The sequence below is a fragment of the Castor canadensis genome, chromosome 13, assembly GCF_047511655.1.
Source record: "Castor canadensis chromosome 13, mCasCan1.hap1v2, whole genome shotgun sequence".
In the NCBI taxonomy this organism is placed as follows: Eukaryota; Metazoa; Chordata; class Mammalia; order Rodentia; family Castoridae; genus Castor; species Castor canadensis.
Window position 1 is genome coordinate 75,466,888 of NC_133398.1, and position 72,089 is coordinate 75,538,976.

Consider the following 72,089-nt stretch of genomic DNA (forward strand, 5'->3'; position numbering starts at 1 on the left):
ACATTTCATATAACATTTGGGAACAGTGGGACTCATCGATAGGCAGAGCACTCAGCAACTGTGGAGAAAACTAAAGAGAAATGTTCAGGCAACATTTTTTTCAAACATGGAGGGAGCTTTGTCTGGTAGTGCCATTAGCCCAAACAAAAGCTCTATAAAGTTAAATACAAGACATTGGGTTAAACAAAATTCATATCAGACAGATCTGTCAATATCAAATAAGTCTTATATACACACAATATTTTCTTCAGCATTTGAGCTACATTTATTTGACAAATGAGTGCTCAGCTTTCTTAGGTCACTTTGGTAGCCTGTAAACATATACACAAACATGCACATGTAGATGTATCATTTGCACAATTCACACTTTCGCACATACAAAAACAGACATGAGACAAAGGTTTATTATCCATGGGAACTGAGAAATTGCAATAACCTGCCACTTTAAAAATTACATCCAGATGACGTTGATGCCTCCTGGGGCGTGAGCAGTCTAAAGGTCAACCATGGGGAGACCCTGTTTGGACTCAGGCTTGAAGTGGACTACTGCCCTCATGGCTTCCCGTAACATAATTGATGGAGTCCCCTCTCCAGTGCTCTTCCTTCCCACACTATCCACAGCAGCTCATACCCAGGGATTGTGTGTTTGATTGAATAGACATTTCGGGATTTCCTAGGTTATACTGAGATTGTGGCTGTGTTACTTTGCATATTAAATACACCCTTTTCTTTGTATTTTTATCTTCTTGGCCTCCTATATCCAGAGTGACAATGGTACTTTGTGTCTTGCCTTAGATATCTATGGTTTCTATTAGGTATCTGAGCTGGGATTTGTAGGCCCAAGGGGATTAAATATTATAGCTATATGAATCCCACTGGACCCTCTTGGACTAGAGTCTAGATTTAATTTCATAAAAGCCCAAAACAAGGTATTTCTTCCCACATTTCTTCTCTTTTGAAAAGTAGTTTTACCTACAGTATAGTAACATAACTTAGAATTTTGTTTTTGGGGCCAATGTTCTTGGTCTCCCAGATCATATTGAGGTCAAGCATAGTTACAAAAGATAATTGGTCTCTTTTCCTTGAGCTTCTCTGAAGAAAAATGATTAGAGTTGCCATTTAACAAACAAGGGGTGAATACTTTTGAACACCACAGTTTTTTCCCATATCTACATGTTCTATACAGAGAGAATATGGAAGAAAGTGTCTCATGAGGTAAGAAGAAGTAGAGACAAAATCTTAGTACATGCTTAAGCTACTTTTTGCCATATATGGATATTTGCTCCAGACTCCCAGTCCTTACATATGAACACCAAAGCACATGCTAAAGCAAAGTGCATAGAAACTGAACTAAAATATGTAAAGATTTCAGAAACTAAGACAAAGGCCGGTATTATGACATCATAGTCCCAAATGAAGTTTTGAATGAGAATAAAGGCACCACACAAGAGAAAGAAAAAAAAGTCTTAGTATACCAATCTCACCTAATATCTTCTGGGTTCATGTAGACTTAGATGTCACTTCAGTGGAACCCAAATTGAGCAGGCTGCTGATATAGAATATCACAGCAATGAGGAAAGGGATGAGTAGTAAAACACAAACAGGCAGAGCTGTAGATTAGATCACCCCATACAGATCAGGGAAGACTATGAATCCAGGCAAACAGTGCAGGGAAGCAAGATTCACTAAAGGAACCTCTAAGACAGAACACTATTGTCATGGTGCCCCAACAGAAAAGGGAAGTGAAGGAAGTGACTATGATACATTTTATTGGTACAAAAAACTTCACAAGTCATCACCAGTCAGGATTGGAAGAGCATAAGGACTCAAGAGAACAGGTACCAAATATCTTTTCATCCTGAGCAATGATATTGTCAAGTCCTTGTAGGATCTTTCCAGCCAGAGTATGTCCCTCTGGGGAAAAAAGGCCAAGTTGACTATAATGACATAATGATGAAAAACCTGGGAAGGTCACTTTCTTGAGTGGAATAAAACAATGGCCTTAAGAAATTATAGCTCAAGTTTGTTACCACAGATAGCCTCTGATTCCTAAAAAATTAGAATAAAATATATGCTGTAAGTCCTGAATCATTCAAGCCCTGGAGCCCATTCCATTATAAAAGTAGCCTGTGCTCTGTAAAAGGGACCAATTTGGATGAAAGAGTGAGTTTGATCAGAAGTTTATAAAAAAACTTTTACTTTAATTGATGGTACAGATTTTGACTATTTTGTTCCTCTACAATAAGACTGTCAGATTTTGGAATACATGGTGAGACTTCACTTTCCATGTATGTTTGGACCACACACCTGGGGCGCAGGTATTTTGCCACACATTAATTTCCTTGCTCCATGTCCTGGATTAGGTTTACAGTACACTACCTCCAAATTCATCAGCTTGTTCAATTAACTATTTTAATTGATACAGGTCATAGGACCTTCTCATGATAGCTACACTTCTTGTCCCAGAGAAAAGGGACATCCTTATCTCTAAGACAGGGACACCAAGAAGAATCTGAATGAATAGCTCCTGCAGCTCAAGCCCCCCATCTACCTGTTCATTGCCCTTAGCTCCTACTCTTTTTTCCATGTCTCTTCATTTTTCATCAAACCTGTCATAAAATACTCAGATGTGACTGCTTCTTATTCTCTATGTGCTAATGAAGGCTTCTATGTCAAATAAAACTTAAATAAATGTAGATTCATATCACTTGCCATTCTGACATTTGTTACAAGTCCCAAGTTACTGAACCTAATGTAGATAGAAGAAGAGTATCTACAATTAGCTATTTATCCTACTTTACATTTTTTTCCTTCTTAGCAGTTATCCCCTGTGAAAACATTCTATACTTACTTATCTATTACCTTATTATCTCTATCCCCCTTGGTAACAGCATGGAATTTTTAAGTTTTCTTTTTTACCTACTGTGGTCACTGGCTTGTGCATTGTCATGTGTTATAAGTGTTTCATTTGATCGTGTTGAAATTTCCTGATGTCTGCATTGAGTATTATGTTTAACTCCACATTACAAAGTAACAATCTTGGACTTAACTTGTTTAAGGTCACAAAATGAGAATGGGTGGAACCATGAATTGAACTCAAGCCTACATCATCATCTTTATATAGTTTCAATTGAAATAACATTAATCTCATGATGAGGAAGTTTCATCAGGTGATTTGCCGTTAGTTGGTTTAGTCCCACTGTCCTATTACACAACTAGTAGTGATCAGAATAACTGGAGAGCTAGGCGAGGTACTGTGGGCCTGGAATCCTCATTACTCCAAGAGCTGGGGAGAAATATTCTTTGGAATATAGTCCTTGTGGGTGTGGAGGTTTGACTAAGTAGGAGACACCCAGAAGAACATTAAGAAGTAGGGAACAAAATAAGAGAAAAAAGTGGAGTTAATAATGGAATGCATAGACAAACACATTAATGAATAAAGAAGTCAATTAGTTGGTGAATTAAAAGCACACAAACACCGAGGGAATGCATTGTGTCACCCTTAGCAACCTGTGTGCTATTACTCAGGGCTCTGATGAAAGAAGAGGAAATCATTAAAGCTCCAGAGCTCCTCCACCCCACTCTCTTTGCCAATTTTGAACACACACTGGCTGGTCCAGATACAGCAAAACTGTACATGTGTGAGAACATGGTTGTGTGTGTATGTATAAATTTTAAGAACTGTTGGAGTATGTCTTGGTACATTTTTAATATTTGGTGAAGAGAGATGCGTTTGAAGTTATCTCACCAGGACTTGAATGTGAGCTTCACAATAACTGTCCTTGTGACCTTGAAATAACTTGTTCTAATGAAACGTCAGTTTCAGTAATAAAGGTTTTCACTCCCTTGGGACACTACCTAAATTACTAGAAATTATATATAATACATTAACACACACACACAGACATGCTGCCTAGAACATACCAGTTTACTAAGCATTTGGCTTGCTTAAAAACAGGCATTCCTTTGGCTGATGAAGGATATGAACCCAAATATTATCCTTTGACATTTGTGAATCAGCAGAAGTAGCTTAAGAGTTTGCAAATCTTGTAGAGGCTCCATAAACTGCACTTAAGCTAGGATGATCTTAGACACTATGCTTGTGGAAATCTATTATTTTCATTGTAGAGGGCATTTGGGTACATTTTTTATTGCCATAGCTAATGTTTACGAGAAGTGACAGCTGTCCACATGCCCTTTTATCAGGATGAGCATTTAAGAGAAATGAAATGACTTCTCCAACAGGTCTTTGTAGAGAGATTTACCTCCCAGCAAGACCAAGGGCTCTACATCTTTTTGCCACAATAGGTCATTAAAGTAAGATAGACTTACCTGAGAGATCTGTACTTAAGTAGATAAAAAAATGTATTGGAAGTCTCAAAAAAATGAATGACTTCTCATGAAACATCAAAGCAAAAAAACAAAATTTACTTCTGCTAGTAATATTCAAGGGATGAAGGGGAGAGCGACAGGATGTGACATGCAAGGACAGAATGAGGAGACCACTGATGCTGGAAGTGTTCTATACCTTGGCTATACTGACATCACTGCTTTGGTTGTTGTAAAATCCCACTAGAGTTATGCAAGATGTTACCATTGAGGGAAACTGGTTAAGAGGGTACATAGCTTCCTTTTATTTCTAGTAAGTACAATTGTGAATCTACAATTATACAAAGTTTTATAACACTTCAACCTCAATAAGTTTACTATTCATTTTAAGGTTCCTATTTGTTTCATTTTATGACTTGACTTTAAATACAAGATTTCTACCAGCATCCCCAACTGCCATCCAGCTTTACATTCTAGTCAAATAGGAATTTCATCATATGAACCTGGGGCTTTCCCTCTTTTATTACTCATTTCCAGGCTAGAACATCCTTCCTATTTCATCTGCACATGTTTGGATTCTACTTGATGTCAAGGCCAGGGCAAATGCTTCCTATTCCGTGAAAACAACTTTATAAAGTATTTAGCTCCTTTCAAACAATTCCACATTTTTGTAATCTTGTGATACTCTGTGCCCTCTGCCTTTCATTTCCAGAATTTTACATGTGCTTCTCATCTTCTCAGTGCAGAAGCATTGTAAGAAAGGGTCTTCCATGCATATGTGATGCAAATAACCTCTGGTCACCACTTACCACTATGCTTGCAAAGGAGAAGGACTTCATACCCACTGTTTCTTTTGTGATCCTCAGAATTTTGTCTGTGATTCTTCACTGAATATTAAGTAGATATTATGAATTTTTATCATTGACATTAAATTATTACTTTTATATATGTAAATAAGGCTGCTTTGCAAATGATTTAAACTAATGTGTATTGTTTTAGAGCCTATACAAACTATCATTAAAGATTAAAGATTTTCCTTTTGTTAGACAAAGTTAAAACTCCTAGTAAATAAAATACACAGAAGTGAAATACAGACATGAGCATTACAGCCAACCATGGTGACTCATGCTTTTATTCCAGCTATGTTGGAGGCAGAGATTGAAAAGACTGTGTTTTCAGGCCAGTGCCAAGAAAACAAAGTTAGCGAGACTCCATTTCAATAAAAAGCTGGGTGACTTGGCACACACCTGTCATCCCAAGTCCCTGGGAAGCATAAGTAGGAAGACTAAAGTCCAGACCTACCGTGGCAAAAATGGGAAAATCTACTTGAGAAAGGAAAGCAAGAAGGACTGGGGAGTGGTAGAGCACCTGCCTAGCAAGTACAAAGTCCTGATTTCAAATCCTAATACCACTTAAAGAAAAACTAGACAGTGAATAATTTTTCTCTGTTTTAAACAAATTGAGAGACATAATAAAAGAGGCATGCAAGTTAAGCTATGGAAACTGCCAAGGTCCCTACTCCTCATGAATGGATCATGAAAATGTGGCGCTTATATACAATGGAATTTTATTCAGCCATAAAGAAGAATGAACTTTTCTCATTTGCAGGTAAATGGATGGAGCAGGAGAACATCATCTTAAGTGAATTTAGCCAGGTGTAAGTGGACAAAAGTCACCTGTTTTCTGTCATATGTGGAATTGCCCTACTACATACTCAGCTATATTATGAAAAACAGGTCACACTATGGAAGTCACATACGAGAGGGGTAGCATAAAAGAAAGAAATTACGAGGTGAATATGCTTGATGCATTCTCTATACAAGAATAAATATAGAATTTTTAAACCAGTAGAAACCACTGTAAGAAAGGGACTAAGCTAGAAAGAAGAAAAATAGAGGAGATGATCCAAATTGGGCTATAAGTCATGAAAAATGTAAGTGCTACAAGGAAACTCCCTGTGTAGCATCTTAAACAACCAAAACTGTCATTTTTTTCTTCTTTTTTTCCTATACAAACATGGCAAACAGAAGTGTGGAACAGGTCCTGCTTAGGTAGATTGGTACCAGTGGAAGTGGGGAGATGGAAAATGCTGAAAGTGGGTGAATATGGTGCAAATACTATGTACATGTGTATGTAAATGGTAAAATGACACCTGTTGAAAGTATTCCAGGAATGAGTGGGAAGGGAATGTAGGAGAATGGTAGAGGGGATGAATTCAAGTATGATATCTTTGATAGATTGGAAGAATTTTTGTAAATGCCACAATGTACCTCCACCCAGCACAACAATAAAAAAAGAAGAAGAAAGAATGTTAGCCAATATTAGTTGATAACTACAAAAAAGCTATGTGAATAAGATGCAGCAATGGGGGTGCATATTTAACCAATTACCAGTTCCATGGCTTACAGACACACATATGAGAAAGACACAGAAGCAAGGATTGGGGAACAGAACCTCCACCAAGGGTAGTTTAGTAAACTTTCAAGTGTGACTTGATTTCTCCAAGTCTCTGTAAAATGAAGTTACTGACTAGAACATCAGAGTCTTTTACAACTCTGACATCTGTGGTTACATGAATACGGAATGACTGTAGAGTGTGCAGAAATGCTAAGCCATGTGCCTTTCAGTCCCCTAATCCATCCCATTGAACTCATGTGGGCTGAGTGTCTGACTAGGTCAACCAATGACTAACATCATTTTGGGCTCCTGTGTTGAATTTGAAACCAGCCTCCTCTATTTGTCCTGCACTTAGTCTGTTTTCTTTGACTATTAGGTTAAGGATTAATTGTGCTGAGTAGCAACCTGCATGAATAGCAGTTGAGTTCCCTTATCAGAAAACTCCACTTGGTATTACATGTATTTATATTTCTAGCCTCACCTCTAAGCCAACTGTTTGGCTCATGTTCTTGTCCACCCTGTTCTTTTTTGATAGTGAATTTTAAAGAAGAGTAACTGATGAAAGGGATGAGCAAAACATTACAATTAAGGGGTTTTAATTGAGATTAGCCTAACAAGTCAAGGGGAAACTGAGAGAAATAGCATGTACAGAAAATATACAAAGTCAAGGTCAACAGGAGGAAAACCTTGGTGCCTATAATAAATCATAAATTTTGTTGAAATAGTTATCAGACCAGGATTTTTAAAAATAGATCAGTGTCGTGCGTTAGGCACTTGTTATAGTCTAGGCAACTTGTTTAACATTCTGCAAACATCATTCCATGTAATAGAATACAATTTGGGAGATATTATTATAAATACCTTTTTGCAGAAAAGTAAATTGGAACTTAGAAAGATGGAGAAATCTACCCCAAATCTGAAAATCATTGAGTACAGACCTAGATTTCACACCAGATTTCTGAGGTCTAACGGCCCATGTGATTAAGTAAAACATTTATTGCTTCCAAAATATCAGTAGTCACCATGATCTGCTGAATGACAAGTATGTGAGAAAGGTTTAATAATAGACATAAGGTCATATCAATAGTGAGAACCAGAATTTAGCCTCTGTTTTTCTCCAAAGGGTGGGATAGAATAATTATATTTGAAAGCAAAGTAAAATTTCTATGCGGATAAAGGATTTGTAACTAATTAATTTTAAGGTGCCTCCACAGACTTAATCAGACAGTGGACCACCTGTTATTAAGGAAAGAAGCCAAATAAATAATAAAGAAAACAAAAGAAAAAGAAATGATCCAGGTGCTGGTGAATAAATCTAGCTACTCAGGAGTCAGAAATCGGGAGGATCACTGTTCAAAACCACCTCAAGCAAATAGTTCGCGAGACCCTATCTTGAAAACACCCATCACAAATAAAAGGGTTGGTGGAGTGGCAGAAGATGCAGGTCCTGAGTTCAAACCCTAGTGCCACAAAAAAAAAAAGAAAGAAGAGAAAAGGAAAGAAATGAGGAATGGAAATATTGTAATACACCCAAAGAACAGACACTAGTGTCCTCCAGGGAGAATAACTTTTGTTCCCCCTATCAATTGCACAAGGTAGAAGGCACATTTTTGATGGGACTGGAATTTGAATTCAAGACCTTTCACTTGCTGGAGCCAAACTTTAGGCTGAAAGACACATTTTTCAGCCTACATAAATATTCTTCTCTGGCTTATCATGAAGGATGATAATTAATAATGCAATTTTGAAATGAAGTGTTTTTGCATTAAAACCATCAATTCCATTTGGCTGATTATTGTTTACTTAACAACTTTGAGTTTGGCATTCTCTTTTTCATCTCCAATCCAGGCCAAGACAGTATAACCTACCTTATGGAATATTTGGTGTGCTTACAAGTTCTATCCCCATTATTAAAGCACAGTAAGACAAAAGAGAACCATTAATTTTTGGTTCATGGGATAAAGTGTTATAAAGGAGGTTAAATGGGACAGTTAGAGAAAACTGTTCATATACTTTGTATTAGATGTTAGTATTTTGTTAATGTGAAATTTCCTGGATTGGAAATTTATATTTCCAATATAAATAAATATTTTTTATTTATATTTTATATATAATTTATATATAAATAATAAAAAATATATTTATTGGAATAATTTATTTATATTTTCCAATATAAATAAATTATTCCAATAAATATATATTGGAATAGCATAAAACCATTGCACTGTGGTTTTATGCTAAAATGACCTTATTTGTAGAAAAATACATTGAAATTTCCTGGACTAGAGGATATAATGTCCTAAAAGTGTGTCTCAAGGGGGAAAATATATCTATATAGAGAATGGGAGTGAATTCCCATTAATAAATTAGTAAGTAAAGGATACATATGAATTTTTTTCATTACTATTGCATCTCCTCTAAAAGTGTGAAGTTATTTTAAACTTTTAAAAAAGCCACTTTCCACACTAATGTATCTATGCCCAGTATGTAGGTCAAGTACTAATGATCTTTTATTAAGTGAATTGACAAAAAGCAGCCAAACAAAAATCCTAAACTGAGTGAAATTGTTTCAAAGTGGTACGATGTCAACTGTCTATGAAATGTGCATTAAAAAATAAAAGGAAAGTTTTTTTTGAGAGTATTCTGTACATTGTGCTGAAGAAATTGTACCAAAAGCTTCACTATTCCTTTTGTGTAGATATTTTATGTGGTGATCAAGTTGACTTTCTAGTCATTTGGGAATTATCCTAGATGTTTATGGATAAGAGTATTTTTCTCTGGGATGAACCTGCCATATTGAATTTCAGGGAAAGTTAAGAGACCTGATCTAGAGCTGTCTCTATGCCCACAGAGAATTCTGTGGTCTTGTCTGCAGGGAGAAAGCTTCTGGGATCTCTCACAATATGAATGTTGGAGTAATAAGTCAACTGCTTATTTCTCCTTTGCGTTTTGACTCAGCATATTATTTTTGCAGAATGCCACAGTTGGTGTGCTACAACAGAAATCTTATACTTCCTTTCAGCAGCCACTGAATTTGAGTTTCACTGAAACTAGGTGATTATCTCTAATTCTCCTTCCTACATATTATTTAATCCTATGGAAAGCTGCAGAGGAGGAAAAAAAAAAGACTAGAGTAAGTTAGCATATGAAAGTCTAATGGAGAGGATCCATGATGTTGACTAGGGTATGGAAACAAAAAACCTGTGCTCCATGACTCCAAAAACCTCCCTGAGACATTGGAGCCACAGTTGGGTAATTCTGACTGCTTCTAGCCAAAATATTAACTGCAAACACATGACACCAGAAAACATTCAAAGACTGATCCTCAAATCATCCTTTAATTGCACATATGAGCTACAACCTATTGTTTAACCAGCAAGATGGGTCCAGCCCCAGGGAAATATTCCTCCCCCACATGCTTTTTTCTTTCCTTCTCTTCTCCTTCCCAACAAGCAGAAATGAAACATCAATCAGAATCAAACTGTCGACATTCTGAATCCATAGTCTGTTGAAAGCCTCCCCACACCACACTGCACTGAGAAAATTGGCACCTTAAAAGCAAGAATGGCAGGGACTGAGATATTTCAGGTACTGAATGAAAATAACTTCAACCCTAGGAAACTCTACCCAGTAAAACTAATGTTCAAAATAGATGGAACAATAAAAATCTTCCACGATAAGCAGAAACCAAAACAATATATGACCACCAAGCCACCACTACAGAAGATTCTCCAAGGAATTGTGCACACAGAAAATGAAAGCAAACCAAACCATGTGAGGATGGGTAGTACCAAACCACAGGAGAAGACAAGGAATCAGAGAGTAGCACTGATTTAGCGCATACAATCAAGCCCTTAAACAACCAAAAAAAATTGGCAGAAATCACCACATACCTATCAATACTAACACTGAATGTCAACAGACTTAACTTCCCCATCAAAAGACACCTTCTGGTAAACTAGATTAAAAAGGAAGATCTAACAATCTGTGGTTACAGGAGACTTATCCCACTGACAGAAATAAACCCTGCTTAGGGTGAAAGGCTGAAAGGAGATCTATCAAGACAATGACCCCCGAAAACAGGCAGGAGTATCAATACTTATATCAGACAAAGTAAATTTCAAACTTACATTTATCAAATGAGATAAAGAAGGACATTCAATACTAACAAAAGGAGAAGTACACCAAAAGGAAATCAAAATTGTCAACCTAGATGCACCCAATTTCATCAAACATACTCTACAGCACTTAAAAACACATATGGACTCCAACACAGTGGTAGTGGGAAGCTTTAATATCCCCCTACCACCAATAGATAGGTCATCCAGACAGAAAATCAAAAAATAAATTATAAAACTAAACCATACTATAGATCAAATGTACCTAGCTGATGTCTACAGAATATTTCATCCAACATCCATACAATACACATTCTTCTCAGCAGCCCATGGAACTATCTCCAAAATTGGTCATGTCTTAGGGCACAAAGCAAACTTTAGCAAATATAAGAAAATAGAAATAATCCCCTCCAGTCTTTCTGATCACAGTGTATTAAAACTAGAAATCTACCACAGAAACAACAGGAGAAAATACGCAAACAATAGGAAGCTGAATAACACATTGCTCAATGATCAATGGTTCATAGAAGAAATAAAAGGGGAAATTAAGAGGTTCCTGGAAGTTAATGAAAATGAAACGTGACCTAGCAGAATCTATGGGACACAGCAAAGGCAGTCCTGAGAGAAAAGTTTATAGCCATGAGTGCATATATTAAAAGGACAGAAAGATCTAAACAAATGACCTAACGCTACAACTGAAATTCCTAGAAAAACAAGAAGCAAACCCAAATCAAGCAGAAGGAGAGAAATAATTCTAAAAAAAGGCCAAAGTTAATGAAATAAAGACCATATAACCATAGAAAGAATCAACAAAACAAAACACTGTTTCTCTGAAAAATAAACAAGGTTAACAAACTGCCTGCAAATCTGACTAAAATGAGGAACAAAAAGCCCCAAATCAGTAAAATCAGAAACGCAAAAAGGGAGATAAGAAACTCCAAGGAAATCCAGGGAATCATCAGAGACTACTTTGAGAACCTGTATTCCAATAAATTTGAAAATCCTGAAGAAAAGAACAAATTTCTAGATACTTATGACCATCCAAAACTGAACGAAGAGGGTATTAACCACCTTAAAAGATATATAAAACGAAATGAAATTGAGGCAGCAATAAAGGGTCTCCCACATAAGAAAAATCCAGGCCCTGACAGATTCTGTGCTGAATTCTATCAGACCTTTAAAGAAGAATTAATACCAATTCACTTTAAACTTTTCTATGAAACAGTATGAAACAGAAAAGGAGGAAACACTGCCTAACTCATTCATGAAACCAGTATTATACTCATCCCAGAACCAGACAAAGACATATCCAAAAGGAGAATAAAAGGCCAATCACCTTAAGGAACATCAATGCAAAAATCTTTAATAAAATAATGGCAAACTGAATCCAACAACATATCAGAAAAATCATTCACCATGACCAAGTGGGCTTCATCCCAAGGATTCAGGGGTGGTTCAATAAATGTCAAACAGCATATTAATAGAAACAAGGACAAAAACCACTTGATCACATCAATAGATGCAGAAAAAGACTTTGATAAGATTCAACACCATTCATGATAAAAGCTTTAAGAAAACTAGGAGTAGAAGGAATACACCTTAACATTATAAAGGCTATAAATGACATATAGTGACATTGTACTAAATGGAGAAAAACTGAAACCATTTCACCATAAATCAGGAGTGAGACAAGGGTGCCCACTATCCTCACTCTCATTCAACATAGCCTGGAATTCCTAGCCAGAGGAATAAGGCAAGAAGAAGAAATAAAATGAATACAAATAGGTAATGAAATTGTCAAAGTATCCCTATTTCCAGATGACATGATCCTATACCTCAATGACCCAAAAACTCTACCTAAAAACTCTCAGGCACCATAAACAGCTTCAGCAATGTAGCAGGATACAAAATCAACTTTCAAAAATCAGTGGCCTTTCAATACACCAACAATGAACAAATTGAGAAAGAATATATGAAAGCATTCCATTTACAATAGCTTCAAAATATCAAATACCTAGGAGTAAACTTACCAAAGGATGTGAATCACCTCTACCAGGAGAACTACAAACCCCTGAAGAAATTTAGTAAGGAAGACTACAGAAGGTGGAAAGATCTCCCTTGCTCATGGATTGTTAGAATCAACATGTAAAATGTTTTGTAAAAATGGCTATTTTTACAAAAGCAATCTACATGTTCAGTGCAATTCTCATCAAAATCCCAATGACATTCATCACAGAGATTGAAAAATCTGCCCTAAAGTTCATTTGGAAAAACAAGAGACCATGAATAGCCAAGGCAATACTCAGTAAAAAGAGCAATGCTGGAGGTATCACAACATCTGACTTCAAACAATATTACAGAGCCATAGCAATAAAAATAGCATGGTACTGGCACAAAAATAGATATGAAAACAAGTGGAACAGAAAAGAGGACCCAGATATGAATCCACACAGCAGTGCCCACCTTATTTTTGACAAAGGCATCAAAACATATGGTGGAGAAAAGACAGCCTCTTCAACAAATGTTGCTTGGAGAACTGGATATCGGCCTGCAGAAAACTGGAACTAGATCCATGTCTATCATCCTGTACTACCATCAGCTCAAGGTGGATTAAGGACCATAATATCAGACCCAAAATTCTGAAGTTAGTACAGGAAAGAGTAGGGAATACTCTGGAAGCAATAAGTATAGGCAAAGAATTCCTCAGTTGAACTCAAGCAGCCCAGAAGCTAGGAGAAATGATGGATAAATGGGATTACATGAAATTAAAAAGTTTCTGCACAACAAAATAAATGGTCTCTAAACTGAAGAGACTACCCACAGAATGGAAGAAAATATTTGCTGGCTGTACATCAGACAAAGGATTGGCAATAAGAATATATAGGGAACTCAAAAAAACTAAACTTACCTAAAACCATGAACCAATAAAGAAGTGGGCAACTGAACTAAATAGAACTTTTTCAAAAGAAGAAATTCTAATGGCCAAAAAATACAAGAAAGAATACTCACCATCCCTGGCCACAAAGGAAATGCAAATCAAAACCACACTAAGATTCTACCTCACTCCTTTTAGAATAGCTATCATCAAAAACACCACCACCAACAAATGTTGGTGAGGGTGAGGGAGATGAGGATGAGGGAGAAAAGGAACCCTCATACACTGGGAATGTAAGCTAGTACCACCACTTTGGAAAACAGTATGAATGCTTCTTAAAAAACTAAGCATATCTCTGTCATATGATCCAGCAATACCACTCCTAGAGATATACCAAAAGGAATGAGACTCAGGTTATTCCAAAGGCATCTGCACTGCCATGTTTATTGCAGCACTATTCACAACAGCCAATGTATCGAAACAGCCAAGATGCCCACTACAAACAATTGGATTAGGAAAATGTGGTATTTATACACAATGGAATTTTACTCAGCCACAAAGAAGAATGAAATTTTGTCATCTGCAAGTAAATGGATATAACTGGAGAACATCATCTTAAGCAAAGTTAGCCAGGCTCAAAAGGCCAAAAATTTATGTTGTCCCTCATATGTAGATTATAGACCTAAAACAAATGCAGTAATATCATTGGACATGGGTCACACACCAAGGGGAGAACACAAACAGGAGAAATAGGGAAAGGGAAGGGAGCCTAAAACTTGAAAGTGTTTGATGTGCCCACCGTAGAGAGCAAATAAAGTAATCTTAAACTAACAGAGGCCACTGTGGGAAGGTGACTGGGAAGTAGTGAAGAGGTCAGGTAAACATGAATCAATTCGGGTTGTAACATATATGTGCATGGAAGTAATGCTAGGAAATTTTCTGTATAGCTGTCTTTATCTCAAGCTAGCAAAAATGCTGTGTCTTTTGTATTATAGCTAATGTTTTCTCCTCAACAAAATTGGAGAAGAGGTTCTGCCTAGAATCGAGGGGGGTGGGGGGAAGGAGTTGTGGGTAGGGGGAGGAGTGATGGCCCAAACAATGTATATACATATGAATAAATGAAGAAACAATAACAAATAAGATAAAAGATGAGAAAGAAAAAAAATAAAGAAAGTCTAATAGAGAATAAGTGTTTAAATGAACATGTACCCTGGTTAAGTTAGTGTATCCTGAGAAAGTCACCAGAAGCTAAATGTTTTGTTGATGTTACTTGTACTTCCAAAGGTTCAAGTTGCATGAAAATTACACACATTTCTCAGGGAAAAGGTCTTTTGAGTTTATTACTGTTTTACAGAATATGCTGAAAAATGACTATAATTCTCTATAAGTTAGTTATTAGTTGATAGCAAGAATTTAAGAAAAACATTTCTTTCCTATTTCTCCTTGACTACTTCAAAATAAACTCAGAGGTATGTATTCCTAAAAAATATCAAGAATTAAAAGAAAGGAAAAGAGGGAAAAAAGAGAGAGAAGAGCACAGTAGACTAGACATTTAGAATTTGTATCTGAGACCTAGCATTGTCCAAGCCTAAACAGCAAATTCTGATTTCTGTTACTTAGTTTGGCATTCCATGAAATGAAAACATTTTGTACCATGTAGACAGAAGGACAGTGAGATTATATTTATGACTGCAAAACTGAATAAATCATAAAAATTCCTTATACTTGTGCCAGGAAGAAATATGTTAACTTTTCAAAGTCTTAAGAATTATTAGCAATATATCTTTCATACAAATAATGAAATATAATAACATCCAAAAACTCAGGATAAGCCAATATAAGACAGATATTTTCTGTTTAATACTATAATGTTTAATTTGTATAACAAAGATTATTTAATTTTCAAGTATTACAGTTGTTCTTTTGAGTTTTGTGTTGTTCTGTGTGCAACTCCCTTATTGTACCCAAAAGATGTTCTGTAGGATGCTATTACAATATTAATTATTTGCACATTTTATGATTAATTTTTATTAGGCTATATTTGTTATCCAGAGGATTAGTCATAGTGACAATTCTGATTAGGTTTATACTGTACATTAGTTAAATTGCCCTCATCGTCTCTTGTCCTCAACCCCTACCCCGACCCAATTAAAGCAACTGCAAGAGGTTTCTTTGTTCTATTTCATATAGGTGCATGAAATCCATCAACCATATACCCTCACCTTAATCTCCTTCATTCACCCTCCCCCCCACTAATGCCCCCACACTCATAATATACCTATTTTACAGTCTGGTCTTTCATTCTTAATATTTAAGTTGATGGTCAAAGGCTTTCTCAATGTATCCCCATAGTAGCTGTACTTTACTTTAGTCTGTTCAACCCTTCCCCTTTACCTTCCACCCCCACTTTTCAAGCTTTCAATATACATCCTTATACCCTCTACCTTCACAGATGTTATGTTTTGCAATATTACTTATTCTCTTTTCCTTTCCCTCTTTCCCCAAGTTCCATAGAGCAGTTCCACTATTAGAAACATGTTCTATGTATGAGTTTGTATATGATCATGTTTGTTTTCTGTACATGTTTATCTTTTGGATCTATTTTCCACATATGAGAGGAAACAAGCAGCCTTTATCTTTCTGAGCCTGGCTTACTTCACTTAACAAGATGTCCTCTAATTGCATTCATTTACCATCAAACCATATGTCTTTATTCCTTATAGTTGCGTAAAACTCCATTGTGTATATATTCCACAATTGTTCAATCCACTCATCAGTTGTAGGGCATCTGGGTTGTTTCCATACCTTGACTATTGTGAGTAGTGCTACAATGAACATTGGTGTACACTGTCTCTATTGTATCCTGACTTAATTTTCCTTTGGGTAGATGCCCAGGAGTGGTATTTAAACATCCTTTAAAAATGATGGTACAGTTTGGTTTTACTAAATCTCAACCCAGCTCCACATTTGGATATTTTTCTTTCTCAACATCCATAGACTTTCTCATTCTACGTAAGGCTTTAGTTGTTTCAGTTTTCAAAATGCTAATTATGTCCCAAATCTTACAAGGTAACCAAATTGCAAATCTTATAGGTTCACACAAGTGTGAGAAACTAAACATGGGTCAGTTGAATTTATTTCAGGTATAAGAACTTAATGGCTTTAATTGATCCTTATATTGTTATGCATGACTGTAGTGGCTTCTATGGTGACCTTTCATGGCCACTAGGCAATCTTTGACTGTACAATGGTAAAATTATTCATAGAAAATTTTAATCTAAAATAATGTTATTCTAAGGATCACTAAGCTTACATTTTAAGTACATTTTAAGAACATTTTAGAAGTGTACAGTAATAGACATATATTCTCTCAACTTAAAATGGGTCCTACATGGGAACATGAGAAGAATGAGATGTTCTTTGATTTGGAGACATAATGGAAGCATGGCTCACTTTCTTTTACACACAAAACATTACTTCAGCTGCTCCGTTGTGATCTTCAGAGTTTACCCTAGAACACTACTGTCTCATTGCATAGAACAGCATCTTCCTACATGGGTTTCTTCATATTCATTGGTGTTAAATGAGGTCAGAGCGAAGGCAAGCTTTTTGCTAAACAAATTTGGTAGAAAAAAATATAATGAAACAAATCTGAACAGGTTTCAAAACTTCTCAGAACCCAGAAAATGAGAGTATTGTGCAGTATGAAGCTCCAATAGGTAAATGTACAATGTCTCCAGAGTTTGTTGAAAGAAATGTGTCCTGAGAAATTGGTTGTCATCCTTCCTTTATTCACTGAAAATCCTCTCAGCATGATGGCTGATGTCCAGTCAAATCTCCTTCCATTTCCAACCGGCACAGTCACACTTCTTCATTACCCATTGAGCAAGAAAATGTTAGTTAGAAGGCCCATTTTCCTTTGGGTGGCAAAAATAGTGTCTCTGTTCCCCAGTATATTTTTTGTAACATCTTTGCCTAGCACTTCATAGGTACTCAATAAATGCTTAGGAAGGACTGCTCCTGTCTGTCTCAAATGCATTTTATTGATTTCAAGAATTGCCTAGAAAATAAAATGTTTCTTGACTCATTTGGAAATAGGCTTATTTAATATTTATTTTCAATTTCATCTCTGTTTAATTCAACAGTACTTTTGAATGACAGGGATAGATAGTAAATTACCATTACCCAAACTTTAACTAAAGTAATTCAAACTCAACAAGAATCATAAAAGGTTGTTTTTATTAAGCTTTGTATGCAGATTGCAGCTAAGCATCACATTTGACACTCAGATATGACATTCTAGGAAACATTTCAAAACACTTCAAGCACATTGTAACTACTGAGGAGACTGCTACTTACTCTACAGGTAACATGTATACTAAATACTTTAAAGAGTCATTATCTTTATGTGAAGTGCTAAGTGATTAATTACCCTCTTCCATACAATAATTATTCTGGACAAGAAGCTTAAGGAAAAGCATGTAACTATGATTGAGCTACATAGATCTTGCATCCACATTCATCCTTTTAATTTAGAACAGGAATTGGACTCACATCAAAAGGCAAGTGATTCTTGCAGAGTAAGCTATATGTTTTCTAGGTACGGTATTAATACTAATCATTAGCTTATGTTTAAAAACTTAAAAGAAAAAATTTACATTTAATACCACTATATTAGTGATTATAGGAGATGCTTAGCTGTCGAAGAATCTTCTCTCCATGTTATGAGGCATGTTTAGGAGTTCTTCTGGGAGATTTTCACTGTGACTGTCTTGATCTCTGTGTATTCAAGGATACCTTCTTCTCCCCTGGAGATAGGGAAAAAAATACCTGTAAACACCATTGCTCACAGCAGGGCAATTTTACTGTGGTCCTTAATTTGGTACATGCTTTTTTTTTTTTTTTTTGGTTAGGGACAATGGAAAATATTTTCTGAGTACAGTGGATTTCATACAGTAGCTAGCTGATCAAAAGTTATGTGGCTGAACATGAGTCCCCTTGTAGAAAACAATTCTGAAAAATTCTTTCATTTAAAATAATGTCTTTATTAAAAAGACAATAAAAATTATCTTTCACTTAAAATAATGATGTACTCTCAGAGCTGTAATTTTAACAATCTGACTCAATTCTTGACCAAACCAAATGAAACCCTGACCTTTACTGTTCCAGAGTTTTCCTTCTTTTTGGAATGCTTGTATATTTTCTTTTTAAGAAGGAAAGAAGATAAACATTGGCTGACATTCTGGCATTTTGCTCAGGTTGGGTTTTCCCATTTAAACAACCTTGCCTATCTCCTACCATTTGTTATATCTCCTAAGGCCACCCAAATGACAAAAGACAATCTGTTTTCACCCTGATATCTTGTTATCAGAATTATACCTCTCAGCAGTTTTGAAAACTATGTCTTACCTTATGTTGAGATAATAAGGATTGGGCTCAGATATCCTCTGTATTATTTTGAAGAGAAGATCAAATTTCATGGATATAAGGTATATAAGACAATTCTTAAAATCATATAGGCTATGCACATGGAGGCTGACAGAGAATGAGATATTGATCCTTTTCTATACCTTCCCTTCTTGTGATGTAGACAGGTATGTCAAAGACATCTTTTTCTCCTGAGAAAGCTGATCCCCTTACACTGGTGATTTTCATGGCTTATTAAGGTTTTAGAAGCTTCAATGAGCATGTTCTTCAAAGTAATAAAATGATTTAGACTCAGCTCTTTGAAATCCTTAAAAGGCAGTATTTTAATAAACACTTTATCTCACAGCAGTCAATAAATAAACTCATGGTTTTTCATAAATAGTCATTCCACTGTATTTTGGGTCACAAGGGTGCTGACACTCTCAGGAGAGTTTTAAATGTAATTACTTTCATACTCAAACTGAAATAGGTACCCCTTTTTGAGATTCCTATGCATACATTATATCTATGAGTGAACACAAGAACATCTACTTACTTACATTTATCTTACTAAGTCCCTGTTACTATTTCTGTGCTTGTGAAATTATTTGTGTACAGAGCATTCTGGACCTTATTCACATACTGATTCTGATTCAGGACTCCTACAGTGAGGATTGAGGCTGCATTTCTAATAAGTTATTAGAAACATGATACTCAGATTCTCCTCTATCATCCACACTGTACATAAAAAGGTGCCAGTAACAAGTTATGCTTGTTTTTCCCTCCACACTCAGAATTGAGCCTTGTGCAGAGGGACCTGTTTGCTGAATTGAATTGGCAGTACAATCAAACAAAAATTTCATTTGACTTCTTTCTGTACATCCTGTGTTTTTACCAAACTTCCTCACTCCTCCTTTCTGAATGAGACAGGAAAAAGGAAATAATTTGGTAAGTGACCAGTAAATCTTTGTGAAAGTGAGTAGTATTAGACAAAGAGAAGGATTTCTGTTATTTAGCACATGCCACTGCCAACACTAAGACCAGAGATTCAGAAGTCAAGACTAAGACCCTCTGAGTTACCATTGAACACAGTGGATCAGCACACAACTATTTTGGCTCTTTGAGGGCTCTGCTCCCAATTGATAAATTCTGCTTTTCTAACTTTTAGGAAAAATTATAATTTACCTGCTGGGGTCATTTAGTTTATTGCTTTAGTGATTCTCTTTTCCCATCTTGTAGCAATTGACTTTTTATTCAATATCCTGAGTTTATTATGTAAACTTTCAAAACTTTTAAAACTTTTTTTAGCATTCTCAGCTGGTTTTTGAAGTACAGGATTACAGTATGGTATTTTACTTTGTATTTTAAAGAAGTGAATTATAAATACCCATATTATAGATTTTAAGGAAAGTGTGATTGATTCCTGCTTTCGGTCCTTCTTCAATTTCATTTCCTCTTGCTTCAACCTTAAAGTTTGAAAAAGTTGCATCTAACAAAATTGACATGGTATCTAGTTTTTCGTACATTTTGCTTGTTTTATCCGCACTGCAAGGGGTACATGTGAGGTAATTGGGCCAGTAATAAAGTAATTGTCCTTTAAAGTAATCTAACCTTTGTAATAGCTTTTTTGTACAAAGTAACTAGTTCTGTCAAGGAATTCTCCAGTAATGGACATTATAAAGAGAAGAAATGAGGGAAGGGAAAAAATTTTGAGTCCTCTCTTTGTGGTAATTGTAAAACTACAGATTGAACACTCTATGTGTCATTTAACCCTCACAACCATCTTAAGAGGTACACTAATATATCCACTTAAAATATAAGGAAATCAAAGCCCATAAGCCAGTCAATTTGAACCAGTCCACACGACTGGCCACTGGTGGAGTCAGCACACAAATACAGGTCAGTCAGTCTCACTTCTGTCTTCTCTCATGTCTGTGCTCTCTGTATCAGTTGATCTTTCACCACTATCTGTGACCTCAACAACATTCTTAAGATATCCATGGTTTTTCACTATTCCACTAATTAGATCCAAGCTAATATCCTTGGATTTAGGATTTCCTAACCTATGTCATGTTGAACTTTGAAATCATACTTCCTACCCCCAATAAATCCACACCAACCAGCAAGGTTAATAGCACTCAAAAATGCCACGTGCCATATCCTATAAGAATGCCCTCTCCTCCACTTACGGCCATCCTGCACCAGCTTCATGTTTTAGACAAAGATCTACCCTTTCTGTGAGTTCTACTCTTTCTGTATCAGTTGTCACTTCATTTATGTCCACTGAATTATTAGTGGAGTTAGAACCACACGATCTTAACCATGAATAGAATTTCAGAAATCTATTTCTTCCTACTCCTGTTCTTACAGAAACCTTGACCTTGTGTAACACATGATATTTATGAGTTAAAGATGTTATACTCTCTTGGCACTCAGATTTTCTGTACTTCAGCAATTTGCTCTTCACTTGAACTACTTCCTTAACCTCATAAGGTATGAGTTCCCAATCTGTTACTACTTATTTCAAACTGAGTGTAGCTACTTTGCACTATATATCTGTTTACATATTCCTCTTACCACCAATAATATAGAGTATGAAACTGAGTGCTGACTCTCTGGGTTTTCTATAACCTCATCCATAGCAAGTACATAGTGACTATGTATTGAGAAAGTGGTTAGAACATTTTATCATTCCCTCAGTTTTCCACCTTCTCAAAGATATTTGTTTTATTATAATTTATCTAATTAATTAAGACAAATGACAAAGTTTATTTCTATTTACTACATCCATGAAAATTAGAAATTGAGATTCATTTTACTTGCATTAAAAATGAGAAGCTTTATTATATTTGATTGTTTAGTTTCTACATGATGTATCTTTTGTCTTAATGAATATTTAGCAAACATAAAAAAATTTTAAGAACTGAAATGGTTAAAAGTGCTTGACGAAGCTAAGAAATATTATGCTTGTGTATATGTGTGTGTAATACTTTAAAAAATCATTGTATATGTATATATACACGTATATAACATATATAACAAAAGCAATTAAAGACTCATAAAGGCCTTTAGGTATAAATATTCACAATTTAGTTGCAACTATAAAATGTCTCTTCTTCAGCCAAATTTCCCTCTGGGTTTATATATTACAATCAAAAACAGCTCATTCAGATAATTTAAAATTTTAGTGTGCTTATTAAAGTTTATTTCACTCCTGCTATTGACATTCTCTCCTTATGAAGTAGAGCCAACATTTAATAAGCTATTTGGTTGTATTAACTTCCAAGAAAGAGCAAAGGCAGGATTTATTTAAGGAGGTGAAAATGGGTTAATTCCCTGGGAACAACAACAACTTTTATTTAAATAAGTATCTTAATAAAATTATTCTTACATTTCTCGTCCATTTCCAGACATCTTGAATCCACCAAAGGGACACTGGGCGGAAAACATCAGGTAGCAATTTACCCTGACAAAAATTAAGTACATTATAGATCATACATAACCTATTAAATAACTACTTAATTGAGAATTTTAGAAGCACTTTTTAAGCACTCCACTCATTTCAGTATAATATAGTCATTGATATAAAAAAACTGTGCTATAATTCAGAATGCAAAAAGACACATACACACACACATGCTGTGTTTTTATATTTTTCCCTTTCTGCATCAAATTATAATAGGTGGAAAACAAGGTGACATCCCAGTATAAACAGAACCAAATTTTGAGCTCTGGTTCCTCGTGCTAGTCGAACATTAGTACCATATCGTATTAAAAAAAAAAAAAAAAAAAACCTCTTTAAGTACAAGGCCTATGCCGAGACTCAACCACAAAATGATTGCAATGGTGTGTTCGTTGCATACCTTCTCTTTCCCCAGGACAGTTTTTCGAATTTTGAAACATATGTGTAGACTTTACTGGTGTAGTATCACTGATGCTAAATTTCAAAATGCTCCAAAAGCGAAAGATTTTTGAGGATGACTTTATTACATTTCACAGCATTTTTGAATTTGGATTATTGAATAAGGGACATTGTACTTTATACTAATGTACATCTAGGGTTGAGAGCCATTGCTTTAAAGTCAGAAACTACAGGTCTTCCTCTCAGCTCTGTTATTTGTTCCAGGATCTAGATAAGTTACTTAGTCCCACTAAGCTTTTTTACTGAACTTTAACAAATAGTTGTTGAAAGGTAAGATGAAATGATAAGTGTAGAAATGCATAGCCACATGCAGTAACTATTCACTAAAGGATGACTATAACTTGGGTTAGGAAGAAAAGATGTAATGGCATCAAGAGATCAAGAGGGATAAGAATTGTTTGGTTATGTCCCTTAAGGACACTTTTCAGCTTCTACTGTTTTTGTTGTTGTTTGTTTTTTTCAGTTTTTTAAAAAGCTGAAACAGATGTGAAAAGGAAGATGATCTGCGGCCAGAACTGAGGGAAAAATGGGAGGCTTAAAGGATTAAAAACTGCTAAGAAAACTGTCCAGGAACAAGGGACTGGGCTGGAGATGCCAAAGTTTGAGAAGCACAGCCTTAGAATTTATATCGACTAAAGTAAATATTAAAATCAAATATTAAAAAATTAATAAAGTAAATATTAAAACTATGTCAAAATGAGATGGATATTCTCCTCAAAACTCAGTATGTTCTTCTAAATTATAACCTTCCTGCATGTATAAAAATCCCAGAGTAAGAATGAGATATATAAATTAAATATTTGCATCCATAAGATTTCCAATAAACATTGCCTTATCTAATTAAACTTTTTCAGACTTACTTTTCTTTGTCTTATTTGTACATAGCATAGTGACATGTGCCTAGACTTGCCTAGCAATATGTATTTTGTGTAAATCGAATATCCATAAAGAATTTTAGGCAACTAATTGCAAATCAAAAGACTGGAGAGAGTTAATGAACATTCTTCTAATATAATATTTATTTAACTATGTTTTCTTTCATTTTTGTTGTTTTCTACATTTTCAACAGCAACAATTTTTCTAGCAGGCTATGTAATTTGAAATGAAAAATTCAAGGCTACAAAAGTCAAAATAAGTTAACCTGTTGACACACCTAACATCAAAAGGCGTAGGTAACTTCAGTTTCACTTACCATACTACACCCGCCTGCAGAGCAGAGGAGACTGTCATGGCTCTGTCAAGGTCTTTGGTAAAGACTCCTGCTGCCAAGCCATAGTGAGTGTTGTTGGCTCTCTTGATCACTTCATCTACAGATTTGAACTTCATGATTTGCTGCACTGGTCCAAATATCTATACCACAAGAAATTAATACAATAGGTTATAACTGAATATTTTAAATTTTAGTTTAGATTCCTATTCTGAATTGCCTAAAATTTTGTTTCTCGGTTCACACCCAGTTGTAAGAATCAAGCTAGGTAACTGTAGAAAAGGAAGGAGAAAACAGGCAATGATCATGTGTTGAATTCCCTTAGAAATAAAAGAGGATAAAAGCAAATAAAGCAATATTTGTTTCCTAGGTGTTGGAATTGTTTCCTAGATCTCACACTAATTCACAATTTCTTTGGAAATATTTTAAATTTTCTCCTTAGTTATAATCACCTTCCAAGTTACTACATATAAAAAGAAAGTACTTTACAGGATAAATGAATAGACAAAGATTGATAATAATATTTATGTTTTAAATATCCAGCATCATTGATTGAAATACCAAATCTTCCTCTATACTTGAAAGTTTTTATAATTAGCTAAGTTAGGTAGACTAACATGGAGTTTTAGTCAGACTCTATTTTGTGGACACATCTTGTATAACGTACATATACCCACAGAATTGCTCATTACTGGAAGAGCATAAATTCTTAAGTTCCCTTTACTAACCAAAGCATGATTCACTGGCAATGGATATAATGACAAGACAGGAAACATAAACCAAACTTTGATTATTCTAGTAGACTAGTTATCATGACCCAAACTCATTCTGTATCTCACCCCAGAGAGGAGGAAATCAACTGGATTTTCTCTTTAAAATAAAGCTTCTATATTTCAATTAAACATTTATTAAAGCTAATACAAGAGAGGCTGCTCTGAATGTCAACATAATATTATGGGAAATGTGAATGAATGTAGGCAAAAATCAGACATGACAACTGATTTTCTAGTGTTCCCCACTGATGCAAGTGGTGTAGGGGCTGCCCTTCAGTACAGGCTGAGTGCAAATCCTAAAGCTGTATGTGTAATCATGACATTGTAACCTAGGAAATAGAAGTAGACAGCTACTCCAATAAATGTGTCAATAGTTTACATAATTTTAGTTGAACAAAATACATGGCTCCACGCTCCTCTTTGAAGCAACCAGCTAGCAATATAATATATATTACATAGAAGTTCATGTATAAATATATATAAATGTATTTATATATTATATATTATACGCATGTATCTGTATATATATATGTGTATATATATATATATGTGTATATATATATACATTTTTGTTCCTTTTGTTGATAAGCCCTGGGTTTGAACTCAGGACCTTGCACTTGTTAGGCAAGTGCTCTATCACCTGGTCAACCACACTCTAACCCTTATCGCTTTAGTTAATTTTCAGACAGGGTCTCATGACTTTTGGCCAGAACTGGCCTCAGACTAGGATCCTCCAACCTGTGCCTCCTCGTGAGCTCAGATTATTGACATTCACTGCCACCCCTACCTTGTTTTCATTTGTTTTGCGTTTTTTTGAGGTGGGGCTTCACTAACTTTTTTGCTTATGCTGGCCTTGATGTATGGTTCTGCCATTTCTACCTTCCACATAGTTGGCATCACTACACTACTAGAGAAACACCATAAAAGTTTCCTTGAATTATGAGTACATTCCTATTATTGTCTCTACTGGGCATTAATCAAGATGTACAAGGCATATAGCTCTAACCAAACATGAATTTACCAACAGATGCAAACTTGTAATTCAATCAAGGACTGAATCGATGTAGAGAAACTCAGCATGTTGGATATCCATATACGTACATTTACTTTTATTTTGTTTTCCCTATTTGTTACTTCTGTTTGAAAATCAGATTACACCCTTTCTTCTTAATTTGATCACATTGTGGGGGTTGGGGGTAAAGACAATAACCTAAGGACAAATATGGTGCTCATCCCTATCATCCTCATCCAGCTACGAGGAGGGAGAATCATGGTTTGTTGCCAGGCCAGGCTGAAAGTTACCAAGATCCCCATCTCAACCCACAAGCCTAGTACGGGGACACCTGCCTATAATATTAGGTATGAGAGCACAAGCAGGAGGATCATGGTCCAAGACCAGCCCTGGACAAAAAACAAGAATGTAACTGAAAACTAACTAAAGAAAAAAGATCTTGGATGTGACTGAAGTGATATCGTGACTGACAAGGAAGGCAGAAAGAAAGAAAAAAAAGAAAGACAGAAAGAGAGAGAGAAAGAAGGAGCAAAAGAAAGAGGGAGAGAGAAAGAGAGAAAGAGGAAGGGAAGGATTTGGGAGGGAAAGAAGGAAGGAAGAAAGGAAGGAAAGGAAGGAAAAAAAGGAGAGAAAGGAAAGAATGGAAGAAAAGAACCTGTCATATAGTGGGCATGAAGTACAACTGTATTCTGTGTGCATTTTATATATTAAATATGTAACTATATGTATTATGTTTAAGTTTTTAGCTGCTACATCACTCCTGATCCTTTATGTGTTCTTAGTTTCAGATATTTAAATTATTAGACTTCTAATTTTGTGTAATTTTGTTAAATATTTGGTAAGCATACATATATTTGTATATATATATATGTCTATAAGTATACATACATAGAAAATTAAGAAGGCAGAAGCAAACAATATGGTGAAAACATAGTGGAAGTTGGGCAATGACTTAGAGAGCTAAAGATTACTTTGAAATGTTAGGATGGTTTATGTGTAGTAAAAGGCCATGGGCAAATATGATCCCAATAAGCAGGATTTAGATATTTATTTATTTATTTGCAGTTATAAAACATAGTCTACTCTCAGCAATTTTCAAGTAGATATCTTGAACTTATTCTTCCTAATTAAAGTTTGTGTCCTTAGACGATGGTGTGAAGGAAGGAAGTCCCTAAAGATTATTAAGCAACCCTGCTCTGTGCTTGGCTAGTAATTCTTGGCAGGCCCAATGGTTTCCTTACCACATTGAGACTTAGTCACAGGTTACTTACGTGTTTTTCATAGCTAAATGAGGAGTACCATCCACTGAGAAAGATGTTCAAAGAGCTGAGTATGTCAGAGGCACAGCTGGTGCACACAGACAACGCATGGCAGCAAAAGGAACAGAACGGAACGACACCATTACCTCCTCCTTGGCAATGCGCATCTCATCTGTCACATTGGAGAAGACCGTGGGCTGGACAAAGTAGCCTTTGTTCCCCCAGGGTCCTCCTCCACATTCCAGTGTGGCCCCTTCTTTCTTCCCACTCTCAATGAGGTCCAGTATTTTGTTATGTTGTTCCTTGTCAATCTATTTAAGAAATATCATATGAATAGTAAAAAATATTAGCAATTAATAAAGTTAATGGATTTGTTAATGAGGGACCAAAAATGCTAGAATATTGTTATTAAATCTAATGTTGAACTGAAACAGTTGAGAGAGGTTCAGATTCGTTCTTGGTGACATTTACTTTGCATGAATTTTCAGGAAAGGTACCTGGCAATATTTACATTATTAAATATAAATCTAGAATTGTGTAAGAAACGCATAGTGCAATGTTGAACACACATCAGGCTTCCACACCACTGTCATTTATCCATTCTGGAAGGAAAGTTTAGTAATGATGATGTGTTTAGACTTTAAGAAGACCCTGGACTACCTGTCCTGAAACATCCCCTTTGGCCTGGTGCACACCCTTGCACAACACATTCTCAACATGGATTGGGCATTTTCCAGATCAGTAAGTTGACTAAAATTGATAGCCAGTCCTATTGTTATCTTCCTGCTTCATTAAATGGGCCACATTGAGGTTTATGACAAGTTTCACAAAAGTTGAATGCTTAAAATATTATAAAGGGGGAATAAAAAAGTTGTCAGAGTTCAAGTTAGGAGTTACCAGTAACACATACCTCTCCTCCATGCCGTGGAATGAGAGGACTCTGTATTATCTCAGTTCCTTTAATGAGTGTTTGAATGATTGAGTGACTATTGATTAGATATCATCAGTCTGAGACATCCTGTCTCAGGTGTGGACTGAAGTACAAACAGGAGAAACAGGAGCTAAGGTGACAGGGGTTCTCGCTGGTTTAATTTGTCTCTCTCACTACTCAAAAAAGTGGAATTCTTTATCTTTTTAGACTCTGAAAAGTTCCCCATCTTTTGAAGGCCAGGAAGCTTCCAAAAAGTTATTTCTGACCTCACACTTCTCTGCTCTCATCTAACTAAATGACTAAATGCTTTCTGCAATCAGAAACTATTTTATAAAATTTGACACAATAATTGGTTCCATGTTTCCCCGGGCTCTTTAGTACACAATATTCAATAGGACAGTCCACAAAGAAAACCTCTTCAATTCCAGCAGCTTATAGAAGTTGTGGTATTAGTATAAAAAGAAGAAATATGTTTATTATTACATATTAGTTAATATAATCCAGTTTAAGGGTTGGTGTTAGATTCTGCCTCATTAAAGCATTCTAGTAAATAGTTAAGGGTTTCATGTACCTCCATGGAAAGCTTCTTTGCCTAGTGCAAGATATTAATCAGACTATAACCTCAGAGTCAGGATAGTTTTGGTTATTTCAATATATTTTTCCCTTGGGCTGTTGGAGTGGCTCAAATGGTTGAGGGTTTGTCTAACAAGTGCAAGGCTCCAAGCTCAAGCCACAGTAATAAAAAAAAAAAAAGATAAGTTTTCAAAGTCATATTGTTTCCGTCTGTGACCAGAGTGTACACTTGGTAAGAATTCAATCCCTACATACTCACTAAAGAAAGGGACTGAGAGTATATTTCTTGGAATGCATATATAATCACTGACTTCTAAAAATAGAGGCTTTCTATTGAATACCTTGCTGCAGACAATGTGCTCCTATAGGCAATAGGTCTGGCATCATCTGGTAGCAAGATGTCCTTCTTAGGCTGCGCCCTAGCCCCACTGAGTCCCAATGTGGTTCCAATTCATGGGGAAAATGGAGGAACACCATGCTAGAGCATGGGACTAATGACAGAGCACTTCTGGTACACTGAGGGATCACTCAATTTGGCCTGGCTAATTTTGATTCAACAGGAGTACAAATCTTATTCAGCAAGTTTCAGATAGACTAAGGATGAACTTGGCTTTCTCTATGGACCTCATGCACTGTTTAGTAATGCTTGCAGGTAGCAGGAGCTCCTTCCAGGTGAGTCACTGGTTCATGGGCTGGTCTTTGAATTATTTTAGGTCACTGCATTGTTGAAATACGCTTAAACTATATATTTAAATGGATTTGAATGTGGAGAGTTTTTTCCAAGTTTTAAAGAAACTACATGTTTTTATTTATGAAGTTATTTAGGAAAATCACCATAAAAATGAAGAAAAATATATGTGTTTACAAATATGTAACACAATATAAATAATACACAGTAATGCAATTGTCATAACACTCAAAATACTTAAAATAAGAAAAATAAACTTCTTTTAAAAAATATTTTCCTAAACAGAAATTTGGCCATTATTTTCTCTATATTACTGTTTTGTTGTAATATTAATGTAGAAGATCCTATACATATATTTTATATGGCTTTTATTAACCAACAATGGAGGAAGTACTAGGTTAAGGTTTAGTGAGTGAGTGTCTCTTCTCCATAAGATTTTTCTGTTTACAACAGATGAAAAGTTGTAAGGGTAAAGAACCCCTGGATTCTTCTGAGTCTTTTTCTCAAAATTCCAAAATACCTACTTACCCTAGTAATTCAGTGCAACATGTGATAAAAATATATATTATTTACAGAGATAAAGCCTTACATTAGTGAGTTAGGTCACTGGGTTATTTACTTTAGAAATCTATGAATAGATAATTTTAAAAATTCATTTTAACTTCTTCCTCTTAGATACAAGGATATACTTCAGCCGAATATTTTGACGCTATGACTGGCTTGTAGGCATTTAGTGGAGGAAAATATTGACCAACCAATGTTCAATATCAAGAATCTTAGGTACTCTACTTTCTTCTCTTTGTGTGTGTGTATGTACATATATACATATATATATGTATAATAAAAGTACCTATGTTTATACATGTAGACAGATATTTAGTGAGAAAAATTTTTTAAATTAGAATTATATTCTTTTCTCTACTGTGAGAGCAGTTTAGATTGGAATCAAATATATTTCTTGGCATTCATTTTGAGAAGTTACCAAATAAGATAAAAATTGGCAATTCCTCTATGCAGTCATTAAACTCAAAGACAAATCCAAACTATAATGAGATTAAAATGAAAAGGAGTTTTTACTTCATTACCCAGTTGTATTAGAATTTTTAGGTTTCAATACTTGCATATGCCCAAAACTTAAGACTTTCTCACTGGATACTTGGAATCAATAGTGCTTATTAATTTCCTTCACACCTTTAATTCCCAGCTTGGCTCCTAAATTCTTTCTGGATATGAAAAATCTACAACCCAGGAACAGAATGATTTCTTTACATGGAAATCAGGGGTTTTAATCTCTATATTGATACATTATTGTTTAAGATGTACAGATGAGAGGTAAATCTAAATCACAATCTGGTCCTAAAAGGAAACTTTATTCTTGCCCCTTGGTATGGCATTCTTTCTGTTGCCCACTTACCTGAGGGCCTTGAGTTATTCCTGGAGTCAGAGGATTTCCAAGAACATACTGCTTAGCCCGCTCAACACTCCTTTGCACAAACTCATCGTAAATTGATTCCTCTACAAAAAGCCTGGATGCAGCTACACATATTTGGCCCTGGTTGAAAAATACCCCTTGGTGTGCAAATTCAATTGCATGGTCCACTGCAAAGAAAACATTAACTTATAAAAGAAGGAATATTTTCTTTTTATCAGTATTAGGGCTTGAACTCAGGACCCTGTGCTTGCTAGGCAGGTATTCTACCACGTAAGCCATGCCCTCAGTCCTGAAGAAGGAATACTTTCTATTTTTATATGTGCTTCTCAGAGGCAATAGAGTGATATAGAAAAATGATGAATGCATAATCAGAGATGGGCTAACCATAGTTCATATCTTAAACGCCAGATAAGAAATTAAGTTTTATCATCCTATATTTTCTAAGGAAAGGGTAAAAATAATTACTAGCACCTAAAATGTTGATTAATATTACAACTTTAATATGGACAGTACCAAGAGTATGGATTTGGTCACAAGACCAAATATCACTTCAGGTAACTTTTATAAGCATCTCCATTTATAGATACTAGAGGTACTTATATTTCACTACTATGAGTTTAATCCATATATTTATAACAGAGAGATAAACCAAATATGGATAGAAATTTTTTGTATACCATGAATGTTTCTTTTAGTCCTCAGGTTTTAGTTAGATCACAAAAACATCTGAACTGTCCACTTCCTTAAATAATTTCAAAACATTCGTAAAAATACTTTCATCAACAGGAAAAGTGAATTTCCGAAAATTTAACAAAGCTAATCAAACCCCACTACTATTAAGAATTAACCACCCACCTTATGGACTTTTTCTAGAACAGACATTTTCAAATCTATCTAAAACATATGTTATATTATTTTAATTATTCCTATAAACTATCTGTTCAGTTTAAATGGCCAGTGTGCCTGGTTTGCTTCATCAAAATCTTGTTGTCCCAAGAAAAAAAATAAACTTTTATTTGCATTTTCTTTTTCTAAATGCTGAAAATTCAATTCAACGTTAATATAACTGTGTATGAAGTGTGATATAAATAGCTGCATAAGTGGTTGTGGAAGAAGTTAGGGTTGGAAAATTAGGAATCTTATCTTTTTTGTAGAATGTTCACCAAGATATGCTCTAAGGAAAGCTTTGCCTAAGCTCACAATAGTGACACAGACAAATTCTATAAACTATTTGTGTTTATGGTCTCATATCAATAATGCAACAGTGTAAGAGATTTAGAGGAATGTTTTAGTATTTGTTTCTTGTAATGAACTCTTATGTATGAAGTAATTTTGGGATTCTATTAGGTAATATAATAAGAATTAACCTATAATATCATCTATGTGGATAACATCATAAGTGTAGATTTAATATATGTAAACTCAACTATTCTTGATAGGAAAAAAAGAAATTTTAAAAGTTTCCATTTCTTCTAGCTATCTTATCTCATGTGTATAAGACTCAGAATGAAGGGAGATAACAAGTGTGAAATTACGGTCTCCCACTGGGTCTCAGTCCACTATGTCTGATGAATCTCATCATGCTAACATAATGCTCATAATTAAAGATAATGAATTATTAAATACACATTATGGCTCCTAAGCACAAAGCATTTATGTTATCTAGGGTTCAGATTAGGAAGTCGCAATCTATTCCAAACCCAGAAAGAAATTTTTATCCATGTTTAGTATGTCTATGTGTTATAACTTCAGGACAATTTAAAAGACTTTCAGGAAAGACCTGAACACAAACAGTACATAGAATTGACCTGTGTTACCATTGTGATTGTAATTGAGGGCTTTATTTTTAGAACATACTACTTTTTTAAACTTTGTGCAAATGTTAATTAATTCCTTACACTTTGAAGCAAATCTATTTGTAACAACTCAAGTTCACTGCATGGCTTTATCAGTTATCCAAATGGAGGACGGGTGAAAAGTTATCAAAAGGGTAATACTCACAGTCAGCATCAGCAAACACAATGCAGGGGCTCTTCCCCCCAAGCTCCAGGGTGACTCTCTTCAGATTGCTTTTCCCTGCAGCTTCTTTGATCAGTTTGCCAACCTGAAATGGGGCATTACAAAGGAGGAGACTTAGTTTGCTCTCATTAAGACACATTCTTTTATTATTTTAAATTTATATGATGATGTTTGTACCATCATTACATTTCATTTAGGGGAAACACTAAATGACATTTTTCCCATATGCAAGTATGCAGACATGAGGTGAATCAGAAACATGCTCACAGACAAAAGAACAGAGATACAGAACATGACAGCTGTTCTTTTGTGCTAGACTGCAGGTTACTTTTTGCTTTTATCAGAAGGTCATCTGTGAATTGATCAGACATCATGTCCCAACCACAACTCATCTAGTTCACATTTCATCCTTGTTTTGATGTCCAGAAAACTCCACCCATACAAGTAGACATACTCTCCTAAATCTCACCTCTTTTCTTATTATACACCCTCCCTAACCTGAACTGCTTCCAAGTTCTGTCCTTATATTGGCTGCAGCTCACATCTTAGCTTCTCCTTGAATTCTACTTTGATGACTCTACATAGACATGACTCTTTATTCTTCTTGTCTCCCAGAGAACCACATGAACACTCTTTCAGAGTCTGCCTTGAGTTGTAGTATTTGTATATGTATCATTTACCCAAAAAGAATCGTCAACTCCTTGGTTGTCGTGACAATATCCTATCATTACATGCATCTCCTTATCGCCTCAGTAGATTTTATCCCAGTGATTGACACTCTCTCAATCCCCAAATCTTTGGACAGTGGAGTTAGAAGAAAAAAACTGGAATTGAATCTGGGCTCTGTGCTCTTCCTACAGTGAGCTGGAATCCAACTGTTCTGGTGTCTTCTTTAGTGCTACTCATGTCCTTGGAGAAAAAGACACTGCTTTAATATTTTTTGGAACATTTCTCATCAAGATTATTTTCTATTGCTGTTTTTATTTTTGCTTCCCTGTAATCTAAACTGTTTTAATAACTATTTTTTTATTATATTTATTGACACCTTAGTCCAACAAAATTATCTTTGATGTTCTTTTTTTGAGATAATAATTTTTTTCAGCAGTTTCGTATTGTTTATTTTCCTCTTACAAAAGACATTGGAACAAATAAATATAAAATAATATATATCATATTTAGCAATGGCCAAATACAAATTTTCTTGGTGTTCCCCACAGGAGTAAATTAATGAAATTTCAGAAGCACACTCTTCCTAACCACCTATCAGTGTCTTTAAGAAAAAAAAAAGTCAATTCTTTTTACGCTTCACAATTTTTAACAAAATAAGTGATCTAGGACTACTCAGAGACCAAGGCATATAAATCAACAAAATTTTTAAAATACACACACAAACACACACACTGTTGCCCAGAAACTCCAACTAATGAATATTCTTACAATTTTTTTTATTTGTTGTAATCTGCATGAATAGTCTGTTCTGTTCAAATCTGTATGGCAAATAAAACAGAAATCTGAGTACAATGTGATGTATATAAACATATAGTACCCACACACAACTTTCCTGTCCTAAGAGAAAGCATTAAATACAGGTACATCTAATATACACTGAGCTACAACAAGGTGTAGGAACAACTGATTTCCTACACCTTGGAGGTAATGCAGAAGGCAGACAAATACCAAAAGTACTTGTGAGCAAATTTAGCTAATGAGATACCCTGCCTGCTTGGCTCACAACAATATAACAAAGTTTGAGCAATGACGAATATTCAACTATATTTTTCTCACTAAAATTATCCTCAGGCAAATACCTGAAGAGCTTTGCTAGTTCTTTCAATTAAATATCCTACATAAAGGCTTGCCTTTCCAGTGGAAATGTACAACAGCTACTTCAAGCCAGAACAAGTTGTGGTTTTCCCCCATCCTCCTTCGTGCTTCTGCTCCCACTTTACCAAGACCCTCCTTGTGAGTCTGCAGGGTTAGGGTCAATTCTTTCCGGAAATATTAGCTTCTCACAAACTGCCTCCTTTATTGGTAAATACTTATATTTCGTTAGGTTCCGTGAAGAGGACAGGTGGAACATGCATTAAATTAGCAATTTTTTCTCTCCCGTGATGTATATTCTCGTAGCATGTAGGTCTTGTCAGCCTCGTGGTAAAGCCTTGTGTCATTCATTCTGATAAGCACCCCATCAATTCTCAAGAAAAACCGCAGTAGTAGAAAAAAGCTAGAAGGCATTACTCTAATTTTCACACTGAGGCTTGAAACTCCATGATCATGCAGTTCATCCTCAAACAGGAGAACTTCTTCAAAAAATTTCATCTGTTCTCTTGCTTTCAGTTTCTCTGTATCTATATGATCTGTTGTAGGTACCACCTTTAACTTCAGAGATTCTCCAAGTAACGTTCCTTTACAATCTGTTGAATAGGTCCAATCCTATGGTTTAATAACTTCTTTGGAGTGTTCACCCTCCGTCCTGCTTTCCTGCCACTCTTCAGCACAGGCTACTTTAAGCATTCCTTGGTAGTTGTTTACACATCTTAATGCCTCTGTAGCACTGACCTCAATCCCAAAGCCAGAGCCATGCTGGACTCTCAAAACGTTCTCTCCAAACATCATTTCAGGAAGAGATGGCATATGCAATTCATCTGCTAACTTCTCCGCATCCGCTGACTTCCTCATGTGGGTCTTGGAGGCCGTCAGCGTGCAAGGCCCGAAGGAGAAGTCCTGCTGGCTGCTCTGGAAGCCGTGGGTCACCGTGGCCGAAGCGGAGCCCGCGGGGACCACACGGAACTGGCGGGAGCGGCGGCGGCGGGCGGCAGTCACCGGTTCCTCCGCCTTCTTGCGGCCAAGGCTCCCCGGCCTCCCAGCCCTTACCATGCCGGGCCCGCCCCACCACGCCCCTGGCCTGCCCACCCGGACGCGCTCCCTCCTTTCCGCCTTCGAGATAATAATTTTTGATTCTTCTTCTTTTATTCTCGTTGTTTCTTTTGTACTCTACATTTTGAATTTTAATTGAACACTTCTATTCCAGCTGAACAAAAAGATTAGGTTTTAAATTGATGTACACACAGAACTAGCTGCAATTGTCCATGAAAGAATAGAGTATATTTAGTATTTCATGAGACTAAACCAAACCCTTAAAATTAGATTAATGAAAATAAACTAAAAGTTGGCAGGCATTGAGGAAACACTATCTGATATCTACCATTTCCTTCTACAACTTCCATCCTTCCTTTCTTCCTTCCTGACAGTCTTGCTTTACAGAACAAGCTGTTCTCAAACTCTTGATTCTCCTGCTTGTCTCCTAACTACTGGGATTTCAGGGGTTACCACCACATCCAGCATCCACAACACATTTCTTGTGAACATGTTCTTTTGAGGTCAGGAAGTTCTGTTTTCCACATAGTGTTTTTTGTCTCTATTTTTTTGAGTTTCCCAGTTCCTTTCTGTGACTTTTTTGGCTTTTTCATATTTAAAACTGATGTTTACTGGAGAAATTCTACTAAAGTAGGTAACTTTTTTCTTGGGAATGAACTAAGATCAGAAGTATTTTTCTAGAAACTTCTGATGTCAAAAGAACTAACACCGAAGCTGATTATAAGTATGAATGAGGAAGAAATACTACATTTTTGCTTAGTGAAAGTTTAGATGGCAAATGAAAGGCTTCCTTGAGTGTTACCCAAATTGAGCTAAGTCTAAAACAAGAAGGCATTAATTTTTGTCCCATTTCATTCCCTTAGTTGGAAAAAAAAAGTAAAGTTTTATCATTTTCCTCAAAGAGGTCTGTGATAATGACAAAGATAAGAACTGTTAAGACTTTGGGTGGACAGTATTTCCATGACATTGTCATTGCCATGTGAAGCAGAAAGAGCAAATGCTTGTGAAAATGTTCTAACCTACACAGTATGGACAGGGTTCTATTTTAAATGAATTAAAGAGACATTAAAATTCTTAGCTTGATAGAATGGGTCACATTTTTACAATGACCACAAGGAATGCAATCCAATGTTTGTCCCTTTAATGGCATTGGCACATTCCCTAATTTAAGCCAAGCAATAAACCTGAAACTGAAAGAAAACAAACAATAGGTCCTAAAAGCATTTGAGTTGTACTACTAATGCTAATTTATTTCTGTGTGACTTCTAAAACCATGTTGTTCACATTTACTTCTTCAGCATACATTCAGAGGTAGTTATTGTACTGCCTTCTGAGTAAGAATGAATAAGAAGCTCTGGTGAGGGAGAAATAATAAGACAATGGACATATACTTTCCTAATTATATATCACAGACATGGGAACACAGATGTGAAGATTTTAAAATCAGGAGGCTTTTAGAACAGCAGATATGAGGAGCAAACCAGAGAGGTATCACATGGGACTCACGCTAGAGTAGCTTCTGGCCACTTATGAGCAAAATATGGAAAACTAAACAGATACCTGAAATAATCAGGAAGTGATAGGGCATAATGGCAGAGATGAGGGGAAAATGAGGAAGTTTTTGTTTCACCTTCTTTAACTAGTGTAAGAAATTAAAGAGTGGAGGGAAGAAAGAGAAAATCAAATGAGTACCGAACACACAATAGGCCATTTCCAGAGTACCAGTATAAAAATTAGCTTAGTTTGGGTCTTTTTTTGTCAAATGAAGCACTGCTGTTACAAATGCTAGTCTCACTAACTCATTTCTCATATGCTTCATGGACTCTGCTAACCTGGTAAAAGTTTCTATTAAGAACAAAGTCTTGTATTCCTTAGCTGGGCAAGTTCCTGTTTCCACTAGCTGCCCTGGTTATGGAGCTCAGTTCAGGGTTTGTTTTTTCCCCTATCTCAATTAGGGATTTGCAGAATGCAACCTTTTCTGTCTGCTTTCTATGTGTTTACAATATACACATAATACAGTCACTAACTAGGATTATAAAATAATAAATTTCCCAGAACTCACTATCTAAAATGTCCTTTTTCTTTGTAATCTTCAGAGAGTTAAAAAAGCAAGTTTTCTTAAAATACAGTGCAAATTCTAGCACCAATCTGGAAATTAACATTCCATTTCATAACTCCTTTTGTAGCTCATGTATATATCTTATCACACCTGCCTTGTTTCCCATTTGCAGAGTCAGCTTCATAAAATGGAATTATGTGCAGTCCTCATCTTCTATGCTGTATACCAAATGAGAGGAATGCTGAACATCTAGCAATGCCAGAACATAAAAAATGAGACAAGAATGTCCTTGCTTGATATAGGATAATTTCTCCACTCTCTGCCTCATGCATTTCTCCACACAGTGCCCATGGTTAGAGTCCTGATTGCTACTTTATGTCTGACTAAGATAAACCAGGAGAACATCAGTAACTTTGAGGGAAGTTGAAATTCTGGCTCCATTTCATGATGTGTAGGGAAGAGAGAACCTCAAATAAGGAGCTGAGGATGAAGCTCTGTTATTTAATTTTCCTAATCTACAGGATACAATTGCAATGATTCATATAAATCACTGTGATGATTACCATCATATACTTTACCAATCACATGTCACAGGCTTAGCAGCTGTATTTCCCAAGACAGAAGGCAGTGAACACACTAAAACAGCTTTCTCTAATCCTTCTGACATTGTTTTTTTTTTGACATTGTAAGAAGTATTTCATTTCATCCAAACTTCATCTGCATATGCTGCTATATGAGCATATTTAAAGGCTAAAATTAGGAACTAATCAATAAAAATATTTTGTTACATAGGACATGCTTCTGATGGTTAAAGATGTCAGCATTCTTAACTGCCATTCTGAGTAAATGACATTACCTCTGTTGAACCTGTGAAGGCCACTTTGTCAATGTCCATGTGAGAAGAGATGGCTGCTCCTGCAGTTGGCCCATAACCAGGGATGATGTTCACCACACCAGGAGGAAACCCTGCCTAAAAGGTTAAAAAGAAAAGCAGTTAAAACAGAATTCAGTGGCCTCTACCTTCATATAGATTAAAAATTCCTTTAGTTTAAATGGATTTACAAAAGCCAGCAGGTCCTCAAGTGGCAATTACAAACCAACTTAAATATTCAATATTTGAAAGATTGCTTCTTTGTTTTACCATGAATACATGTTCATGAGAGTTGGACAAAAGAATGAAATAGTTGGTCACAAGGTTACTGACTCTGGTAGAGACTCATTTGGGTTGACTGCCAGAAACCCCAGCCAACTCTCCTGCTACATGTATCCCTACCACTGGGTGAAGGCCATTTGTAAACAATAAAGTACAGTAACTCTAAATGAGGTCCTCGTGTTTTAAATTAGGACTCTCGAATTCATGAGCATGTTTTGATTCAGGAAACTTACCTCTTTTATTAAAGATGCCACGTGAAGAGCAGTGAGGGGAGTTTGCTCAGCTGGTTTGACAATCACTGTGTTTCCACAGCTAAGAGCAGGAGCTATCTTCCAAATGAGTGTAATCAATGGGCCATTCCACTAGAAAGCAATATTTAACAAGAGATTATTTAAATTGGTCCAAGCCACATTTGCTAGTATAAATTCTACATTTATAAGCCGTTCCCCCAGAAATGTGGGTTAATAATTTTGTAGTTTTCTGTTATGTTTAGTGCATCCCATTTGAGTACATTGCTAAAAATGAACAGCAAATGATAAGAACTTCTGAGTAACCTAGATAGGAAATGTGAGCAGAAAAGAGCCTCATATTTGATGAAATGCTCTAATTTTTGAATTCTTATTCTACCAGGGAAAAATCACTGTATGTTTTTGTGTACAATTAAGCATAACATATGTTATATCTGTTCAAAAAGTATGAGTATTCTCCTTTTCCTTTAGGTCATTTATTATGTTCACCCAATAATATTATTAGCAGCATTTATAGCCAGGAAATTTGTTTTGCAGTTCTGAGGTTTGAACCCAGGACCGACCTTGCATGTGCTTTATATGTCTATATTTGCTCTACCCCTGAGCTATACCCTCAGCCCAGGACAAATAATCTTGTTAAAGACATAAGTGTCTAGGGTTTGGAGGCAAAATACTTGGGTTCAGGGCTCAACAAAATAACTGAATAGCCTTGTGAACTCAGACAAGTGACTTGTTGTCTGTGCATGATTTCAGTCCTCTCTACTTCAGAGAGCTGACCAGAGATTAATCATAAACAGGCATGGATATATATCTGTAGGACACCTACCTAGCTTGCATAGGCTCTTGGTTAGATAACTACCACTGTACTGTATCATGTTTTAGCTTTTGAATAATGATCAATTTTATTAAAAATGTTGTAAAGTTACACTTCAATTTCATTGAAACCAAAGATAAGTCATTACCATCTCCTCATGTAAAAACTTCAGGACACATTACCATATTTATATTTAGCCTTTAAAAATATGTTAGTCATGTTTAGAGAGTCTCCCATTTGTAAGGCTTAAAAGGAAATATTCATGATTCCATTTAAAAGTACCATTTTCTCACAGAGGAATTTGGGTATCAGCCTGTTAACTAAAGGTACAATACATTCCATAAAATACTCCAGATGTCTCTGGGATCATTTTTTTTTCCATTATAATTAACAAAAAGTCTTCAGGATTTGAAATGTCTGGTTGCTACTATTGACCATGGTGAGATGTCTTAAAGAGACAACAAAGAGTATTGGAGAGTAGTAAGTGTCCTGCAGCATAAGCGCCTGTGATGAGCACTCTGTCACTTCTTAAAAAGAGTATACATTAGAAATTTTCAAAAACAACCCATAGAGTAAAGTGTTAAGATTGTTGATGCCATGTTATTGAAAAACCCTCAGGAGATACACCAGGATGTAGGGTAATTTCTGGAGTCCCTAATTCATATCCAGCATGTTTAGTCACAGGAAGAATAGGTTCAACAGGACTTTCTTCAAGACATTCAAAAAGACTGAAGGTGAATATGGTTGAAGTCCTTTCTCTACAAGAATGAATATAGCATATTTAAGACTGTGAAAATCACTCTGTGAAGGGAACTAAGGTAAAAAGAAGAAAAATAGAGAGGATGAACCTCTTCCAGGTGTAATACATATATATATGGAAATGTCAAACGAACAAAAATTTCTTTTGTCAAACATTAAAGACAGGATATAAAACAGGTCCTGTCGGGGGGGTTGGTACCATAGGGAGGGGGAAGGAGGTAAGGAAACATTGAAGGAGGGTGATATGGTTGAAATATTATGTACTCATGTATGAAAATAGAGCAAAGAGACATGTTAAACTATTCTAAGAGGAAGAGGAGAGATAAAGGAGAATAATGGAAGGGGTGAGTCTCACTAAGATATATTCTAAGCACTTTTATAAATCTCACAATGTACCCCCAGTACAATAATACACTAAAAAACACACTGCACATATGTAACCAACACTTTGTTTTAGAACACCAAATAAAATATAATTAGAGATTCCTGATCCCCAATTGGGAATTATATGAGAGAACAACTTACAGGAATGATTTGGCCACAAACACCAATAGGTTCACGTCTTGTATATGTGAAAACATCTCCATCTAGAAAATAAAGCACAGCTCAGTACTATAAAGGTAAACGTATTTGGCATTCACTGAAGAATACTTTGCAGTTGATGGGAGATGACCATGTGAACAGTAAGTTTTAAACTGGAAGAAAAAACATATATCAACCTTTTTACAAAATAAAATATTGAGCCCTCAAATGATAAGTATGGAAGGATAGAAACCATAAAACAGAGTTAGGTAAAAGTAAAGAGGCACGATTGGGAAATGACTGAAAGATAACTTTCTCATCTCTTAGGAGGCCTGTTTGGTATACCATCCTTATTCTCAAAGTTTTATACAAAATCAGTGAGAAAGAATGCACAGTCATCTCTGTCTAAAAGAAGAACCATATTCAACTGTACTTCTAACTGCTCAAAGTTCTACCAGTGAAATAATCTTTTTTAAAAAGTTAATATGATTTTAAAATGGTAATATCTCCCCACAAAACATAATCCTATCTAAGAACTTGTTGTAAAATATTTTTTCTTTTGTCTACTAAACAAGAAAGCAAACTTTCTTAATCCTACTGCCTGAAGTGACAGACATTTCCTTCCCATGAGGATTTGACTGAGTTCCTGAGAGCTTTGTTCTCTGTGTTCACCTCTGTTCTAGTTCTCAAAGAAGCCTCCTGGCTATACATCAAGCACTCTCTTTCTCAAGAACCACAGGGACTTTACTTGGCGTTTTCCATGTTGTCTGAGGATAAATTACACAGCTACTAAAATAGCCAAACACTTCTTGTTACCACTATTGTCTCATTTGCCTTTTATTAACTTCCAGGTTACTACTTCTAACCCACTGGATGCTCCAATTAGATCAGAAATGAATAACAGTGTCAGTTCTGGATATTTATTCCCAAAGTCAACACATTTATAGGACTTAAATTTTACCCTTAAAGTTTCCCAAATTGACGCTTTTTCATATCACACTAAATAATGTGTGTATGTGTATATCCCACTAAATAATGCATGCATAAACATTTATATACAGATATTCTTAACGCAGGCTATAAAAATAGCCTCATCTTGCTTTAAAGCTATTTGAAACAAATCAATATGAATTAATTTAATTAGTCTGGTCTAATTTGACTGAGTTTGAATGGGCACAGATGAGCACAACAGATTCATACTGGAACATGAGAACATACATAAATAATTACAATATGGAAAGGGTATAAATGTCACTATGGAATAAAACCCAAATAAGCAATTTCAGAGTTTGGGTCTTAGAGAGACAATTACCTCAAATCAGTGATTGTAGTTGTAAGAATGCTCTTACTGTAATATTTTCTAAAATATCCCAAGTTGTCTTCTACATGATTATGCAGAAACAACTTTAATAAGCATTTATTAAACCTTAACAAGATTTCCACATTTAGAACTGTGTTGGCTTAAAGTCAAGGGGAAAATAATTCTGCCTAATTTGGCTTACATCTTTAAAAGGAAGAGTTTGAAATACTGAGCTTTGTAATTTCCTCAACCCTACACTCACACTTGTGGTTACCCAAATCTACTTACCACTCGGTATGGTGTAGCCATGGATCTTGTCAGCCCAACCTGCACAGTACTGTAATGCTTTTATGCATGTTCCTAACTCCATCAGGTATGTTGGAGGAAATAGTTTTCCACCATTCATTGACTCCATTGTCTGAAAAACAGATTAATCCCCATATCTGAAATCATACAGTAATTTTAGATTAAAAATGCATACTTAATATTTTCAATAAGCACATGTTAGATAATTTTGAAACTAGAAGGAGTCTTGAATTATCATGTCTACTCTCTTCTTTTCCAAAAAAATAAGTGTTATAATAACTTGTTTATGGTCACCAGGTAAGATCCTAGTGAATTGGGTACTGAGATCCCAGTTTATAAGCCCTGGTGTTCCTTATGTCAATATAGCTGAGTATCCTCCAGTTTACCAATGTTTTAGGAGTTGCTGACAATTGGAAATATAGCTAGCTGGTAAAAATGGCACCTACTCTCTATGGTCAGATCAGAGTTCCAACAAGATTTCACTTGTAATCTTTTGTGATAATTGAGTGTTAGTGAAAATAATCATGCCTCAATAATCATTTTTAATTTTCATTTTCCACCTGGATACAACCAATCTATTTACACCAATTTAACACCTGGATCTTTCATCTGCAAATATTCTTCTTTAGAATTTTCAAGTAGAAACCTCCTGTTTTAAGCACTATTAACATAATTATCATTTGGAACATCAAACTGTCAAGTTCAGCATTTTCTGGTCTAGCTGTTCCACAACTGTACAATGACTTTCTCTTCTTTTCCTTCTTTCCTCATGTAGAGCTTCAAAGAGCTCTTTGTGGTCTACTGTTCTTCTGGATGATACCTGAAAGGAATGTAACTGTGATTAACTGCTGAAGCTGTTCTGTCTCTGTTATACTGTTCATCATTCCTAAATTTAAGCAAACGTGATTTTTGTGTGACTGTGCTTCCCTGTCCCTTTACACACATGTATACACACACACACACAAATACACAAATATAATGGGGGAGCTGGGAGCCTGTTGATATACTCAACATTCTACAGTCCATAAATCAGACAAATGAGAGAAGCCAAGTTTCAGTGAAGTCTTCTGTCCTCTTATAGGACATTTTGGTTAGCACAGTTTTATTGTACATAGTCTCTGGTTTTATATTTTTTTAATATTTCAAATTATACTGTGTCAGTAATGATCGATAAACTATAATTGCTAATTTTTCAAATTAAATGAAGGACAGTGTTATTTTCACTTTAAGATTCTAACAGTAACAAAAATTTATTGTGAAATTCAATATGGGTATTAGTTTGTATTAAATTAGTTTTATTGTAATGCCTGACTAAGGAAGCTGAAGGAAATGCTCCCCTCTACCTGTGTTATGTGCTGACTGTGTCTAACTCGTAACTGCAAAAAGTTTAAAAATAGTACAACCAGCAAAGATAAAAACATACTTTTAATGAATGTACTAACAATTAGATTTATTTCTTTCTTCTTTGCTTTTGTCAACTGTGATGAGGAAAAACACATCATTTAATTATGAACAGTCACATTTCTGGAAAGGAAATTGTAGCTTTTTGTTAAATAGTTTGCAGAGCTGTGCTAGGAAAAAATAATATTCATTTTGGAGAAATATTTCAAGCACTTCTAATAAAAGTGATAAGAGTTTCCACCAAAAGATTTCAGGACCAAGTAAAGTTGGGAAACCCAGTACATCATTCTAGGAGTTTCACACAGCTTGTGACCTGGAGTAGAGGAAGGAAATTTGTGCTTATCATGCTCACTAAACCAAATTCACAATACTCACTGCTAGCAGCAGACGATCTCTTTCAATTAAGTCAGCCAGCTTGAAGAGCAGGCGTCCCCTCTGCGAAGCATCCATAGTTCGCCATGGAGAACCAATCTGGAAAGCCTGTCTTGCAGCCTTCACTGCCTTGTCAACATCTGCCTGTAAATTACAAGGAAGTCAATTCAGTAGACCTAAACCATTAGATTGGCAAATGCAAAGGCAATAACCCTGTAAAATAGACCAGGGCTCCTCATAAACAGACTCCATTAGCCCAAAGATTGGCACATTCTATACACTCCACTACAGCATGTTGGAATGACTCTTGAGTAATCTTTAGATAAGCTCAACACAATTATCAAATATTTGATTTCCTAGAATTTAACTGATACCATATTTTAATAATTGCTACTATATCTTATTTCAACAGGATACTTTGAATGTTATCCTTAACTCAATTAATATTCTAACAACTTTACACTTATTAGCTCAATCAGTTCTGAATAATCTTATGGAACAAATATGTTTCCCCATTTCATATCTAAATAAACTGAAAAAAGAAAGTGAGGAGATTGGTCTAAGGCTAATAATCTAAGCACTGCTGAATGGAAATTCAAATAGATCTGGTCTGACTGTAGACCCTTGGTCTTCCTCACACATTGGACTCCTTTGGTGATTGGACTGCAGTCATACACAGTTCAAGATCACAAATAGCAAGTATCTTCTGTGGTCTTTGGAGACTCTATAATCTGCCCACTCTCAGGAAGAACTTATTGAAGATTGAAGAAGAACTTTTCTTTGCTGCTGAAGAGTAAGCATTATGAATATATACACAAATTCCTTTTGTGTACAGGAAAAAAGGCATAGAGGGAGTGAATGGAAGTGGTCTATAGAAAGGTCTGTATGTGATTGGACACCATTTCCCAACTGGTACAAAATCCTGTTCAATCTTTGATTAGGTAAAAGAGTCATTTTCCTTTTATTAAGAATGCACTGCTTAAAACTCCATTGATTAAAACAAAGATCCATTAATAGAAGAAGTCCACATTGGTGTAAATAAGTCTCACCTCCATGTCTTCACCCAATGCTCTTTCCTCTCTTTGTGGTTTTCTAAACCAGGCATAGGCTTTACTTCCTTCCTAATCCATCTGGTTTCCAAAGTTTGTCCAGGCAACTCCATTCCCCTATAAATCTCTGTTCTGAACTCTTCTCATCTCCTACAAAATGTACCTACAACAAGTATCACCACTTCTTTCATTATTACTTCATGTAGTTTTATTTTCCTCATCAATTAAATTGCAAATATCTTAAAGGCATACATCATTATAGTATCTATATTTTCTAAAAAGGACTAACCATAGTGTGGAATTCCATTAATCCTGATGACACCATAGGATAGAAGGTTGCAACTTTTATCAGGGAACAAAGTTCCCTTTGAGAATTAGTGTAGAAAGAAGCTTTTGAAGTTGCTCAAAAGCTGAAATCCAACTAAGGGTGATGCTTCCTCAAAATGATATCTCTCCTGTTAGGCTGTATTCGGCTAAGTAGCCCCATACTTACAAATTAGCAAATTAAAATGCTAATAAAGTATTTTTAAATATAGATGCTCCTTGATTTATGATAGGATTACATTCTGGTAAACCTTGATAAGCAGAAAATGTTACAAATTGATAATGCACTCAATACTCCTGACTCATCCAGCGTTATAATTTAGCCTTGCCTTATTTTCACGTGCACAGAACATTGAACACGTGTTTTGTAATAAGGTTTTGACTATCCCATTTAATTTCTTGAATGCAGTACACTGTAGAGGGTATTGGTTTTTTAGCTTTGTGATTGTGTGTCTGGTAGGAAGCCTTGCCCTGCATCTTGAAAGAATATAGTATGGCCTATGCAAACTTGGGAAAAGATCAAAATACAAAGCATAGCTTCTACTGAAAATGTGTCACTATTGCATCTTATTAAAGTTGGAAAACCACACTTTGAAGTACAGTGGTAAATCTGGAATTATCTATATTTATCATCAAACTATTATGAATTAGTTTCATGCAAGAAGGGTAACTTAGAAGAATAATCTGGTCTGATTTATCAATAATTATACTGACTACAAGCAAGATTCATATAATATATCACTGATTATCTAACTGCCAAACTTTTGGGAGAATGATGAGTGTATATAATAAGAATATGCATCTATTTCTTGTTTGGTGAGAAATACATACATTTTAGATATTCAGTTAATCATATGTATTGCTTATATTTGGACACTGTTTTATGCTACAAATTGTAGCCTTTTCCAAACTAAATTTAGAGACCATTATTTGAGAAAAAAGGCAAACCACAAGAATCTGAGATTGCCAGCATGATTTGTGGATCCCATGGCTCATGGAATAAATGCAGCTCTGTGTTTAAACAGATGTGCATGACATACTTTCATTTGGGTCCTTCAGCTGAGTGTTCTGTCATTGGCCTTAGCCAAATAAGGACTAACATAGGCATCCTGACCTCCCCAAGGGATGTGGTGAAATTGGTTTCAAGATAAATAATTCTACCATGTAAATTCATCCCTAGAAAATGTTGCTACAAAGAAAGATGGTTTTCTTTTTCTACATCTTATGTTTAATATTGCAGAAGCAGAAATAGGGCAATGATAGTTAATTTATAGTTTTGGAACAAAAAAAACTCAGATTTGAATTCATATTCCTCTTTGTTAGCTATGTAAGGTTTGAAGCATCCAAGCATTCATTCATTGATCTAAAGATTTCGTACACACTCCACTCTTAGCATTCTCTTATCATCAGTCTGCTAGTGATAGAATAGTGAAATATTCAATCAAATAGGTACGACATAAACTAAATCTTACTATCATCACTCCATTACATTATAACTGAAATCACAGGCAGTCCTCAGTATCTGAAAGGAAATTACTTTCAGGTTGCCCTTGTAGATAGTCTAATCTTAAGAATGTGCAAGTCTTTCCTATAAATTGATGCAGTATTTACCTATGCACAGCCTTCCATATGCTATGAATCATCCCTAGATTACTCATAATGCCTGATAACGTGTAAATGTTACGTAAACAGTCGTATTGTTTAGAGAATAATAAGAAAAAATATCTACATATTCAGTATCAACACAACCATGATATCATAATTACAAAGTTTATGTCGGTAAGAGCCTAACATTTTTGATCCTTGGTAGTTAAGTCCACAGATGCAGAGTTTATGAGTAGAGAGGGCCCATGTATTCTAAAGTGAAATATGTATGCTGGGCCACAATTTCTCTAACGTTCAGTTTCCTTTAAAATCAGGGTAAATTGAATCACAGGATTGTGTTAAGGACTACACACAATAACCCTTGACACACAATTTCAATGTGACAGACATCAGGTTAAGTGTTCATTAGATGAGACAAATTTTGCTGTCAGCAATTCTATATTTTTACATTTCCTTTCAGTTTTCACAGCCTTGTACTATTGTAGGCTCTTATTATTCCATAGAATCAACATCTTCCAAGTTCGTGCTCTTCCTCTCCAACTGTCCTCCCTATTGCTAACAGGCTAATCTTCCTGATGGAGTTGCATCTTCTCAGTTTCCCTTTCGATGTTTCCAACTGGTTCCTTTTCTCAACACTTCCAGGGCCAAACTCCTGAACTGGGCCACATCTCAACTGCCCAGACTTTATGATCACAATGTTTCTGCTCAGTCTACCCCAGCCCTTCCCACCTAGTCCTTTAATGTGTGTCACTGAATGTGTGTACTTACCCTTATTTCTAAGAATACTTCTTAGGACACAGGCTTCTGGTCCCGACAGCCCTTTCCAAGGAATGATCAGTATTTTTCTGCTCAAGTTTGGCCTTCTTGCAATTCATGAAGGTACAAAGTGATTGTCACAACAGTTTCCAGTCATAAACTATTTAGCTATCAAAATCCATGCCCTTCTTCACACATCTACAGACAACTGATTTTCAACAAAGGGATAAAAAAACATACGTTGGAGAAAAGGCAGCCTCTTCAATAAATGATGCCGAGAAAACTGGGTATCTACATGTGGAGAAATAAATCTAGAACTCTATCAATTTACACAAAAATCTACTCAAATGGATCAATCATCCCAAAACTGACCAGAAAATATGAAACTACTAAAAGAAAACAGGGAAATTCTTTAAGACCTCGGTCTAGGCAATGAAGAATTTATGCATAAGTGAAATCTTTAAGACACACAGAAAGTGAAATCTGAAAGTGAGTGACACAAATCTATTTGATTCTGTTTTTACTTCTCAAATTGCTGACTCCTGAGCTTAAACTCAACACTCCTGCCCTTTCAGGTTTGAGTCTCACTTTGTTCTGATAATACTTCAATTTGAATTCAGTGCTTCTCCCAAATCCAGGAAGTTCCCCAGCTCTATTGCTGTCTTGGATTAGAACTGTCCAGTTTAGTCAGTACCTTGAGATTTGTGGTCTCATGGACTGAGGCTGAGGTAATGAAGGAATGGCACCTGGACAGGAACGTGTGATTGCTACAATCAACTGAAACATTGTCTCATAAATGGCATTGTCGCTGAATATTGTTGACTTCACCTCCCAAAAGTCTTTTTTATGAAACCAAATTTTTTTTATGTCTTTGTATCTTATAATACAGAGATTTAAAGCTTGGTAATCACTGCAACTAAACAGCAGAAAAATTATTTCAAATTAGACTGAGAAGCACAAGAACATTTTTGAATATTTTTCAGATCAAAGTTCTGAAGCCTTTTGTTTTCCTTACCCCTCAGGCTATTAAATATCACCCGGTTTTACTTTTACAATAATCACTAGGAAAAGGAATAACCCTGCCAGTCTCAGGCTCTGTTTGGGGTTAGGAAGATGACATTTCAATGCTTATTTCATGTCTTATTAGCAAGATAAATTGGAGTAAATTACTCAACCTTCTATTCTTCCATCATTACTATTTGTAAATGCAATTAAAAATAGTGTCATCTTCATATAGTTTCCTGAAATACTAAATTAAAAGAGCATTTAGAATTTAAAACTATTATTTACATACATTTTCATTTTTGTTATTTTTATTAGTTACATTTATCAACTTTTAATTCAACATTCAATTTCAGTCATTTTAAAATTCAATTTTAAAGGCATTGATTAATGATAACTCAATGATTTTTAGTGAAATAACTTGATATTACAGTGTTTTTAAATTCTTATATTACCTTTTAATTACTTTAGTCACATAAAAATAGAATTTGATATAAGTAAAGGATTTCTCTCCTTTTTAACTCTGGTCAATTCCTTCTTAGTCTGTTTATATAATATTTCTCTTTGTATTCTATTTCAATTGGAACACAATGAAGAAAAATTCTATTAAAAAGATAACCACAACACCCAGAGCACAGCGTCATCGTCATTCCATAGACATTGGTTTCCATGACCAAGGATAACTTAGAAAATTTGCCTGGATTTCTCAAGGAGCCCTATGTTCATGACATGTCCTTTTTAACTTGCAGTAGAATTTTGGAACTCACAGTGGTGGAGATATAAGGAACCTGGCATGACAGGGAAGCAGCGTTTAAAAACTCACCTTATCCCCTTCTTCTACCTGGCAGATTTCCTCCTCGGTGGCAGGATTGAGGACAGGGAACTTCTTGCCACTCACTGAATTGTGCCATTCATTGTTTATGAAGATCTGCATGAATGTAGAAAGGGTAGCTAATAAAAGCATTCAACTATGTAGCGAATGTTGGAAGCTTCTACAAACTTATAATACAGAATTATACAACTGCCTAAATGTTGCATATCCTTATCCTCTCAATTTTTTTGATTGTGTCTTGATATTTCACTTATAAACTCACACCTGTGCAAACAAGCACAAGTGCATAGCACACTAAAATAAAGTAGTAATGTTTATGTTTCATGAAGGCATGAAGTCATTTCAACACCTAGAAAATGTAGACCAGAGAAAGCAATTGTTTTCTTCTTTCAATAGCTGAGAATTGGGGGCATGAGCAGAAACTTCATAATTTTTATAAATCATTGCTTACATTTTCCACCACAAATCTGAACACGTTCATTTGGGGCTAGTGATGATCTGGTGACACAGTGATTATTTTCTGATGCTTTATTTTACTGCTTTAAAGCCGGCTTTAGGGTGGGATTTTGAAAGAAGATTGCTAAGAAAAATTGGTTCATGGTATGTTTTTCATTGACATTTTAAGGTTATAGGGGTTTTACTCTTCTTTTGGGAAGAGTACCTCATAGTTTACTCATATTCAGATAAAATCAGGTACTAGATTTCTTAGTGAACCTTTCTTAGTGAAAGAAATCAGAGCGATCCAGAAATTTTGGAATTTTGTTCTGTGTGCACCATAAAGGAACAGAAATGTGAGAAAAGCATGATGTGTCATTTAAAAAGTCTGAGTTTCAAACTTTGCAGTCTTGAATTTTCATTTCATTAAGAAAAGAAGGTTTGAAATTTACCAGAGAAAAATATTTGACAAAAACAAACTAGTAAGTGTGACTTTTAATTGATATATGTATGAACATCATTTGAATGGAAGGATGAAATCTGGTTCTTTTTTTACTTTTTTTTTAAACCAATGGCTTTATAAATCTTAAGTTGTTTCTTATTTTTAAGGAAAAAAATGAAATAGCTCTTGTATGATGAATAAAGATATGTTGTGTTTTGGTCAAATGCAAGATTTCTTTTCTCCTTACATCCCTTAATTTACTATTTGTTATATTAATTTTTTTAGGTTTATGATAATAAGTAATTTGTTTAATTTCAAATCATAGGTAGCTGTAATTGCAAATCCTAGGTAGCTGATACATACTTTTTTAGTTATTTTTTTGTTTGGTTTGGTATTCAGAGAACTCAAGGCGTTGTGCCTGCTAGCTATGGAGGCACTTTACCACTTGATCCACACTCCCATCCTATTTGCTGTAGTTATTTTTGGGATAGGATCTTCTGGTTGTGCCTGGGCTGGCCTGGACAACGTTCCTCTCATTTGTGCTTTCTACTTAGCAGAAATGATAAGCAATGCCACCATGCCCAGCTATCGGTTAGATGAGGGTCTCATTAACATTTTGTGCAAACTTGAGCCAAACTACAATCCCCTGATCTCTGTCTCCTGAGTAGTTAGAATTACAGGTATGGGAAATCACACAGGGCCAATGTATATAGTTTTCAAAGAAGGCTTTTAAAGAAGACATATGGACTGAGTTGTTTTTTAATTTCCTATGTATTTTGTACATAATTAAAATATGCTTTTATATTAGAATATATGAAGTTTAGTGCTATGTTTTTGGATTATTTTTACTGTTGTGCTAGGTTTGGGTACATTGTGGCATTTAAAAAAGTTCTTACAACACAGCAAATATATTATTCTTATATTCACCCTTTCCACTGCTGTCATTTATCCCCACCAACTCCTGGAATAGTTTCAACAGGTATCATTTTTTCTTTTACATACATGTAGACACATTTTTGGACCTTATTGATCCTCCTACCATGTTTTCCTGCCACTTCCCCCCTCCCACTTGTACCAATCCTCCACCCTGGCAGGACTTATTCTACTCTCTTGTTCTCTGATTTTGTACAAGAAAAAAGAAAAAAAAAAAAGAGACAATTTTTCCTGTTTTAAATAAAACTAGTTACACAGGGAGATTTCTTGTGACATTTCCATGTATATAGACATATATTATAATCACAACTGGTTCACCTCTTTGTTTTTTTCCTTCATTCTTCCTCAGTTCCTTTCTTATGGTAGTTTCAGCAGGTTTAAGAATTCTATATTCATTCTTACATAGAAAATAAATCAACCATATTCATCTTCTTTGTGTCTTTCTTTAACCTTGCCCCTTTCATATGTGACCTTCCCTCCCCCTTAGTGTGATTAGTTTTTCATAATATCGCTATAATTGTATTTGGTCTGTATTCCACATATGAAAGGGAACATGCAGCTTTTGGCCTTCTGAGCATGGCTAACTTCACTTAAGATGATGTTCTCCATTTCCATCCATTTACCTATAAATGACAAAATTCCATTTTTCTTTGTGGCTAAGTAAAATTCCATTCTATATAAATACATTTTCTTAATCCATTCATCAGTAGATGGGCATCTTGTCTGGTTTCATAACTTAATTAATGTGAATAGTGCTGCAATAAACATGGTGTTCAGGTGCCTTTGTAGTAACCTGTTTTAACATGTACTATCATTCAGACAATTCCTCCTAACTTGATATTTAAAGACAAGTTATTAATAATTCAACCCTGAGGAAGAATGTACTGAACACCACTCCAAGGTTTAAATCCATTGGTATGTTAACTATAAATTATTTAGTGATTAAAAATTCTCCAATGACAGCTATCAGGATTATACATGCTAGACGTGAGTACACTATGATGTTAGGGATTTGATATAAAATGGATAGGGGACAAGCCTCCTTGTTTGCCTGTTCATACCAATACAATTACTCAGACAAAAACACCATCATTCTGTGCATGTTAAAGAGTTCAAATGAACTGCAGTGCTGGTCCAGAATTGAGAGAAGATGTGGGTTAGACTTTTTGTTTGTCTCTGTTTTCACTTTGGAGAGTTGGGATGTGTGAGGAAAACAGGCACTTGTCTGTGAAATAGGCCAAAGTTCAGAGAAACTCTCAGAACAACATTTCCTACTTCTCTATGGTTGCAGATTATAAAGTCTAAATCTGGCTCTTGCTCTTGTTTCTCTAAGTACTTTCCAGTTAACCATTACAAACCTACTCCCATAGCAACAAATTCTCTGGAGAAATAAATATGCATGGTTTCTTTCCCAAAATATGCAAAATAACACAAGTCTATTTGAAATTTTATGAAACAGCCTTCATCCAATTATCATACTTAAATCCTCTGTTACTAACATTCATTTTATTAAAAATATAGGGAAGTTATATTATTTCAGTATGCTCTGCTTCTCCTTTAAAGAAATTCCCACTTGTTGGACTCATTCTAGTAAGTTCTTCCAGTAACTATTTGCCTCACTTTTCACATAGGCTGGCTGTACTGGTAGTTACCCAAGTCCACTGACTTCTGGTACATGAAAGTTTCACACAAACAGAACTCCTTTCACTTGGAGTTATTTTAAAAAATAAATTTATGAAAAGTTGTCGGATCCAATATGATTTAGAATTCACTATTTGTTCAGGACACTAAACCCAGACTTGAATTTTACAAACATTTTGTTTTGGCCTGTACAGAGGTTAAATTGACATTTTATGTTTTAATAGACGTACTCTTTACAAATCTGAGGAAAGCAGCACATACAAGTTATACTAACCTTAGTATAATGAATCTTCAAATTGGCGAGGGGGGTAGGTAAGTCTGACTTTCCAGAGGACTGCATTTCTGATTCGGTTCTGGGAACACAAGTGACAGGCTCAGCAATTTGATTCTGATAGAGCACTTGGTTTGTTTGTTCCTTTTTATCTGCATGAGGCTGAGGTTTATTTGCATATTTGAATATGATTGGATGAACAGACTTAGAGCATAACAGACACATCTTCTTTGTAACATCTAAGACAGAAGACTTTTGCCTTTACACTTAAATCCTTAAGATTCCAGCACTCAAGCATGGAAGTTGCATCTGGAGCTAGTGCACTATTTATGTATGAATTAATTTACAAAGCCGAAACCTGTGTTAAGGATATTTGGTGCAGTTGCTCTGGCCACTAAAGCCAGATTGTTTGTTTCGGTTCTTGATGTTTTTTTTCTTTTCCTTACTTTTCATACTATTATGTAACTTTCAGTTCTCTGGCAGACTAAGATAATTTAAGAACTGAAAAAGAATCTAAAAGGACATTTTTCTTCAGTAGGAGCTAGGAAGTAGAGAATCCCAGCCAGGTGTCCTCAGGACAGAGCAACCAGCAAAACAATTGGTCTCCCAGGGTGCTGCTCAGGAAAGAAGGGCCAGCTTTTAAAAATTCAGTAAAGCCTGTATATGTACAGTGCTGTGTAAGTAGACCTAGTATGAGTTTAGTAACCCGAACCTCTTTTTATTTTCTATATGAGAGCAGAAAAGTCAACAAAATTTTTAGGTAACTCAGAGTACACTGTCATACATAACCAGCACAACCAGCTATATAGCAAAGTCATCTGTGAAAATTCACCTAAAATGAAAGTAACTTCCAGATTTGGATGATGACTATATTTATCACATATAATTATGGACAAATGTACAAAGAAAGATTTAAAAGGGCACTACAAATAACTTCAATTTTTAATGTTTCCAGCTAGGAAATTTCATAAAGGACAATTGTAAGCTGTAGGACACCCATGATATTGCACAACGCTTTATTGTGTTGAAGCTACAGCAAAAGCTACAAAGGAAGTAAGATAAAATTCTTGGATGCTCTCATTAACAATAACAATTTCTTCCTAATGAAACTGCCAGCTCCCTGAACATGGGACTTAGATGGGGAAAGGACTTAGAAGTGTCTGGTATTGGAATCTGTTTCTCTTTCCACCTTCACCTGGTATTCCCATTTTAGAGACAGGGAGAGGGTAAACAGCTTGCTTACCATCAAGTGCTAATAAGTAAAAGGCCAAAAATCTCATTTCAGGCCTGTCTAGTTCTAAAACCAGGGCTTGTTTTCTTTTTTCTCTCTGCCCTCTTCTTCATAAGAGGGTTCCCAGATAGGTTCAAAATCAGCTGCTCTAGTTCTCTAGGTCAATAATGACCCAGGCAGACATTTATGCTTAACCTTTAATTCATCTTAGGATGGGATTGGCAAACTTTTTCTGTAGAGGAGAGATAACAAATATTTTTCACTTTTCAGGTTCAGATGGTTTCTGCTGTAACTTATGCAACTCGGTTCCAAGAAACTGTAGACAATAGGTAAATTAATGAGTGAATGTAATTTTCAATAAAATTTCACTTGCAATAAAAGAAGACAGATCAGATTTGGTACCTGAGCCAGTCCTCTAGATTATAAGGCATTATATCATTCCAAAGTCCTTGGCTATACCACACTTCTTGTTTGAAGAGCAGATAGGAAGTCCTGTGCTCTTTGAACATTTCCCTTTCTCTCTCTCAATTTCTTTCTGTTTGGAAATATGGTTGTTTCTGTTTCATAAATGTGCTTGAGTTAAATGCACAATTGCACAATAGCTGTTACATAACATGTTTGCAGAAACAGTGGTTTAGTTGCTGTCCTCTGCTCCCAGATCCACAGTTGTTTGTGGATTAAGACACTGGTTTAGTTGATGTCACTGAAATAAAGCCAAGGCTTCATAGCACACATCGCCATGTCATGCCATTCTTTGGATAAACACACACTTGATTGGACTTGTTAAGTAATTATATAAGAAAGGCCTTGTTAAACCAGGTATCACTGATTATAAAGGAAACAACTTTGCAGGCAGGTTACCACACTTGCTTATGTCATTTCAACAAATATTTGCTAACAATCATTATATATCAGTCATTATTAAACCTTGATTTCACTTGAAGGACAGATCTTTTCTGCTCAGAAACCACAAGCCACAAGATGTATATTTCAGAGGTATCTGCTGGTCCCAGAGTTTATTTTGTAGAGAAGTAGGTTGTTAGGAATAGCTGCATGAGAAGAGATTTTTTTCTTCACTTTTCTTATGGTGGGAAAAATGGCTCTGGTGAGAACAAGGGAAGCACACTTCACGACTGTACCTGGAGTTGTGTGTTTTTAATTGCATGTCTGGCTTATGCAGTAGGGGCTGGGGCTGGTACTTCAACTTGGGACCCTTGACAAGGGGCATTTAATATTCTTTTCCTTCTTAGGGGCCAGCTAAATTACACAAATACACATATGTACACACACACACACACAGAGTAAGAGAGAAATAATAAACATAATATTCATCTCCTAAATGTGATTTCTTCCAGCCCTTTTCTCACATTTTCTGATTTCCAAATTTTCCAATTCATTGAAACTGAAATTCTTGCTTAGTCATGGGACACATCCAGGAACCTTCTCTATTTCCTTAATTGTCACTGGTAAGTCTGCCTGTTGCTTAATCCAGTGGTGTAAATGTCTCCATATTTCTGATGAGTAGACTTTTATCAGATACTATTTCATTCTCATTCATGTTCAAGTTTTAAAATTAACTATTAAATTTTAATACTTTGGTAATGTATTTCCAAAGTATGACCTTTGGAATATCTCACCTCGTTTGTGGCAAGATAAGCTGTTTGATTGGTAAACCGATTTTAAAAACAGAAGTACAATTTGAGTATATGTGTTTGCAGGCTATTTTCAGTTCATCTGCCATTTTTCTTAAACTTAGCAAAATTTCTTGGCCTACTGATTCCTCCTGCTCTTCACATATGCTATCATCATCCTTTTTTTTGAGATATGGTAGATGTCCTTCTCACCTAGCACAGTCAGTACACTCATTGTTTAGTGTGGTCTCAGAAAGAAATGGTACATTTGAGCCTCTATCAGACAAGTGGGTTTGCTTATACATAAGCTTGTTAAATCTTATGGGTGATATCACCCATTGAAACTGGATCTAAAATTATAAGAGGGAAAAATTATGAGAATAATTATGTATATTTCAGACCACCAAGCTTAAAGTGATTATTACAGTGTTATAGATTTACAGCATTATACTATTACATTAACTGTTACAGCTTCTGATTATGATAAAGCAGTAACAAGCAAACTTTAGGCACTGGCAATTTGTTGATGCTTTTCTTATAAAACTATTAATTTTATTTAGTGAAACAACAGTTACTTTCACCCTTACAATGTCCTGATACTTTAGGTCTGAGTTTTAAAGATTATAAAACTGCAGTGCTTTTTAATGCAGTCTACAGGATGTGAAACTCTGTGTGGGGCTCAGCCACCTGTGGTGTTGTTTGAGAACCACTGTACTACCACACAGACCCCTACCTAACTCTGTTATTTATTCTACTAGTCGGACACTCAAAGTTCCTACCTCTTCTGAACTTTATATTTTAAGACTGTCTACATGAGATATTATCATTTCCCCAAAAATAATCTTTACCTTGAATTTTCAGTTTCTGATTATGACTAAACAGCACCAACCAAACTTCAGGCACTGACACATTTTTCCCTGTAAAACTAATTACTTTGTTTAATAAAACAGCAGTTACTATCAACCATCCGGTGTCCAATAATTTAGGTATGGGAGTAAAGAACATAAAACTAAAGTGTTTCTAGAAATTTGGGTTTTTTTCTCACCTCATTTTAGTCTGGTTTGCCAGGGGTCTGTCGATCTTATTTATGTTTTCAAAGAACCAACTTTTTGTTTCATTAATTCTTTGTATGGCTTTTTTTGGTTTCTATTTCATTGATTTCAGCTCTTATTTTTATTCTTTCTCTCCTTCTATTGGTTTTGGGATTTGCTTGTTCTTGTTTTTATAGGAGTTTGAGATGTATAATTAAGTCATTGATTTGAGATCTTTCAGTCTTTTTAATATATGCACTCATAGCTATAAACTTTCCTCTCAGGACTGCCTTTGCTGTGTTCCATAGGTTCTGGTAGGTTGTGTTTTCATTTTCATTGACTTCCAGGAACTTTTTAATTTCCTCTTTTATTTCATCAATAACCCATTCTTCATTAAGCAATGAGTTATTCAGTTTCCAGCTGTTTGCATGTTTGTTGTCTTTATTTTTGTTGTTGAGCTCTAGTTTTATTGCACTGTGATGAGATAGAATGCATGGTATAATTTCTATTTTCTTATATTTGCTGAAGCTCACTTTGTTCCCTAGGATACGATCTATTTTAGAGATGGTTCTGTGGGCTGCTGAGAAGAATGTATATTGTGTAGAAGTTGGATGGAATGTTCTGTAGACATCAACTAGGTCCATTTGATCTGTGGTATATTTTAGATCTAGGATTTCTTTATTGATTTTTTGCTTGGATGACCTATATATTGATGATAATGAGGTGATAAACCTCTGCGTTGGAGTTAATGTATGCTTTTATGTCCTTCAGGGTATTTTTGATAAAACTGGGTGTGTTGACATTGGGTGCATATAGGTTGATAATTGTTATTTCCTTTTGGTCTATTTCCCCTTTTATTAGTATGGAATGTCCTTCTTTATCTCATTTGATCAATGTAAGTTTGAAGTCTACTTTATCAGAGATAAGTATTTCTACTCCTGCCTGTTTTGGGGAGCCATTGGCTTGGTAAATCTTCTTCCAGCCTTTCATCCTAAGCCTATACTTATTTCTGTTGGTGAGATGGATCTCCTGTAAGCAACAAATTGTTGGATCTTCCTTTTTAATCCAATTCTTCAAACAGTGCCTTTTGATGGGGGAATAAGTCCATTAACATTAAGTGTTAGTACTGATAGATATGTGGTGATTCTGCCATTTAGTTGTCTTAGTTGTTTGAAAGTTTGATTGTGTGTACCTAAATTGAGGTTACTCTCTACTTTCTTGCATTTTCTTTTCCTGCAGTTTGGTGCTGCTTGTCCTTTCATGGATATGTTGGATTTCACTTTCTGTGTACAGAATGCAAAAGTGGAAATAACAACAAACACCATGGAAGTCCAGGAAATCATCAGAAACTACTTCGAGAACCTATATTCAAATAAATTGGAAAATCTTAAAGAAATGGACAGATTTCTAGATACATATGATCATCCATAACTGAACCAAGAGGATATTAATCACCTGAATAGATCTATAATACAAAATAAAATTGAAGCAGCAATCAAGAGTCTCTGTAAAAAAAAAGTCCTGGACCTGATGGATTCTCTGCTGAATTCTATCAGACTTTCAAAAAAGAACTGATACCCACCCTCCTTAAACTGTTCCATGAAATAGAAAGGGAAGTAAAACTGCCTAACACATTTTATGAAGCCAGTATTACACTTATCCCAAAACCAGGCAAAGACACCTCCAAAAAGGAGAACTATAGGCCAATCTCCTTAATGAACATTGATGCAAAAATCCTCAATAAAATAATGGCAAAACGAATTCAACAACACATCAAAAAGATCATTCACCATGACAAGTAGGCTTCATCCCAGGAATGCAGGGGTGGTTCAACATATGAAAAATCAATAAATGTAATAAACCACATGAACAGTAGCAAAGACAAAAACCACTTGATCACCTCAATAGATGCAGAAAAAGCCTTTGATAAGATACAACATTAATTCAAACCTACAGCCAGCATTATACTTAATGGTGAAAAACTGAAACCATTCCCTCTAAAATCAGGAGCTAGACAAGGATGCCTACTATCTCCACTCCTATTCAACATAGTCCTAGAATGTCTAGCCAGAACAATTAGGCAAGAAGAAGGAATAAAAGGAATATAAATAGGTAAGGAAACTGTCAAAAAATATCCCTATTTGTAGATGATATGATCCTATACTTTGAAGATCCAAAAACCTCTACTCAAAAGCTCCTAGACGCCATCAATAGCTGTAGCAAGGTAGTAGGATATAAAATCAACATAGAAAAATCATTAGCATAATGAACAAACTGAGAAAGAATATATGAAAACAATTCCATTTACAATAGCCTCAAAAGAAATCAAATACCTAGGTGTAAACTTAATAAGGGATGTGAATGACCTCTACAGGGAAAACTATAAACTTCTGAAGAAAGAGATTGAGGAAGACTACAGAAAGTGGAGAGATCTCCCATACCCATGGATTGGTAGAATCAACACAGTAAAAATGTCTATACTCCCAAAAGTAATCTACATGTTTAATGCAATTCCCATCAAAATCCCAATGATATTCATCAAAGAGATTGATAAATCTACTGTTAAATTTATCATGGAAACACAAGAGGCCATGAATAGCCAAGGCAATACTCAGTCAAAAGAACAATGCAGGAGGTATCACAATACCTGACTTCAAACTAGATTACAAAGCAATAACAATAAAAACAGCATGGTACTGGCACAAAAACAGACATGAAGACCAGTGGAACAGAATAGAAGACCCAGATATGAAGCCACACAGCTATAACCAACTTGTCTTTGACAAAGGTGCAAAAATATATGATGGAGAAAAGACAGCCTCTTCAACAAAAACTGCTGGGAAAACTGGTTAGCAGTCTGCAAAAAATTGAAACTAGATCCATGTTTATCACCCTATACCAGTATTAACTCAAAATGAATCAAGGATCTTAATATCAGACCCCAAACTCTAAAGTTAGTACAGGAAAGAGTAGGAAATACTCTGGAATTAATAGGTATAGGCAAGAACTATCTCAATGGAACCCCAGCAGCTCAGCAACTAAGAGATAGCATGGATAAATGGGACTTCATAAAACTAAAAAGCTTCTGCTCAACAAAAGAAATGGTCTCTAAACTGAAGAGAGCACCTCTTCAGTGGTGGGAGAAAATATTTGCCAGCTACACATCAGACAAAGGACTAATAACCAGAATATATAGGGAACTCAAGAAAACTAAATTCTCCCAAAATTAATGAACTAATAAAGAAATGGGCAAGTGAACTAAACAGAACTTTCTCAAAAGAAGAAATTCAAATGGCCAAAAACACATGAAAAAATGCTCACCATTTCTAGCAATAAAGGAAATGCAAATTAAAACCACACTAAGATTCCACCTGACCCCTGTTAGAATAGCCATCATCAGCAACACCACCACCAACAGGTGTTGGCGAGGATGCAGGGAAAAAGGAACCCTCTTACACTGTTGGTGGGAATGTAAACTAGTACAACCACTCTGTAAAAAAATTTGGAGGCTACTTAAAAATCTAAACAATGATCTACCATATGATCCAGCAATACCACTCTTGGGAATATACCCAAAAGAATGTGACACAGGTTACTCCAGAGGCACCTGCACACCCATGTTTATTGCAGCACTATTCACAGTAGCCAATTTATGGAAACAGCCAAGATGTCCCATTACTGATGAATGCATTAAATAAATGTGGTATTTATACACAGTGGAATTTTATGAAGCCATGAAGAAGAACGAAATTGCATCATTCGTAGGTAAATGGATGGAATTGGAGAACATCATTCTGAGTGAGGTTATCCTGGCCCAAAAACCAAAAATCTAATGTTCTCCCTCATATGTGGACATTAGATCAAGGGCAAACACAACAGGGGAATTGGACTTTAATCACATGATCAAGTGAGAACACACAAGGAAGGTATGAGGATAGGTAAGACAACCAAAAACCTAGATAGCATTCGTTGCCCTCAACACAGAGAAACTAAAGCAGATACTTTAAAGCAACTGAGGCCAATAGGAGAAAGGGACCAGGAACTAGAGAAAAGGTTAGTTCGAGAAGAATTAGCTTAGAAGGTAACACACACGTACAGGAAATCAGTGCATGTCAACTCCCTGTATAGCTATTCTTATCTCAACTAGGAAAAACGCTTAGTCCTTCCTATTATTGCTTATACTCTCTCTTCAACAAAATTAGAGATAAGGGCAGAATAATTTCTGCCTGGTAGAGAGGGGTAAGGTGGGGTAAGGAAGGGAGCAGGGGGAGGTAAAAGAGGGGATGGGGGGAGGGTGGAGAAATACCACAAAGAATGTATGCACATATGAATAAAATAAAAACTTTTAAAAAACATCTAAAGTGTTTTGAATCCAATCTAAGTATTTCTGCCTTTAATAAGTACTTATATTTAATATGCATTTAACATATATGCATATTTCATCCTTTATGTCTATTTATGTCCATTGTGTTTACTAAGTGACTTTTTGCTTTTTTGTTTCCTTATGTCATGTAGGAGTAAGGATGGCTGTCCATGATGGAAAACCCAAAACAAATATTCTAGGTGAAAATTGATTTCTTTCTCAAATAAACAGGGATTTTAAGTAGGTCATCCAGGGCAGGACTAGTGTCACATAGAGGCTTCTTCCAGCTCACCGCTCCAATGACTTTTGGTTTCTTGGTAAGAGAAGGATGCTACACTTCCTTCAACCACATTCAAATTCCAGAATTCAGAATGAAGAAAGGGTAAGAAAAATGACAAAGAACAAGGTCCCATTACATTTTGAGAAGTACTTTTCTGAAAAGTAGAACTACTTGAACAGAGTATAGTCACAAAGCCACACTTACCGGTAGGGTAAATAAAGATTTTTAAAACTTTTCTAAGCATTTTGGCTCAGATGTAAATTCAGTAGCTATTATATGAAGGAGGATGGGAAAGAAGGTAGCAGTTTCTGTCCTGGCCCCTTCTTCCTCTTGCCTATTTCCTTTTGCATTGATTACAACATCTTTATTCCTCTTTTGTCACCTCTTGTTATTTGGAAGAAATACTGTATGTCTTTGCTTATTGTCCTCATTTTTTAGCACAGTCGTAAACATGTTTCAATTTCATCACCATCTTTTTTTCTTAAGAAAAATTGAAGACTTTTTAACTGTACAGCCTGGATACACTAGTACTGTTCTGCATATAGTAATTGTCCATTATAAAATTTTTGTTCCATCTTGATTGATGTCCCCAAATGTGTCACAAATCATATCATTATTATTTTATTCAGTCAATTTCTATTTTATTATAGCTATTTATTAAGAAATTTCTTTGCCTAGTATTTAATATTTGCCCTCAGTCTTCCCTTCTAGATTAAATTTCCATCTTTGAGAATGTGCTAAAGTTCAAATTCTTGATCAATGAATGACTTCAGGAAGATGTCAATTTAATTAAATTTTTAGAGAGCATCTTGGCTTTATCAAAATAGCTTTGTTTTCATTAATTTCTGTTTTAATCTTTTTGTTTTATTTTCTTTAGGTTTTTTTGGTCATCTTTTTCTACCTGCTGTATAGTTAGGTCATTAAAATTTCATATTGTCTTCTTTATACTTAAACCTCTAAGCTTCCATCTAAGCATGTCTTCAGCAGCAGCTACAAGTTTGTTTATAATATTTTCTTTTTTAGTCAATTCAACTTACTTTCTAACTTTATTATTGTTAGGATAAACAGATTAATGTAAAAAAAAAATTAAAAGCTTCTCTTCTCTTCTCTTCTCTTCCCTACTTCTTCTGTTGCTACTTTTAAGAAAAACCAGGAGAGAACAAGAGGGCAGACAGCTGATAAACAATGGGACCTTGACTTAACCATCTCAAAGAAATACTCCAGATTCTCATGGTTACAAGAATCAGGTAACCTCCTTTTTCTGTCAACTAATATACAACCAATATGTAGGATGCACATAATATTCCACATAATATTCAATGACTGACCCTTAAATTGGTTTTTTATAGGGCATAACAGTCAGGCATGAGAAGGCAGTTGTTTATCTACTGGTTCACTGGCACTGGCTCTGAAGATGCTTCATTTTTTTCTTTCTCTTTCTTTTATTCCTTCCCAGCTGGTTAGTAAAACAAAAGACAACACAGAACTGCAGAAAGAGATATGCAAACATCTGGGACCATGGGGACCTGCCAAGTCTACTGCAGCTGGGGGCACATTGCAACCTCCCCAAAGCGAGACAAAACTGGTGACCAAAAACACAGAGAACATTTCCCCTCCCCATCTGGAGGGGCAGAACACAGAGCAGAACTAGCCTCTGTCGGGGGGGGGCGGTCACAAACCAGCAGCACTTTGCTGAAAACTACACATTGCACCACCTTGCAGAAATCTGGAGCAAGCTTAAACTGACAGAGTTCCTAGAGAAAAGGCTCAACTCTAGCTCCTAGGCCTGCCTTGTACATAGAAGGGGCTCGCTACTGCTGATATACCAGCTCCCCAAAGGACCACTTCTGAGGACCTACCTGAACCAGAGGGCCCATGATACCAAGGAAAGCCTGAGCTCTAATGCCCTGAGCTCACACAGCCCAAAGCTTTCTGATAGGGAGGGTCATGCAGTCCAGCCTAGCAGAGTTAAAAAGGGACAGTGACACAGTCAAAGACCCAGTGAAAAGTGTCAGCACCTGGATTTTTAATCAGATGTAAGAGTTCAGAACATTCATTAATCTAATTTATATATACATATATTATATATAGTATGTATATTATATATGTACATAAGTGAATTTTTTACTTTTTACATTTTTGTCTTCCATTTTATTCTTACCTATCTCCTTCTTCCATTCTATCCAAACATGAATTCACTTAGCCCTCTATTGGTTGATATTTCTTTCCCTCCCCAAATTTTTTTCTATTCTTTTTCTTCTTCTTTCCCTTACCTTCCTCTCATCTGCCTCCTTTTACCCCCACTTCTCCAATGTCCTCAACCCTTACCACTCACTGAATAATCTGTTATAACAACATTCCATGTGACCCCCATCATTCCTATCCCTCTACAGTCCCTGACAATAACATTCTCACACACAACAGCTAAACAACACCTTAGCACACATTAGGGCCTTATTACACTATAGCCCCCACACCTCACACTCCTTCCCCCACTCATCCCACCACCCCTTTCTACCCTCTTCTCTAGCACAATTTTTTAAATACATAAGTATCTCTCTCTATCCAAGCTCTTATCCCCCCAATAACTACTGTTTATAAATAATATCACCAAGAGGTTTTCTATATATTATGCAAATAACTTTTCAGGAATGGAATTTGTGAATTTGTTACTGTGAAATTTTACTTGTAGGTCAGGGACAGAAATAGTACAACAACCTAGCTATCACTAGGCCAGTCACAGCATAGAAATTAGTCAAGGGAAAGAGAACAGGTGATAATAACCCCATCTAACTAATGAACAAAACAGGAGCAAAGCACAGAATAGAAACATGGGAAGAAGAAGAAGGAACAAGAATACAACTCCTCAAAATACTAACAATTACTCAATATAGGATTTGATGGAAGGTGAAGGAAATGAATCCCCATTTCTTGACCCCTGTACAATGATGCTTTGAAACTTCAATGGGCTTAAAGAAGAACTTATAAAGGACTTACAAAAACAACTAAAAGACTATCAAGGAGATGCAGATAAAAATATCAAGATGACACAGAACCAATTAGGTGAACTCAGAGAGGATTTCAACAAACTCAAAAATGAAACTAAGGAGACTATAAAAAAAAGAGATACATGAAATAAAGAAGACAGCACATGATATGAAAACGAGTTTAGCAAAGATGTGGAAAGTATCCCAAAACAGAATGAAACAGAAATCCTGGAAATAAAAAGTTCCTTAAATCAAATAAAAAATACTGTTGAAAGCCACTTTGGCACACACAAAAAAGTGGAAGGCAGAATTTCAGAGCTCAAAAATGAAAGAGATAGTAAAGAAAAATAGAAGAATTCATAGACAAAAGACTAAAGAACTCTGAAAAGAATTCACAAGAAGTCTTTGATTCCATCAAAAGACCAAATCTGTGAATCATGGGCCTTAAAGAAGGAGAAGAAGTACAAGAAAAAGGTATACATAATATAGTCAACAAAATAATAGCAGAAAACTTCTCAAGTCTAGATAAAGGGTGCCCATTCAAGTACAGGAAGCCTCTAGGACACCAAACAGACATGAACCTTTTAATGGCATAGTATGGTTAAAACAAGTAGCAGAGAGACCAAGGAAAGAATATTAAAGGCTCAGAGAGTAAAATCTAATAATATGTACTGGTAAACCCATCAAAAAAACAACAGATTTCTCAACAGTATTCTGAAAGGAAGAACAGCATGGAATGATGTATTTTCAGCACTGAAAGAAAATAATTTCAGTCCTAAGATCCTCCACCTACAAAGCTATCTTTTGAAGTTGATATAGGAATAAAAGTCTTCCATGATAAACAGAAACTAAAACAATATTTGACAGCCAATCCATTACTACAGAAGATACCAAAAGGTACGCTACAAACAGAAGATGAATACAAACAAACCATGAAAGAATGGGAAATATTAACCCTTAAGAGAAGAACAGACAAGTAATCAGAGCGTAGCATAGAATTAGCCCCATACATAGAAATCCTTAAATAACAAAAACAACTAAATGGCAGGAATCACTACATACCTCTCAATATTAACACTAAATTTAATTGCCTCATCTCCTCTATCCAAAGACAACAATTGGCACACTGGATTAAAAAGGAAAATCTGACAATATTGTTTATTAAAAACCTACCTGATCGGCAGAAACAAACATTGCCTGAGGGTGAAACAGTGTAAGAAGACTGACACACTAGTAGCTCCACAAATCAAGCAGGAGTAGCACTACTTATAACACATAAAGTAGACTTCAAACCTAAATTGGTCAGAGGGACAAAGAAGGTTTTTAAGAGATACTAACAGTTGTTAACTTCTATGAAGCCAATGTTGCTGCACCGAACTTCTTAAACATACACTACAGGACTTATAAACACAGATAGACACCAACATAGTGGTTGTGGGAGACTTCAATACTCCTCTATCAACAAAGATAGGCAATCCAGACCAAAAATAAAAAATCAAAGAAACCCTAGAACTAAAGGAAAATACGTATCTAATACACCTGGTACACCTCTACAGAATATCCCATCCTGCAACAGCATAATATATATTCTGCTCAGCAGCCCAAAGAACTTTCCTCAAAACAAACCATATCTTAGTTCACAAAGCAAGTCTCAGCAAATATAAGAAGTTGAAATAATCCCTGGCATGCTGTCTAACCATAGTGCAATAATACTAACACTCAACAACAAAAGAAACAGCAGAAAATACTCGAACAATTAGAGACTGAAAAACATGTTGCTCCATGATTAGTGGATCATTGAAGAAATGAGGGAGGACATCAAAAAGTTGCTGGTATTTAATGAAAATGAAAACATGATCTATCAGAACCTATGGGACACAACAAGTCCTGTCTTAAGAGGAAAATTCATAGCTATGACTACATATATTAAAAACACATGAAGATCTGAAATACATGACCTAATGCTGCATCTCAAACTCCTAGAAAAAAATGAGCAAGCTAAACCCAAAATAAGGAGGAGAGAAATAATAAAAAGAAGGGCAGGAATCAATGATGTTTAGACCAAAAAAAAAAAAAACAAAAAATCAATGAAACAAAAAGGTGTTTCTTTGAAATAATAAACAAAATTGGCCCTGGAAAATGTAACTAAAATAAGGAGGGAAATACACAAATTAATAAAATTAGAAGCAAAAATGGGAAGATAAAAACAAAAAAGGAAAACCAGGGAATCATCAGGGATGATTTTATAAACCTATATTCCAGTAAAATGAAAAATCTAGAAGAAATGGACATATTTGTAGATCTAGATCTCTGACACTCATAGATTGGTAGAATCAACATAGTGAAAATAGCTATATTACCAAAGCAATTTACACGTTCAACATAATTTCAATCAAAATTTCAATGACATATGCAACAGAGATTGGAAAATGAGCCCTAAAATTATTGGTAAAAGAAAGACTGCAAACAGCCAAGACAATACTGAGCAAAAAAGAGCAAGGCCAGAGTTGTGACAATACCCAACATCAAACTATACTACATACCAATAAAAAGAATATGGTACTCACACAAAGACAGATATGAAGACCAGGGCAACTGAAGACCCAGATACGAATCCTTGCAGCTACATTCACCTGGTTTTTGACAAAGGTGCCAAAAAAGCTACATACAGAAAAGAGAGCTTCTTCAACAAATTTTTTCTGGGAAAACTGAATCCCTGCTGCAGAAAACTGAAATTAGATCAGTGTCTTTCACCTATACAATATGAACTCAAGGTAGATTCAGGATTTTAATATAAGACAAAAACTTTGAAACAAGTGTAGGAAAGAGCAGAGAATACATTGGAGGCAACAGTCATAGGCAGTGAATTCAAAAGAACTCAAGTGGCTCAGCAACTAAGAGAAATCATGGACAAATGGGACTACATGAAATTAAAAACCTTTTGCAAAATAAAAGTAATGTTTTCTAAATTGAAGCAGCTACCCACAGAATGGGAGAAAATCTTTGCCAGCTATACATCTGACAAGGAAGTCATAGCCAGAATATACAGGGAACTCAAAAGAGTGTACTTCAAAAACAAATGGCCCAATGAAGAAATAGGCAAATGAATGGACCAGAGTTTTTTCAAAGAAAGAGGTCCAAATGGCTAAAATCACATGACAAAAATGCCCACCATTCTTGGCCATAAAGGAAATGCAAATCATGTTAAGATTTCACCTCACTACTGTTAGAATGGCTATCATCAAGAGGACAAACAACAACAAATTTGGGAGGGAGTGGGGGAAAGAATCCCTCATACACTGCTGGTGGGAATATAAATTATTACAACCACTGTGGAAAATAATATGGAGGCACTTCAAAAAACTAAGCTCCTAAGTATATACCTACAAGGAAGGTAAATCAGGTTATAATAAAGGCACCTGCACATGCATGTTTATTGCAGCATTATTCACAATAGCTAAACTATGGAAAAAGCCAGCATGCCCCAATACTGATGAATGGATTAAGAAAATGTGGTTTTTATATGCAGTGGAATTTTATCCAGCCATTTAGAAGAATGAAATATTGTCCTTTGCAGATAATTGGATGGAACTGAAGAAAATCACCTTAAGTGAATTTAGCCAAGTCCAGGAGGTCAAAAGCCACATGTTTTCTCTTACATATGGAATGTACACCTAATACAAATACTGTTATGAAAAACAGGTCACAGTAAGAGGAGATCACGTTAGAGAGGTTTAAGGTAAGTGACCAAAATTAAAGAGGTGAACATGGTTGATGACTTTTCTATACAATAATGAATACAGAATTTTTAAACCATCTGAAACCATAAGAAATGGACTAACGTAGAAAGAAGAAAAGTAAAAGAAATGAACCAAATAAGGTAAAAGTACATATATACATGGAAGTGCCACAAAGAAATTCCCTATGCGGCTATCATAGGCAAGGATAAATGTCAATTTGTTTTCTTATATGAAATCGAGAACAAGAGGGTGAACAGATCCTGCCCCAGGGGATTGTTGTTACCAGTGGAATGGGGGAGATGGTGAGGAAAGAGCAGCTACTGGTCTAGTGGTTCACTGGCTGGTAAGGCACTTTTTTTTTCTTTTCTTTTTCTCTTTTTTTCCTTCACAGCTGGTGGGTTAAAAAAATAAAAACACAACACAGAACTGCAGAAAGATATGCAAGCATCTGGTACCACTTGGACCTGACAGGGTATTGCAGCTTGAGGGCACATTGCAAGCTCCCTCCCCGCCAGACAAACTGGTGTCCATATACACCAAATATAAAGAGAGAATGTTTCCACTCACATCTGGAGGGGCAGAACGCAGAGCTGAACTAGCCTGTTTGGGGTAGCACAATACAGCAGCACTCTGTTGAAAACTACACATTGCACTGCCCTGCAGAAACCTGGAGCAAGCTTACACTGACAGAGTTAATAGAGAAAAACATAATTCTAGCTCCCAGAACTGCCCTTTGAGTGGAAGGGACCGGCAGCTGCTCATATACCAGCTCACCACAGGACCACCTCTAAGGACCTACTTTCTCCAGAGGGCCCATGACACCAAGAAAAGCTTGGACTCAAACTCCCTGAGCACAGACCACCCAAAGCTGTCTGATAGGGAGGGTCAACGTGCATTGCCATGTAGTCCAGCATAGCATGCTAAGAAGGGACAGTGACACAGTCAAAGACCCAGTAAAAAGTGTCAGCACCTGGATTTTAAATCAGAGATAAGAGCTCAGAACATTCATTGAACTGATTTTACATACACACACACACACAAACATATGATGTATATATTAATTTTTAATTCCTTAAAATTTTTTTCTTCCATTTTATTGTTACTTATCTCCCTCTTCCATTTGGTCCAAACACCAATTCATTTAGCCCTCTATTGGTTCACAATACTTTCTCTCCCCAAATTTGTTTCCATTCGCTCTTTTTCTTCTTTCCTTTCCTTTTGTTTCCTTACCTTACTCTCCTAGCCCTCCTTTTCCCCCTAGAGCCCCAACCTCCTAAACTCTCAACACTCACTGAATAATCTTTTATACCAATATTACATTACCCCCATCCATCCTATCCCTCTACAATCCCTGATAATAGCACCTCACATACAACAACTGAACAACAACTTAGCACACATTAGGGCCTTATTACACTATAGCCCCACACCGCACACACCTTCCACACTCACCCCATCTCCCATTTCTATCCTCTTCTTTAGCAAAATCTTTTTAATTACCTAAGTGTCTATCTTTATCCAAGCTGTTCTGCTCCCAATACCCACTGTTTATAGATAATCTCACCAAGAGGTTTTCTATATATTATGTAAATAACTGGTCTAGCATGGAATTTGTGCATTTGTGATTGCTAAATTATACCTCTTGGTCAGGGAATAGAAATAGTACCCAACCAAGATAACACAAAGCCAGTTACAGCAAAGAAATTAAGTAAAGGGAAAGATAATGGATGATAGTAACCCCCAACTAGCTAGTCAAAAATAGAGGAGTAAAGCACAAAATAGAAATATGGATAGAAAAATAAGGCAAGGCACTATGACTCCTCAAAAGACTAACAATAACTCAATATAGGATTTGGTGGAAAGTGAAGGAAATGAATCCCCATTTGCTGACCCCAGCACAATGAGGATTTGAAAGTTCAATGAGCTTAAAAGACTTTATAGAGGAATACAAAAACAACCAAAAGAATATCAACAGAACACAGATAAAAAACCCAAGAAGACAGAACCAACTAAATGAACCCAGAGAGGAAAACAACAAACTCGAAAATGAAAATAAGGAAATTATTTTTAAAAAAAAGACAGATATATGAAATAAAGAAGACATAACAAGATAGGAAAAGGAGATTAGCATAGATGTGGAAAGTCTCCAAACTAATAATCAAATAGAAATCCTGGAAATAATAGGTTCCTTAAATCAAATAAAAAATATGGTTGAAAACCAATTTGGGAACTAGAACAAGTACAAGACAGAGTTTCAGGGCTCAGGAACAAAATAGATATTAAAGAAAAAACAGAAGAATTCATAGACAAGACTCAAGAGCTGCAAAAAGAATACATAAGAACACTGCTATTACATGAAAAGACCAAATCTGCAAATCATGGGTCTTGAGAAGAAGAAGTGGAAGACAAAGGTGCACAAAATATATTCAACAAAATAATAGCAGAAAAATTCCCAAATCTAGAGAAAGTGGTACCCCATTTGGGTACAGGAAGCCTCTAGGACACCAAACAGACATGAACCTTTCAATGGCATATTATAACTAAAACAAGTGGCACAGAGAATAAGGAAAGAATATTGAAGGCTATGAGAGAGAAAAATCAAATAACATGTAAAGGTAAACTCATCAAAAGCCAGCAGATTTCTCAACAGAATCCTGTAAACAAGAAAGACATGGAATGAGGTGTTTTGAGCACTGAAAAAAACACTTAGTCCTAAGATATTCCACCTTTCAAAGCTATCATTAAAAATTGATGTAGGAATAAAAGTCTTCCATGATAAACAGA

General features: G+C 35.6%; 1 protein-coding gene across 1 annotated transcript; it reads right to left on the reverse strand.

Moving 5' to 3' along the window:
* Positions 1-17,939: 17,939 nt before the first annotated feature.
* LOC109675085 (aldehyde dehydrogenase 1A1-like) lies at positions 17,940-54,282 on the reverse strand. The gene is made up of 13 exons (XM_020151896.2): positions 54,046-54,282; positions 50,312-50,416; positions 44,756-44,896; positions 42,962-43,091; positions 41,377-41,438; positions 39,264-39,392; positions 38,734-38,847; positions 32,924-33,026; positions 30,905-31,089; positions 27,445-27,609; positions 24,240-24,397; positions 22,517-22,591; positions 17,940-18,527 (listed from the first exon to the last, which is right to left on the reverse strand). Exons 1-13 carry the CDS (start codon positions 54,265-54,267, stop codon positions 18,455-18,457), a joined length of 1,662 nt encoding a protein of 553 aa, XP_020007485.2. The 5' UTR covers positions 54,268-54,282; the 3' UTR covers positions 17,940-18,454.
* Positions 54,283-72,089: the final 17,807 nt, after the last annotated feature.

What these genes read in the sequence shown, in the direction of transcription:
- LOC109675085 (XM_020151896.2), bottom strand. Translation starts at nt 54,267, where the DNA reads ATGTGTCTGTTATGCTCTAAGTCTGTTCATCCAATCATATTCAAATAT. An exon ending in TGAAGATTCATTATACTAAG is followed by an intron (nt 50,417 to 54,045) that starts GTTAGTATAACT and finishes ACATTCATGCAG; the next exon opens with ATCTTCATAAACAATGAATG. An exon ending in CTGCAGGCGGGTGTAGTATG is followed by an intron (nt 22,592 to 24,239) that starts GTAAGTGAAACT and finishes AATTTTTGTCAG; the next exon opens with GGTAAATTGCTACCTGATGT.